This window comes from Hoplias malabaricus, chromosome 11 (assembly GCF_029633855.1).
Source record: "Hoplias malabaricus isolate fHopMal1 chromosome 11, fHopMal1.hap1, whole genome shotgun sequence".
Classification (NCBI taxonomy): domain Eukaryota; kingdom Metazoa; phylum Chordata; class Actinopteri; order Characiformes; family Erythrinidae; genus Hoplias; species Hoplias malabaricus.
This window is the reverse complement of record NC_089810.1, coordinates 12,816,929-12,870,864: the sequence shown is the minus strand read 5'-3', so window position 1 is coordinate 12,870,864 and position 53,936 is coordinate 12,816,929. Positions and strand designations below refer to the sequence as shown.

The following is a 53,936-nucleotide window of genomic DNA, read 5'->3' as shown; positions in this document are numbered from 1 at the left end:
TTTTATTGCAAGAATTTCACATATTAAGCCAAACACAAACAAGTCTGTAAATCACATAATGCTGAAAATGTACTCCATATAATGTACTCAATGTTTACAAAGTATCAAGGTGTTATTACAAGGTATCAAGGTGTTATTACATGGTCACCAGGCACACAGCTGTACTACAAAATACACAATAATCTAACACAATATCCCAAAGAACGCACTGACATTCTCTTAAACTCCCAAACAATGCTCAAACAGAGCAATCTGAGCTGCATTAGTTATAGAAATTAGTTAGAAGAAAGAAAATAACTAGGATACCTATTTTGTGCAGGGCATTTTACGCAAAGCAGGACATCACAGTTAACCCGACAGCCTAGGTTTCTAAAAGTATCAAACTATACACACTGTCTGAACTGTGGTGTATAAGGGGCCCTGCAGTCTAGTATCTGTGCCTTAAGAATTGAGGTGAGGGGCCCTACAGTCCAGTTTACATACCTTAAAAAGTCTGGGGTGAGGGGCATGGCGTAACCACAAACATCGCATTGACCGTGAGACCCTGCTCATCAGCACAAGCTTTTAGAAACAGCCCCATATCAGCCCTGTTTTTAAAAACAAATAAAAAGGGTTCTTTAGCCTCTGGGTCATCTCCAGAACCTTTATGCCAACTACATATCTCAGCGACATGCTGAGATTAAAATGTTCTTCCGCGCTCACTTGGAGCTGTACCTCCCACTTGGAGCTGCCTGCGGCCTGCAGAGATATCCTTCTCGGATTTGGAGCAAAAATTTGCACAGTTTGAACATGAAGTACTTTGTATTATGAAAATACCTATGCTAAGTGAAATGCAAAAATCCAGTGTGACCAGGGCTTAACGCTCGGGCTCTGCACGGCTCTGGTTTCTTAATTGTTTCAAACCAGTGATGTAACTTCTATCATTGAATGGTGAGTAAAATCAAATAATTGTAGTTAGTTAGGCCTATTTACATAGACTTAACAATAATCATAATAATCGTAATAATATATGATTACCAAAATAAAAACACAAAACCCCCCCCCCGTACTGTATGAAATAGTATGAGAATGACACACTGGCCCTTGACTTTGTGATGTTGGTTGGATGTGGCCCTTGAGGAAATGTAAATTGGGACCCCTGCCCTAAAGCCTTATGGTTGAAAAATATTATTTAGAGATTAATTTGTTCCCTCAATTTAATAATCCATTCCCTCAGTTTAGTCATATTTTCCCTCAAATTAGTAATTAATTCCCTCAATTTAATAATTCCATATTGCCCTTGTGATGGAATTTATTGGAAAATGTGCTTTATTTTTTAATTGTTTATACTTGCTTTAACCATTGATATAAATGATTCCTTATATTGTAATATTACATTAAATACATCATTATTACATTAAGATTTATCATCATCATCATCTTTTCCGCTTATCCATTTCAGGGTCACGGTGTATCAAGATTTATGATAATTTTTAATGTTTTTTTGGAAAAGTAGCCTTTCAATCACATTAGAAAAGCTAGCTACCGTGTGAGAGAGAGAAAGAGAGAGAGAGAAAGAGAAAGAGAGAGAGAGAGAGAAGCTATGGGAGGCTGTCTATATGGGAAGACTTTATAGGGCAAAATAGACTGAAACACTGGCACGTCACACTGAACAATCTTTATGTGCAAACTACACTGAAATACTTTCACACAGCACACCAAACACTTGCACAATACACCTGTAAATGTGTATATACATTAAATGAGAGAGAGAAAGAGAGAGAGATGCTGTCAGTGGTGAGTGTATGTAATTTTCAGTGTGCACAAAAGTCATCTCAGTGTGATAAATCCCTGAGCTTTGAGTATTTGTAAGAAATGAACAAACATTTCCTCCTCTCAGTTTTTATCGGTCTGTGCAGGTGACGGAGCAGGTGCTGAAGCACTTATTTAAGTGAATTAGAGACTGAATCCATGAATACAGGAGACCCCAGTAAACTCACAGCAGTGCTGCAGAGGTGCTCATGACTGCAACAGAGTGACCGCTGTGGCTGTTGTGCGTTTACTGGCATCTACTTTAAAAAGAGAAGCAGATGTAGGGTAATTTCTTAAAAATCCCAAAGCCCATGTGTTTAAAATCTGAAGTTATTTAAACAAATATTATTTCCCTGTAGTAGGCGGCATGGTGGTGCAGCAGGTAGTGTCGCAGTCACACAGCTCCAGGGACCTGGAGGTTGTGGGTTCGATTCCCACTCCGGGTGACTGTCTGTGAGGAGTTGGTGTGTTCTCCCTGTGTCCGTGTGGGTTTCCTCCGGGTGCTCCGGTTTCCTCTCACGGTCCAAAAACACATTGTTAGGTGGATTGGTGACTCAAAAGTGTCTGTAGGTGTGAGTGTGTGACTGTGTGTGTTGCCCTGTGAAGGACTGGTGCTCCCTCCAGGGTGTATTCCTGCCTTGTGCCCAATGATTCCAGGTAGGCTCTGGACCCTCCGCGACCCTGAATTGGATAAACAGTTACAGATAATGAATGAATGAATGAATTTACATGTAGCTGTGTGTGTTGCCCTGTGAAGGACTGGTGCCCCCTCCAGGGTGTATTCCTGCCTTGTGCCCAATGATTCCAGGTAGGCTCTGGACCCTCCGCGACCCTGAATTGGATAAACAGTTACAGATAATGAATGAATGAATGAATTTACATGTAGCTGTGTGTGTTGCCCTGTGAAGGACTGGCGCCCCCTCCAGGGTGTATTCCTGCCTTGTGCCCAATGATTCCAGGTAGGCTCTGGACCCTCCGCGACCCTGAATTGGATAAACAGTTACAGATAATGAATGAATGAATGAATTTACATGTAGCCAGTGGCGATTGCTCTAAGACTGCAAGGGAAGCTCAGCTTCCCCTAAAATGTCAAAAAATAAGTGATCAAATATATACTGTTGTGTACATGTCATTGAATAAATATGCACTACAACGCGATTAACTTTTGTTCAGAATCAGCTTCTTATCACTGGTAAAGACGCGGCTTTCCTCTCTATCATTCCCGCAGATTCACAGTGATTTTAACAGTGCGGACGCTGAGCGTCCACAGAGTTCAATGGAGAAGCAGCGAAGTGCAGGGAAACGAGACGAGTGATTGGATAAATGCTGGGCTTTGTCCCGCCCATCGGACGCTCAGCGTCTCTGGGGGTGTATGGGGCAGTGGGCTGGCCTCGGCTGGCCCGGACGCTCAGCTTCTGCATGATGATTGGATGATCTGTCTGAGGCTGAATCCCTTTTTGATTGACAGCGAAATGAGCGAATCAGCGATTCTTTGGTGTAAAGATCCGAGGGAGCATTATAGTGATGGGAATTTTGGCTCTTTTTGGGGAGCCGGCTCTTTTGGCTCGGCTCTTCATAAAGAGACGGCTCTTTCGGCTCCTAAATGGCTCTTTATTTTACCACTTATTTCCACTGGTACATAACAATATTACCTACATTTTACATGACTATATGGACAAAATATTATTGTTCAATATTAAAAATAATAAATAGTGTTGCAATGGCCATTTGTTTTTATGGCTGTCTCGTAATAACTCCCTGATTGCACTCACACATTCAATTGTATAAATAACTGGATTTTTATTTAAACACCTTAATAAAAAATCACTTGTAAACTCTGAAATATAGCCAATGGAACCCAAAAGTTAGGTATTACAAAATACCTTATTAAATTAAATAATCATCCATTTCTGGGTAATAAAATAAATAAATACTCTGCAAAGTGCAAAACAGCAGCATTCAACGGTAGTGATTAAAACAACCACAACTGTCAACAAACATTTAACTGATTTAACATTTTCTTCAACTATTTTTTGGAAGGCAGATTGGCATTCAGGAAAACCAAGTGTCTCAGCTCGGAGGGTTGGAGGGCTGGAGTTGGCTTGTTGTTCTCTGATTGGTTGAATGACAAGCCTTAGAAAAAAATGGCTCGGTCTTAGAGGGGAACCGGCTCTCATCGTTCACTTACAAGAGCCGGCTCTTAGAACCGGTTCGTTCGCGACCGACACATCACAAGAGCATTACATTTTCATTCTGTTCTGAGTTGAACCAGACTTTCTTAATCCTCTTAGCGGCATTTTCTTTGTTAAAAACGACTAATGACAAATCGAGTTTCTATTTCTGGTGGGTTTTTTGTAGCTGCTTGTGTTTGGAGACTGACTTCTATCACTCTTTCTGACTTCTATCGCAGTTTCTGTCCAGCGGGTGCTGCTGAGCCCCTCCACCGTCACAAAGCACTCACAGGCGGACACACTTCACATGGGCCAAGGCCGTTTAAGCAGCCTAGCTCTGCTGGCCATTGAGAGGACACTAGTCAAGTCCCTGGAAAAGACGCCTTGTTGGTACGACACGGTCACAGATCATTTTGTTGAAAAGCAACGGAGGGTAGAATTTACGTATAAATAAACCGACACATTTTATGATGTAGGCCGAAACTGAGCTTCCCCTCCTTGAAAGACCAGCATCCGCCACTGCCTGTAGCATACATGAGTCAGCATAGATTTTTCAGTGTGTTGACCAAGTATTTCAGTGTAATGTTTTATGAACAGGTTTTATGAACAAAACTCGTTTTGAAATATTTATTTCACATTGTATCCATTTAAAGCACATGACCAAGTTCACATCATGTCACTAAAACATCTACCTACTAGTGAAACACTTATATTCGCTACGTACTACAAAGCTTGATTTCTCTTTTCCAACTTAAATAGATAAATATGCGAGGCTTTTCAAAAACAATTCTTACTCCTTAATTCGCCAAAATTAGCCAGCTCTAACTCTGTTCTGTTGTGTTACTGCTTCTAAACCCCACTTTTCAATCACAAGGCCAATATTTCCTCTTATTTTACTCTCTGTCTCTGGTCATGAAGATTTTTAGAAGGGGGCTTTTTGGGTCCGGTAAAATATAACATTAACTCTGTTCACCTGGTCATTTCATGGCTGCAAGACACTGTTTGTAGACCTGGCGATGAGGTGGGTTTGAACTGTAATGTGATTGGACAGAGGGTGTGACGTGACACTGAAATTCCAGTACAGGTCTGCTCCGGACTGGGCACTTTTCAAAGAGAACGTACTGTTCCAGCACTGCTGTCAGGGATGCCAGTGCTTCAATCTAGCCTATTTACTTATTCCATGATCACACACCATGGATATTTAATGGCCAAGTACAATAAATATATTACAGATTGCTCCTTTAAGTTCCCAAAGATTTAACTATGAAATATGGTTGTTATGTTGTGGGGAACACTAATGTAAGTATGTATTTTATTGTATTGTAGGATAAGGAATAATATTTTAAAGCTTATAATGAATTAATTGATTAATGAAAACATACAGGTTTTGACTCAATGCTGTTCATTCTCCAGCACACCTGGCATATGTCATTTAAGAAAAATGTGCCACGTTTTAATAGTTATATCAAGCAAGGAAGTCAACAGATGCATCAACAGTATAGTCACTAAATGCCCCATCAAGTTCAAGTTCAAGTTCAAGAAGTTTATTGTCATTTGAGCAGTATACAGTGTTTACAGTACACAGTGAAACGAAATAGCGTTCCTCCAGGACCAAGGTGCTACATAAGACAATACACAACATTAAAGTGCAACTAGTGCAAAGCTAGTGCAAACATAAAACAATGCATACACATTAAAGTGCAAAAGACATGGTTAAGAAAATACAAAACAATATCCATACAATACAATACAAGAGAGTGCAAAACCATAAGTACGGGGGGGGGGGGGGGGCACTGCAATTTAAAGTGTATTTGTGCTGTAAACGGTAACTGGATGTAACCATGATGTAAACAGGATATGTGTAAACAGTACACTCGTTTCCGTGTATCATTTTCAGTCCAACAAACCAGTGTTTTGTGAAGATGTGTGGGTGCGCTTCTTCAGTCCAGTCTCAGTCTCTAGGTGTTTAGGAGTCTGATAGCATGTGGGAAGAAGCTGTTACAGAGTCTGGATGTGAGGGCTCGAATGCTTCGATACCTTTTTCCAGACAGCAGTAGGTTGAAGAGTGTGTGTGAAGGGTGTGTGTGATCTCCCACAATGCTGAGTGCTTTGCGGGTGCAGCGAGTGGTGTAAATGTCTGTGATGGAGGGAAGAGACACACCGATAATCTTCTCAGCTGTCCTCACGACGCGCTGGAGGGACTTGCGATCTCCCACAGTGCAGTTCCCAAACCAGACAGCTGGTCATGATGCTCTCGATGACTCCTCTGTAAAAAGTGGTGAGGATAGGAGGTGGGAGATTAACCTTCTTCAGCCTTCGCAGGAAGTAGAGGCGTTTCTGGGCTTTCTTTCTGATGTTTCTGATGTCAGTGCTGGTGGCAAGTGAACCAACATCATATAGGTATTATTGTCTTTATAGTTCTGAAAAATATTTATGGTTTTGTACAGATCATAAGGATTGGCATGCTATATCAAACATATATTAATATTTTACTGTAAGACCATTATTCATATTATTGGGTCTAATATGGCTTCCTTATTCTAGCTTATTTGTGCTACACTATTATCTTTATGAATATATTTTACAAGAATATTATAATGAAGCTTTAACCTATTATGTGTTTTCTGCTTTGTTTTTTCAGTTGTCTGATGAGGTTGATTACATTAACAGTGAATAAAGGTCATACACATCACCATTGAGAAACTGTACATTGGGATGAGAGGTTGTTATTGCAGGTTGTTATTTGACCTAAATAATAATTTGACAATACCTGCATCAGTGTGGCTTCTGTGCTTTCATTTATTCATTCATTGTCTTTAACCGCTTGTCCAGTTCAAGGTTGTGGTGTGTACAAAACATTTACATATTCACACACTACCCGGAATCACTCTGCACAAGGTGGGAACACACCCAAGACAGAGCGCCAGTCCTTCACAGCGCACCAAACACCCACACATTCACTCACACACTCACACTATCAACACTTTTGAATAGCCAATCCACTTGTGATTTTGGACCATGGGAGGAAACTGAAGCAGCTGAAAGAAAAAAAAAGTGTGTGGACACTGGGAGAACACACCAAACTACATATTCTATCAGACATTCTGAAATGTATGGGGCTAATCCATTAAGCAATTTAAAAACAAAAAAGAAGGATTAATTATAGAAACACCGCGACCCTGAACTGTATAAGCAGTTACAGATAATGAATGAATAAATGAATAATTATAGGAATTTTTTACAAAGATGTAATTTTTAATAAAGCTTCTGTTTAATTGTGAAATATCTGCTTCCTACATCTTACAGAGTTCAATGTCAGATATCTTTCCGAAATCCGGACATCAGGGCTTAAGCACACAAACTTGGACAAAAAACAAATGAAATTTCTTACAGACTACACTTTGTTACAAACAATGTGTCAACGTTATTAGGTATATTACAGTACATTTTAAAGCCTTAGAAAAATCTTGTCAAATAGGTTTTTTTAAAGTGAAGCTCAAAATTATTATGCATGCAGATGTGCAAAAAAAATAAAATAAAATAAAAGCTAAATAAAAACATCAAGGACAGTTTTTGAACTGAATGTTTTGGAATATTTTAGACTGATATCATATTTTATAGAAGAACATGTTCATTTATAAGCTGCTGAATAATGTAAGACCTGTATTATCACCATCAGCCTCAGCAGACCTTTCAACAGTTTTGCATTAAGAGTTTGTTTTAAAAAAGCATGAATTTGCATGCTAATAGGTTTTAGGGCATGTGTGCTAACAAGAATAACGGTTCAGAACGAATTTTGCATTCACATATGCAAACACACACACACACACACACACACACACACACACACACATATATAAACTGTTTTTATTTAGCATTATTAGGCTTTTTAATACCTTTTTCATTATCACTCATATTTGTGCATTTGCTGAAAGTCCTTTATCACCATCAGTGGTTGTGGTTTCCTTTTAATTCGGTATGTTCTTCTCATTAGTAGTCCAATGTAAGACTTACCTAGACTTCAGGGGTGAATCAGGGTGAAGCTTAATTTAGTCAATGATCCACTAGTGTTTTCTACCTCATTTAAAGAGCTCATAAATCTTTTCCAGAAACAAAGACATTGACATTTTTCCTCTCCCACACTTTTACTGCCTATATTTCACTTTCATAAAAACGAAAAAAAAACGAAAGGACAATCCTAATTATTTTATTGTTTGATTGGACTTTTTTTCAAGTTTACATGCTGAATGACAATCTATTTTACATCTCTTCAAAATAGTACCCCTTGTCATTGCCTTTGTTCTTTCTGTTTTTTTTTTCTTTTTTAAACTCTCTTTATCTACAAGTATCTTCAAATCATCATATATTGATTTTCTGTCAAGAGACTTTTTTGACTGTGGGACAATTGTGTTAAATTAAGTTTTAAAAATCTGTGATATATTAAATCTCTTAAAGCTTTTAAAGGATTTTTAGCTAAGTCTTCCACATCTTATAAGGAGAGTTAGGGAAATGCACTATAAATGTGGAATGGCTGAGGGGTGTGGTGTTTTAGGTACATGGAGGAAAGGGCAGGTTTCTGTCTTGTGTTATTGTGTTTGTTGGTAATATATTACATAAAGCTCCCATGGAACTGGTGGCATTGAGCACTCATTAATGGTGCCAGTGGAGCTAGGGACAGCATTAGCCACCAGGCAGGCCAGTATGGATTTATGGCTTTCGACAGTGCTGACGGTTGGTATGGTGTGTATAGTCCACATGGATCTTGTAGCACTGGGCATGCACTAACGGTGATAGGCTGGCTGTAGTTGCACGTACAGAATGAAGCCTGACATTGTCTGACAATATCCACATAATTTTCAGGAAAATATGTCACTACTATGGCAGAATATGTCTTTCTTAAACCCTAAATGACTCTACATCAATGGTACTTTTACACCTATGCAGGTCTTACGCACCCTCGTGCCACAACCATTCCAGAAAGCATATTGTGCCAAAATTTGAGGTAATTTTACTCTAAGGAGTAGTAGGAAATCTCACACAGAAACAGTCTATTTATGGCAATTTGTTTTGTCATTTATATAAACCTACACTTGTGCTTTTGTGAAGTTTTGTAGTAAGCCTTACAGTTAATCTTAATTGACCTAGCGCTTGAACAGGTTTTTATTTATTTATTTGTTTGTTTGTTTGTTTTTTTGTGCTACAGCTGACAGTTTTCATGACTGTGACTTTAAACACCGGTGAGAAATGTACTGGGTGAAAATAAGCATTTAAATAACAAATTGACAACTTTGCTCCAGGCTGATACAGATTCTGTTAGGAGATGGAAAGATTGGTTGAAAGCATAAAACCTACAATGAATTATAGTTATTAACAGCTCTTGAACTAGTTACCATGTCCTTTGAGGCCATCTAGAGTATAACTGTTAGCTTATTTAAAGTCTTGAAATATGTATAATATCTATTGAGCATTTAATGTATTGTATTTTTACTGAATTCTATGAATTCTGATGTAAACAAGCTAATAGATATTTCCTTAGTGCAGGAGTGACAATGTGTTTTTTATTTTAAATCATTTTGGAGTTAAATTAATGTTACTACTTGCTTTATACACACTCAAGTCAGTCAGTTAATTGCCATAGGGCTACAGAGTTCAAACTAGTTCAAAAATGCTTGTGAGAGCTCCCTAGGCACTTTAATCGGCCTGGGGTCAGAAGCACCCCCATCCTGCACTACCCTATAAAACCAAGAACACACATGCTCTGAGGCTCATTCTGTGCTTACAGAATCCCTACTTTGTGCGTGTATCTGCTATCACATTTGAGTGTGAACAAGAATTTAACGATGCGACGAGGCCATCACTCCCACTGTGGCTCACGCGAGGAGCATAAGTCCAGTCGTGGTTTTCACACTGAGCAGCGCTGCCATCGTGAATCCCATGAAGAGCAATCTCAACCTGGCAGACACATTGGCCATCATCACCAACATGGAATGCATTCCCACCATATTGAGCATTCCCACCATATAGAGCATTCCCAACATGGAATGAAGTTTGGTCACCATGGTCACCACCATAGCTGGCACACTGGACACCATCACTCTGGCATTGGACGGGTCTTCAACATTGTAAGTACCACCAGTTACGCTCACTATTACACTGTCAAACAGACAAATTAAAAATAATTTTTTAAATATGCTAATCTATTTCCCTAGATTCTTTTCTTTTTATTTTTCAGTTATTTTTCTGTATTGTGCAAGGTAAAACGTGAGTTTTCACAATGATTATTTGTGATATTAGCACTGTTTTCAGAGAAGGTCTCTGTCAGGATATGCTTATTAGTTTTGTGGTTTGCCTACTAAATACATAAAATATATTAACTTTCTTAGTCTTTAAGGACCTCCAACTTGCTGATATTTTAAATGCTGATTTATTAGACAAAAACTGCATTGCTTAATTCATGAATGATTATTTATTTCACTGTACAGAAAACTCCCTATGCCAGCCCAGTCCATGGAGGATTAAATCTCGGGAAGGCTTTGTTCTTCCAGGGGTTTGTTCCTGCTAATGGAAAAGAGTAAGCTCTCAAAATATACCTGGCTATACACACTACAAAAATGTATAGACAATACTGTTGTAAAGGCATGCTCAAACGACAAGTATAATTAATATGTTATTTTCTGTTTTGTTTATGATAGATTTGAGATCAATCTGAAGACTGGACAGTCTAAAAATGATGACATTGCATTTCATTTCAAAACCTTATTTGATCAGAAAGTGGTCCTAAACGCCTTCAGAAATGGCAAATGGGAGAATGAAGAATCAGCTTCAGTGAAGCCTTTCACAAAAGGAACACTTTTCACAATGTTTTTTGTGATTAAAGCAGAGGGCTTTGAGGTGTGTGGGTTTATTTATTTATTCATTTATTATTATTTTGCATAAATTTATGACATAATGGGTTACAACACTAAATACAAATGTACACATGTAAATTATAGAAAAGATTAAATATTTTATATACCCATTTTATAGGTATATGTAAATGGTTGTCAGCACTGCATGTTCAAGCACCGCATTCCATTGGAGAAAGTGTCTGTAATCGAAATACTTGGAGATGTGGCCATAAATGTTTTTGATTTCTTTGAAGTAAGTTTTTTTGAAGTAAGCTTTTTTAATTAATTAATTTATTTATTTATTTTTTATTATTAATGATTTTGACTTATAACTGATGGTTTCAATTTTCTTCAGAATTGGAGCACTTCCTTTTTTACAGAACATCTGTCAACCACACAGTCAGAGATATCTCATCAAGTCAAAAACCCTGTAAGTTATATAGCACCTGCAGAGTCAACATTGAATATGACTTCTGTCCAATTAGTAATGTAACAGCCATGAAGTAAACCTAAAGTAAATTAAAATGAATGCTACGACATGTATCCTAAACACTGTAGATACAGCAAATCCCTGAGAGAGTGCCTTAAATATTTTTTTTTCAGCAAAACAGAATTTAAATTTTATAATATTATTTTTTTTAATCTTAGGACATGTTCTACACTAAAAACATTTTTTTATTTGTTCTTATTATTTTTGTCTTTAGGCAATTCCTTATGTGGGTCCAATTCTTGAAGGGATGAAACCAGATACAGCAGTATACTTCCAAGGGACTTTTTCTGCAACTGCGGATCAGTATGTCCTCAATTAACTCTTACGTACAAATCAGGAAAGGAGTATTTGTATTTGAGTATTTGTGTATTACAGCTTTAGATTAAGTCAATATCCCAAGGCAATATGCAGTTAAAATACATAAGGTTTCAGCTTGTATGTTGACGTTGTATGTTGAAGTTATGTATAACCTTTATTTTTCTTGACAGTTTTGCAATAAACTTCAAAACTGGACCATCTAAAGGGGATGACATCGCTTTTCACTTCAAGCCATACTTTGGCCAGAAAATCTGTATGAACAGTTTCAGGAATGGCAGCTGGGAAACAGAGGAATCCGCTTCAGACAAGCCCTTCACCAAGGGAGCACCATTCAATATGTTTGTTGTCACCACAGCAGAGGGATATGAGGTGTGTTTCTTACATTTTATTTGGAGGTAATTCCTATAAAAGTAAAATATATCAAACCTGAACTTATTTTCCATTGTTCTTCAGGTCTATGTGAATGGTGTGAAGCACTGCATGTTCAAGCACCGCCTTCCTCTAGAGAAAGTTTCTAACCTTGAAATTTATGGAGATGTTTCCCTGCAACTCCTTGGTTATATTCCGGTAAGAATGACATTGTGTAAAGCTAATCAGTTTCTTCAAGTTAGTAACAAATATGGGTTACTTGACAAACTAAATAATTTAAGCGCTTACTTGAAAAAAATTATCTTCCATTCAGGGATGGAGCAGTTCTTACTTCTTTATGGGACAGCAGGAAATTTCAGTTGAAAAGACTTCATCTTTGAGTCCTGTCCAATTTGAATTGTCACACCCAGTGAACAATCCTGTAAGTTATATTTAATTTATACATGAGTCAGCATGTAAAATAGAGCCAAGATTTGTGAAAATATTAGACATGCATATTTTAACAAAATAAACACCATCCTGTAATATTTTTCTCAGGTGATATAAGTGTTCATATTTTGTTCTCCTCAGGCAATTCCTTATGTGGGTGCAATCGTTGAAGGTATTAGACCTGACACAGCTGTATGTTTCCAAGGACATGTTCCTGAAAAGGCAGAAGAGTATGTATATTCCCTTAAGTATTACTATATAAATAATCTTGTGTGAATATTACAACTCTGCATTTATGAATTTTAAAATTAAATAACCTGTACCTACTTGAAATTAAAATACATACCAAGGTTTCAGCTTGTATGCTTGGCCCAAATATTATATAACCCTCGTTTTTCTTGACAGTTTTGCAATAAACTTCAAAACTGGACCATCTAAAGGGGATGACATCGCTTTTCACTTCAAGCCACAATTTGGTCAGAAAATCTGTATGAACAGTTTCAGGAATGGCAGCTGGGAAACAGAGGAATCCGCTTCAGACAAGCCCTTCACCAAGGGAGCACCATTCATTATGTTTGTTGTCACCACAGCAGAGGGATATGAGGTGTGTTTCTTACATTTTATTTGGAGGTAATTCCTATAAAAGTAAAATATATCAAACCTGAACTTATTTCCCATTGTTCTTCAGGTCTATGTGAACGGTGTGAAGCACTGCATGTTCAAGCACCGCCTTCCTCTAGAGAAAGTAGCTAACTTGGAAATCTGTGGCAATGTTACCATGCAACTCTTTGGTCATATTCAGGTGAATAAGACAACGGATTGCCTTTAAAATTTTGCTGAAAATTAATTATTTTTATTTCATGAATTTAAAAAAAAAAAAAAAAACATGTCTGAAGCTTTCATCTTCTCAGCAGAAATGGAGCAGTACTTCCTTCTCTAAGGGACAGCAGGAAATTTCATTTGAAAAGACTTCATGTTTGAGTCCTGTCCAATTTGAATTGTCACACCCAGTGAACAATCCTGTAAGTTATATTTAATTTATACATGAGTCAGAATGTAAAATAGAGCCAAGATTTATGAAAATATTAGACATGCATATTTTAACAAAATAAACACCATCCTGTAATATTTTTCTCAGGTGATATAAGTATAAGTGTTCATATTTTGTTCTCCTCAGGCAATTCCTTATGTGGGTGCAATCGTTGAAGGTATTAGACCTGACACAGCTGTATGTTTCCAAGGACATGTTCCTGAAAAGGCAGAAGAGTATGTATATTCCCTTAAGTATTCCTATATAAATAATCTTGTGTGAATATTACAACTCTGCATTTATGAATTTTAAAATTAAATAACCTGTACCTATTTGAAATTAAAATACATACCAAGGTTTCAGCTTGTATGCTTGGCCCAAATATTATATAACCCTCGTTTTTCTTGACAGTTTTGCAATAAACTTCAAAACTGGACCATCTAAAGGGGATGACATCGCTTTTCACTTCAAGCCACAATTTGGCCAGAAAATCTGTATGAACAGTTTCAGGAATGGCAGCTGGGAAACAGAGGAATCCGCTTCAGACAAGCCCTTCACCAAGGGAGCACCATTCATTATGTTTGTTGTCACCACAGCAGAGGGATATGAGGTGTGTTTCTTACATTTTCTTGGAGTTGATTGCAAGAAAAATAAATCATATGAAACCTGAACTTAAATTCCATTGTTCTTCAGGTCTATGTGAATGGTGTGAAGCACTGCATGTTCAAGCACCGCCTTCCTCTAGAGAAAGTAACTAACTTGGAAATCTGTGGCAGTGTTACCATGCAACTCCTTGGTCATATTCAGGTGAGTAAGACAACGGATTGCCTTTAAAATGTTGCTGAAAATGATTTATTTTTATTTCATTAATTGTTTTTAATAAAACATGTCTGAAGCTTTCATCTTTTCACCAGAAATGGAGCAGTACTCCTTTGTTTATGGGACATCATGAAACATCAGCAGTGAAGTGCTCAACTTTGAGTCTGACTCCTGTCCAATTAAATGTGTCACATCCAGTGAACAACCCTGTAAGTTACATTTCCAAATTAATTTAAAAGCAATGCTACAATATGTAGCCTGCAACATTATACAGGGTGGGCCATTTATATGGATACACCTTAATAAAATGGTAATGGTTGGTGATATTAACTTCATGTTTGTGGCACATTAGCATATAGGAGGGGGAAAACTTTTCAAGATGGGTGGTGACCACGGTGGCCATTTTGAAGTCGGCCATTTTGGATCCAACTTTTGTTTTTTCAATGGGAAGAGGGTCATATGACACATCAAACCTATTGGGAATTTCACAAGAAAAACATTGGTGTGCTGGGTTTTAACGTAACTTTATTCTTCCTTGAGTTATTTACAACTTTCTGAACACTTTAAAAATGTGTTTAAAGTGCTGCCCATTGTGATGGATTGTCAATGCAACCCTCTTCTCCGACTCTTCACACACTGATAGCAACACCGCAGGAGAAATGCTTGCACGGGCTTCCAGTCACCGTGGTTTCAGGTGCTGCGCATCTCGTATCTTCACAGCACAGACAATTGCCTTCAGATGACCCAAAAGATAAAAGTCTAAGGGGGTCAGATCGGGAGACCTTGGGGGCCATTCAACTGGCCCACGATGACCAATCCACTTTCCAGGAAACTGTTCATCTAGGAATGCTCGGACTTGATACCCATAATGTGGTGGTGCAGCATCTTGCTGGGAAAACTCAGGGAAGGTGCCAGCTTCAGTGCATAAAGAGGAAAACACATCATCATGTAGCAATTTCTCATATCCAGTGGCTTTGAGGTTTCACATGACCCTCTTCCTATTGAAAAAACAAACGTTGGATCCAAAATGGCCGCCAAGGTCATCACCCATCTTGAAAAATTTTCCTCCTCGCATATACTAATGTGCCACAAACAGGAAGTTAATATCACCAACCATTCCCATTTTATTAATGGTGTATCCATATAAATAGCCCACCCTGTAGATACAGCCACACCAAATGACAGTGAAAGGAATGATCATTGTAACGTAACAGAAGCTCATTTCTTTATTAATTTTTCTCTTGGAACATGATACATTCCACATCGTGCACCTGTTTTGTTTTCTTTAGGCAATTCCTTATGTGGGTCCAGTTCCTGAAGGAATAAAACCAGATACAGCTGTATGCTTCCAGGGGACAGTTCCTGCAAATGCAGACGAGTATGTTCTCCTTTTGCTCTAAAGTACAAACATCGAAAAAAAGCATTTGTGAATATTACAGCTTTACATCAATGAATTTTTAAATTCAATAACCTGCACTTATGTACAATTAAAATAAATCAAGTTTCAGCTTGTATGTTTGACCCAAATATTAATAACTTTTATTTTTTTTGACAGGTTTGCAATAAACTTCAAAACTGGACCATCTAAAGGGGATGACATCGCTTTTCACTTCAAGCCACAATTTGGCCAGAAAATCTGTATGAACAGTTTCAGGAATGGCAGCTGGGAAACAGAGGAATCCGCTTCAGACAAGCCCTTCACCAAGGGAGCACCATTCAATATGTTTGTTGTCACCACAGCAGAGGGATATGAGGTGTGTTTCTTACATTTTCTTGGAGTTGATTGCAAGAAAATTAAATCATATGAAACCTGAACTTATTTTCCATTGTTCTTCAGGTCTATGTGAATAGTGTGAAGCACTGCATGTTCAAGCACCGCCTTCCTCTAGAGAAAGTAACTAACTTGGAAATCTGTGGCAGTGTTACCATGCAACTCCTTGGTCATATTCAGGTAAGTAAAACAATTTCTTGTCTTTAAAATATTATTTGGTAGTAAATACTTTTTTCATTGCATTGAAATGTTTTTGAAGAACGTGTCTGAAGCTTTCATCTTCTCATCAGAAATGGAGCAGTACTTCCTTCTCTAAGGGACATCATGAAACTTCAGGAGTGAAGAGCTCAGCTTTGAGCCTGACACCTGTCCAATTAAGCATAACACATCCAGTGAGCAACCCTGTAAGTTCAAAATAAATGCTAAAACATATAGCCTGCAACATTATAGATACAGCCACACCCCATGAACGTAAAAGAAATGTTCATTTTAAAACAATATTTAAATTGAAATCATTCATAATTCATATATTTCTTCATACATTTTTCCATTAGGACATGATACATTCCACATTGTGCATATTTATTCCTACATTTTAGGCAATTCCTTATGTGGGTCCAGTTCATGAAGGGATAAAACCAGATAGAGCTGTATGCTTCCAGGGGACTGTTCCTGCGAATGCAGATGAGTATGTTCTCCTTTCGCTCTAAAGTAGAAACATAGATAGAAGCATTTGTGAATATTACAGCTCTATATTTATGAATTTTTAAATTCAATAACCTGCACGTATGTACAATTAAAATAGATCAAGTTTCAGCTCGTATGTTTGGCCCAAATATTGTATAACATTTATTTTTCTTGACAGGTTTGCAATAAACTTCAAAACTGGACCATCTAAAGGGGATGACATCGCTTTTCACTTCAAGCCACAATTTGGCCAGAAAATCTGTATGAACAGTTTCAGGAATGGCAGCTGGGAAACAGAGGAATCCGCTTCAGACAAGCCCTTCACCAAGGGAGCACCATTCAATATGTTTGTTGTCACCACAGCAGAGGGATATGAGGTGTGTTTCTTACATTTTGTTGGAGTTGATTGCAAGAAAAATAAATCAAATGAAACCTGAACTTATTTTCCATTGTTCTTCAGGTCTATGTGAACGGTGTGAAGCACTGCATGTTCAAGCACCGCCTTCCTCTAGAGAAAGTAACTAACTTGGAAATCTGTGGCAGTGTTACCATGCAACTCCTTGGTCATATTCAGGTGAGTAAGACAACGGATTGCCTTTAAAATGTTGCTGAAAATGATTTATTTTTATTTCATGAATTGTTTTTAATAAAACATGTCTGAAGCTTTCATCTTCTCACCAGAAATGGAGCAGTACTCCTTTGTTTATGGGACATCATGAAACATCAGCAGTGAAGTGCTCAACTTTGAGTCTGACTCCTGTCCAATTAAATGTGTCACATCCAGTGAATAACCCTGTAAGTTACATTTCCAAATAAATTTAAAAGCAATGGTACAATATGTAGCCTGCAACATTATACAGGGTGGTCCATTCATATGGATACACCTTAATAAAATGGTAATGGTTGGTGATATTAACTTCCTGTTTGTGGCACATTAGCATATAGGAGGGGGAAAACTTTTCAAGATGGGTGGTGACCGTGGTGGCCATTTTGAAGTCGGCCATTTTTGATCCAACTTTTGTTTTTTTCAATGGGAAGAGGGTCATATGACACATCAAAACTATTGGGAATTTCACAAGAAAAACATTGGTGTGCTGGGTTTTAACGTAACTTTATTCTTCCTTGAGTTATTTACAAGTTTCTGAACACTTATAAAATGTGTTCAAAGTGCTGCTCATTGTGTTGGATTGTCAATGCAACCCTCTTCTCCCACTCTTCACACACTGATAGCAACACTGCAGGAGAAATGCTTGCACAGGCTTCCAGTACCCGTGGTTTCAGGTGCTGTGCATCTCGTATCTTCACAGCATAGACAATTGCCTTCAGATGACCCAAAAGATAAAAGTCTAAGGGGGTCAGATCGGGACACCTTGGGGGCCATTCAACTGGCCCACGATGACCAATCCACTTTCCAGGAAACTGGTCATCTAGGAATGCTCGGACCTGACACCCATAATGTGGTGGTGCAGCATCTTCCTGGGAAAAGTCAGGGAAGGTGCCAGCTTCAGTGCATAAAGAGGGAAACACATCATCATGTAGCAATTTCGCATATCCAGTGGCCTTGAGGTTTCACGTGACCCTCTTCCCATTGAAAAAACAGAAGTTGGATCCAAAATGGCCGCCATGGTCATCACCCATCTTGAAAAATTTTTCCCCCTCACATATACTAATGTGCCACAAACAGGAAGTTAATATCACCAACCATTCCCATTTTATTAATGGTGTATCCATATAAATAGCCCACCCTGTAGATACAGCCACACCAAATGACAGTGAAAGGAATGATCATTGTAACGTAACAGAAGCTCATTTCTTTATTAATTTTTCTCTTGGAACATGATACATTCCACATCGTGCACCTGTTTTGTTTTCTTTAGGCAATTCCTTATGTGGGTCCAGTTCTTGAAGGAATAAAACCAGATACAGCTGTATGCTTCCAGGGGACAGTTCCTGCAAATGCAGACGAGTATGTTCTCCTTTTGCTCTAAAGTACAAACATCGAAAAAAAGCATTTGTGAATATTACAGCTTTACATCAATGAATTTTTAAATTCAATAACCTGCACTTATGTACAATTAAAATAAATCAAGTTTCAGCTTGTATGTTTGACCCAAATGTTAATAACTTTTATTTTTCTTGACAGGTTTGCAATAAACTTCAAAACTGGACCATCTAAAGGGGATGACATCGCTTTTCACTTCAAGCCACAATTTGGCCAGAAAATCTGTATGAACAGTTTCAGGAATGGCAGCTGGGAAACAGAGGAATCCGCTTCAGACAAGCCCTTCACCAAGGGAGCACCATTCAATATGTTTGTTGTCACCACAGCAGAGGGATATGAGGTGTGTTTCTTACATTTTCTTGGAGTTGATTGCAAGAAAATTAAATCATATGAAACCTGAACTTATTTTCCATTGTTCTTCAGGTCTATGTGAATGGTGTGAAGCACTGCATGTTCAAGCACCGCCTTCCTCTAGAGAAAGTAACTAACTTGGAAATCTGTGGCAGTGTTACCATGCAACTCCTTGGTCATATTCAGGTAAGTAAAACAATTTCTTGTCTTTAAAATATTATTTGGTAGTAAATACTTTTTTCATTGCATTGAAATGTTTTTGAAGAACGTGTCTGAAGCTTTCATCTTCTCATCAGAAATGGAGCAGTACTTCCTTCTCTAAGGGACATCATGAAACTTCAGGAGTGAAGAGCTCAGCTTTGAGCCTGACACCTGTCCAATTAAGCATAACACATCCAGTGAGCAACCCTGTAAGTTCAAAATAAATGCTAAAACATATAGCCTGCAACATTATAGATACAGCCACACCCCATGAACGTAAAAGAAATGTTCATTTTAAAACAATATTTAAATTGAAATCATTCATTATTCATATATTTCTTCATACATTTTTCCATTAGGACATGATACATTCCACATTGTGCATATTTATTCCTACATTTTAGGCAATTCCTTATGTGGGTCCAGTTCATGAAGGGATAAAACCAGATAGAGCTGTATGCTTCCAGGGGACTGTTCCTGCGAATGCAGATGAGTATGTTCTCCTTTCGCTCTAAAGTAGAAACATAGATAGAAGCATTTGTGAATATTACAGCTCTATATTTATGAATTTTTAAATTCAATAACCTGCACTAATGTACAATTAAAATAGATCAAGTTTCAGCTCGTATGTTTGGCCCAAATATTGTATAACATTTATTTTTCTTGACAGGTTTGCAATAAACTTCAAAACTGGACCATCTAAAGGGGATGACATCGCTTTTCACTTCAAGCCACAATTTGGCCAGAAAATCTGTATGAACAGTTTCAGGAATGGCAGCTGGGAAACAGAGGAATCCGCTTCAGACAAGCCCTTCACCAAGGGAGCACCATTCAATATGTTTGTTGTCACCACAGCAGAGGGATATGAGGTGTGTTTCTTACATTTTGTTGGAGTTGATTGCAAGAAAAATAAATCAAATGAAACCTGAACTTATTTTCCATTGTTCTTCAGGTCTATGTGAACGGTGTGAAGCACTGCATGTTCAAGCACCGCCTTCCTCTAGAGAAAGTAACTAACTTGGAAATCTGTGGCAGTGTTACCATGCAACTCCTTGGTCATATTCAGGTGAGTAAGACAACGGATTGCCTTTAAAATGTTGCTGAAAATGATTTATTTTTATTTCATGAATTGTTTTTAATAAAACATGTCTGAAGCTTTCATCTTCTCACCAGAAATGGAGCAGTACTCCTTTGTTTATGGGACATCATGAAACATCAGCAGTGAAGTGCTCAACTTTGAGTCTGACTCCTGTCCAATTAAATGTGTCACATCCAGTGAATAACCCTGTAAGTTACATTTCCAAATAAATTTAAAAGCAATGGTACAATATGTAGCCTGCAACATTATACAGGGTGGGCCATTCATATGGATACACCTTAATAAAATGGTAATGGTTGGTGATATTAACTTCCTGTTTGTGGCACATTAGCATATAGGAGGGGGAAAACTTTTCAAGATGGGTGGTGACCGTGGTGGCCATTTTGAAGTCGGCCATTTTTGATCCAACTTTTGTTTTTTCAATGGGAAGAGGGTCATATGACACATCAAAACTATTGGGAATTTCACAAGAAAAACATTGGTGTGCTGGGTTTTAACGTAACTTTATTCTTCCTTGAGTTATTTACAAGTTTCTGAACACTTATAAAATGTGTTCAAAGTGCTGCTCATTGTGTTGGATTGTCAATGCAACCCTCTTCTCCCACTCTTTACACACTGATAGCAACACTGCAGGAGAAATGCTTGCACAGGCTTCCAGTACCCGTGGTTTCAGGTGCTGTGCATCTCGTATCTTCACAGCATAGACAATTGCCTTCAGATGACCCAAAAGATAAAAGTCTAAGGGGGTCAGATGGGGACACCTTGGGGGCCATTCAACTGGCCCACGATGACCAATCCACTTTCCAGGAAACTGGTCATCTAGGAATGCTCGGACCTGACACCCATAATGTGGTGGTGCAGCATCTTGCTGGGAAAACTCAGGGAAGGTGCCAGCTTCAGTGCATAAAGAGGAAAACACATCATCATGTAGCAATTTCGCATATCCAGTGGCCTTGAGGTTTCACGTGACCCTCTTCCCATTGAAAAAACAGAAGTTGGATCCAAAATGGCCGCCATGGTCATCACCCATCTTGAAAAATTTTTCCCCCTCACATATACTAATGTGCCACAAACAGGAAGTTAATATCACCAACCATTCCCATTTTATTAATGGTGTATCCATATAAATAGCCCACCCTGTAGATACAGCCACACCCAATGACAGTGAAAGGAATGATCATTGTAACGTAACAGAAGCTCATTTCTTTATTAATTTTTCTCTTGGAACATGATACATTCCACATCGTGCACCTGTTTTGTTTTCTTTAGGCAATTCCTTATGTGGGTCCAGTTCCTGAAGGAATAAAACCAGATACAGCTGTATGCTTCCAGGGGACAGTTCCTGCAAATGCAGACGAGTATGTTCTCCTTTTGCTCTAAAGTACAAACATCGAAAAAAAGCATTTGTGAATATTACAGCTTTACATCAATGAATTTTTAAATTCAATAACCTGCACTTATGTACAATTAAAATAAATCAAGTTTCAGCTTGTATGTTTGACCCAAATATTAATAACTTTTATTTTTTTTGACAGGTTTGCAATAAACTTCAAAACTGGACCATCTAAAGGGGATGACATCGCTTTTCACTTCAAGCCACAATTTGGCCAGAAAATCTGTATGAACAGTTTCAGGAATGGCAGCTGGGAAACAGAGGAATCCGCTTCAGACAAGCCCTTCACCAAGGGAGCACCATTCAATATGTTTGTTGTCACCACAGCAGAGGGATATGAGGTGTGTTTCTTACATTTTCTTGGAGTTGATTGCAAGAAAATTAAATCATATGAAACCTGAACTTATTTTCCATTGTTCTTCAGGTCTATGTGAATGGTGTGAAGCACTGCATGTTCAAGCACCGCCTTCCTCTAGAGAAAGTAACTAACTTGGAAATCTGTGGCAGTGTTACCATGCAACTCCTTGGTCATATTCAGGTAAGTAAAACAATTTCTTGTCTTTAAAATATTATTTGGTAGTAAATACTTTTTTCATTGCATTGAAATGTTTTTGAAGAACGTGTCTGAAGCTTTCATCTTCTCATCAGAAATGGAGCAGTACTTCCTTCTCTAAGGGACATCATGAAACTTCAGGAGTGAAGAGCTCAGCTTTGAGCCTGACACCTGTCCAATTAAGCATAACACATCCAGTGAGCAACCCTGTAAGTTCAAAATAAATGCTAAAACATATAGCCTGTAACATTATAGATACAGCCACACCCCATGAACGTAAAAGAAATGTTCATTTTAAAACAATATTTAAATTGAAATCATTCACAATTCATATATTTCTTCATACATTTTTCCATTAGGACATGATACATTCCACATTGTGCATATTTATTCCTACATTTTAGGCAATTCCTTATGTGGGTCCAGTTCATGAAGGGATAAAACCAGATAGAGCTGTATGCTTCCAGGGGACTGTTCCTGCGAATGCAGATGAGTATGTTCTCCTTTCGCTCTAAAGTAGAAACATAGATAGAAGCATTTGTGAATATTACAGCTCTATATTTATGAATTTTTAAATTCAATAACCTGCACTAATGTACAATTAAAATAGATCAAGTTTCAGTTCGTATGTTTGGCCCAAATATTGTATAACATTTATTTTTCTTGACAGGTTTGCAATAAACTTCAAAACTGGACCATCTAAAGGGGATGACATCGCTTTTCACTTCAAGCCACAATTTGGCCAGAAAATCTGTATGAACAGTTTCAGGAATGGCAGCTGGGAAACAGAGGAATCCGCTTCAGACAAGCCCTTCACCAAGGGAGCACCATTCAATATGTTTGTTGTCACCACAGCAGAGGGATATGAGGTGTGTTTCTTACATTTTCTTGGAGTTGATTGCAAGAAAAATAAATCAAATGAAACCTGAACTTATTTTCCATTGTTCTTCAGGTCTATGTGAATGGTGTGAAGCACTGCATGTTCAAGCACCGCCTTCCTCTAGAGAAAGTAACTAACTTGGAAATCTGTGGCAGTGTTACCATGCAACTCCTTGGTCATATTCAGGTGAGTAAGACAACGGATTGCCTTTAAAATGTTGCTGAAAATGATTTATTTTTATTTCATGAATTGTTTTTAATAAAACATGTCTGAAGCTTTCATCTTCTCACCAGAAATGGAGCAGTACTCCTTTGTTTATGGGACATCATGAAACATCAGCAGTGAAGTGCTCAACTTTGAGTCTGACTCCTGTCCAATTAAATGTGTCACATCCAGTGAATAACCCTGTAAGTTACATTTCCAAATAAATTTAAAAGCAATGGTACAATATGTAGCCTGCAACATTATACAGGGTGGGCCATTCATATGGATACACCTTAATAAAATGGTAATGGTTGGTGATATTAACTTCCTGTTTGTGGCACATTAGCATATAGGAGGGGGAAAACTTTTCAAGATGGGTGGTGACCGTGGTGGCCATTTTGAAGTCGGCCATTTTTGATCCAACTTTTGTTTTTTCAATGGGAAGAGGGTCATATGACACATCAAATCTATTGGGAATTTCACAAGAAAAACATTGGTGTGCTGGGTTTTGATGTAACTTTATTCTTCCTTGAGTTATTTACAAGTTTCTGAACACTTATAAAATGTGTTCAAAGTGCTGCTCATTGTGTTGGATTGTCAATGCAACCCTCTTCTCCCACTCTTCACACACTGATAGCAACACTGCAGGAGAAATGCTTGCACAGGCTTCCAGTACCCGTGGTTTCAGGTGCTGTGCATCTCGTATCTTCACAGCATAGACAATTGCCTTCAGATGACCCAAAAGATAAAAGTCTAAGGGGGTCAGTTCGGGACACCTTGGGGGCCATTCAACTGGCCCACGATGACCAATCCTCTTTCCAGGAAACTGGTCATCTAGGAATGCTCGGACCTGACACCCATAATGTGGTGGTGCAGCATCTTGCTGGGAAAAGTCAGGGAAGGTGCCAGCTTCAGTGCATAAAGAGGGAAACACATCATCATGTAGCAATTTCGCATAACCAGTGGCCTTGAGGTTTCACGTGACCCTCTTCCCATTGAAAAAACAGAAGTTGGATCCAAAATGGCCGCCATGGTCATCACCCATCTTGAAAAATGTTTCCCCCTCACATATACTAATGTGCCACAAACAGGAAGTTAATATCACCAACCATTCCCATTTTATTAATGGTGTATCCATATAAATAGCCCACCCTGTAGATACAGCCACACCCAATGACAGTGAAAGGAATGATCATTGTAACGTAACAGAAGCTCATTTCTTTATTAATTTTTCTCTTGGAACATGATACATTCCACATCGTGCACCTGTTTTGTTTTCTTTAGGCAATTCCTTATGTGGGTCCAGTTCCTGAAGGAATAAAACCAGATACAGCTGTATGCTTCCAGGGGACAGTTCCTGCAAATGCAGACGAGTATGTTCTCCTTTTGCTCTAAAGTACAAACATCGAAAAAAAGCATTTGTGAATATTACAGCTTTACATCAATGAATTTTTAAATTCAATAACCTGCACTTATGTACAATTAAAATAAATCAAGTTTCAGCTTGTATGTTTGACCCAAATATTAATAACTTTTATTTTTCTTGACAGGTTTGCAATAAACTTCAAAACTGGACCATCTAAAGGGGATGACATCGCTTTTCACTTCAAGCCACAATTTGGCCAGAAAATCTGTATGAACAGTTTCAGGAATGGCAGCTGGGACACAGAGGAATCAGCTTCAGACAAGCCCTTCACCAAGGGAGCACCATTCAATATGTTTGTTGTCACCACAGCAGAGGGATATGAGGTGTGTTTCTTACATTTTCTTGGAGTTGATTGCAAGAAAATTAAATCAAATGAAACCTGAACTTATTTTCCATTGTTCTTCAGGTCTATGTGAATGGTGTGAAGCACTGCATGTTCAAGCACCGCCTTCCTCTAGAGAAAGTAACTAACTTGGAAATCTGTGGCAGTGTTACCATGCAACTCCTTGGTCATATTCAGGTAAGTAAAACAATTTCTTGTCTTTAAAATATTATTTGGTAGTAAATACTTTTTTCATTGCATTGAAATGTTTTTGAAGAACGTGTCTGAAGCTTTCATCTTCTCATCAGAAATGGAGCAGTACTTCCTTCTCTAAGGGACATCATGAAACTTTAGGAGTGAAGAGCTCAGCTTTGAGCCTGACACCTGTCCAATTAAGCATAACACATCCAGTGAGCAACCCTGTAAGTTCAAAATAAATGCTAAAACATATAGCCTGTAACATTATAGATACAGCCACACCCCATGAACGTAAAAGAAATGTTCATTTTAAAACAATATTTAAATTGAAATCATTCATAATTCATATATTTCTTCATACATTTTTCCATTAGGACATGATACATTCCACATTGTGCATATTTATTCCTACATTTTAGGCAATTCCTTATGTGGGTCCAGTTCATGAAGGGATAAAACCAGATAGAGCTGTATGCTTCCAGGGGACTGTTCCTGCGAATGCAGATGAGTATGTTCTCCTTTCGCTCTAAAGTAGAAACATAGATAGAAGCATTTGTGAATATTACAGCTCTATATTTATGAATTTTTAAATTCAATAACCTGCACTAATGTACAATTAAAATAGATCAAGTTTCAGCTCGTATGTTTGGCCCAAATATTGTATAACATTTATTTTTCTTGACAGGTTTGCAATAAACTTCAAAACTGGACCATCTAAAGGGGATGACATCGCTTTTCACTTCAAGCCACAATTTGGCCAGAAAATCTGTATGAACAGTTTCAGGAATGGCAGCTGGGAAACAGAGGAATCCGCTTCAGACAAGCCCTTCACCAAGGGAGCACCATTCAATATGTTTGTTGTCACCACAGCAGAGGGATATGAGGTGTGTTTCTTACATTTTCTTGGAGTTGATTGCAAGAAAATTAAATCATATGAAACCTGAACTTATTTTCCATTGTTCTTCAGGTCTATGTGAACGGTGTGAAGCACTGCATGTTCAAGCACCGCCTTCCTCTAGAGAAAGTAACTAACTTGGAAATCTGTGGCAGTGTTACCATGCAACTCCTTGGTCATATTCAGGTGAGTAAGACAACGGATTGCCTTTAAAATGTTGCTGAAAATGATTTATTTTTATTTCATGAATTGTTTTTAATAAAACATGTCTGAAGCTTTCATCTTCTCACCAGAAATGGAGCAGTACTCCTTTGTTTATGGGACATCATGAAACATCAGCAGTGAAGTGCTCAACTTTGAGTCTGACTCCTGTCCAATTAAATGTGTCACATCCAGTGAATAACCCTGTAAGTTACATTTCCAAATAAATTTAAAAGCAATGGTACAATATGTAGCCTGCAACATTATACAGGGTGGGCCATTCATATGGATACACCTTAATAAAATGGTAATGGTTGGTGATATTAACTTCCTGTTTGTGGCACATTAGCATATAGGAGGGGGAAAACTTTTCAAGATGGGTGGTGACCGTGGTGGCCATTTTGAAGTCGGCCATTTTTGATCCAACTTTTGTTTTTTCAATGGGAAGAGGGTCATATGACACATCAAATCTATTGGGAATTTCACAAGAAAAACATTGGTGTGCTGGGTTTTGATGTAACTTTATTCTTCCTTGAGTTATTTACAAGTTTCTGAACACTTATAAAATGTGTTCAAAGTGCTGCTCATTGTGTTGGATTGTCAATGCAACCCTCTTCTCCCACTCTTCACACACTGATAGCAACACTGCAGGAGAAATGCTTGCACAGGCTTCCAGTACCCGTGGTTTCAGGTGCTGTGCATCTCGTATCTTCACAGCATAGACAATTGCCTTCAGATGACCCAAAAGATAAAAGTCTAAGGGGGTCAGTTCGGGACACCTTGGGGGCCATTCAACTGGCCCACGATGACCAATCCTCTTTCCAGGAAACTGGTCATCTAGGAATGCTCGGACCTGACACCCATAATGTGGTGGTGCAGCATCTTGCTGGGAAAAGTCAGGGAAGGTGCCAGCTTCAGTGCATAAAGAGGGAAACACATCATCATGTAGCAATTTCGCATATCCAGTGGCCTTGAGGTTTCACGTGACCCTCTTCCCATTGAAAAAACAGAAGTTGGATCCAAAATGGCCGCCATGGTCATCACCCATCTTGAAAAATGTTTCCCCCTCACATATACTAATGTGCCACAAACAGGAAGTTAATATCACCAACCATTCCCATTTTATTAATGGTGTATCCATATAAATAGCCCACCCTGTAGATACAGCCACACCCAATGACAGTGAAAGGAATGATCATTGTAACGTAACAGAAGCTCATTTCTTTATTAATTTTTCTCTTGGAACATGATACATTCCACATCGTGCACCTGTTTTGTTTTCTTTAGGCAATTCCTTATGTGGGTCCAGTTCCTGAAGGAATAAAACCAGATACAGCTGTATGCTTCCAGGGGACAGTTCCTGCAAATGCAGACGAGTATGTTCTCCTTTTGCTCTAAAGTACAAACATCGAAAAAAAGCATTTGTGAATATTACAGCTTTACATCAATGAATTTTTAAATTCAATAACCTGCACTTATGTACAATTAAAATAAATCAAGTTTCAGCTTGTATGTTTGACCCAAATATTAATAACTTTTATTTTTCTTGACAGGTTTGCAATAAACTTCAAAACTGGACCATCTAAAGGGGATGACATCGCTTTTCACTTCAAGCCACAATTTGGCCAGAAAATCTGTATGAACAGTTTCAGGAATGGCAGCTGGGACACAGAGGAATCAGCTTCAGACAAGCCCTTCACCAAGGGAGCACCATTCAATATGTTTGTTGTCACCACAGCAGAGGGATATGAGGTGTGTTTCTTACATTTTCTTGGAGTTGATTGCAAGAAAATTAAATCAAATGAAACCTGAACTTATTTTCCATTGTTCTTCAGGTCTATGTGAATGGTGTGAAGCACTGCATGTTCAAGCACCGCCTTCCTCTAGAGAAAGTAACTAACTTGGAAATCTGTGGCAGTGTTACCATGCAACTCCTTGGTCATATTCAGGTAAGTAAAACAATTTCTTGTCTTTAAAATATTATTTGGTAGTAAATACTTTTTTCATTGCATTGAAATGTTTTTGAAGAACGTGTCTGAAGCTTTCATCTTCTCATCAGAAATGGAGCAGTACTTCCTTCTCTAAGGGACATCATGAAACTTTAGGAGTGAAGAGCTCAGCTTTGAGCCTGACACCTGTCCAATTAAGCATAACACATCCAGTGAGCAACCCTGTAAGTTCAAAATAAATGCTAAAACATATAGCCTGTAACATTATAGATACAGCCACACCCCATGAACGTAAAAGAAATGTTCATTTTAAAACAATATTTAAATTGAAATCATTCATAATTCATATATTTCTTCATACATTTTTCCATTAGGACATGATACATTCCACATTGTGCATATTTATTCCTACATTTTAGGCAATTCCTTATGTGGGTCCAGTTCATGAAGGGATAAAACCAGATAGAGCTGTATGCTTCCAGGGGACTGTTCCTGCGAATGCAGATGAGTATGTTCTCCTTTCGCTCTAAAGTAGAAACATAGATAGAAGCATTTGTGAATATTACAGCTCTATATTTATGAATTTTTAAATTCAATAACCTGCACTAATGTACAATTAAAATAGATCAAGTTTCAGCTCGTATGTTTGGCCCAAATATTGTATAACATTTATTTTTCTTGACAGGTTTGCAATAAACTTCAAAACTGGACCATCTAAAGGGGATGACATCGCTTTTCACTTCAAGCCACAATTTGGCCAGAAAATCTGTATGAACAGTTTCAGGAATGGCAGCTGGGAAACAGAGGAATCCGCTTCAGACAAGCCCTTCACCAAGGGAGCACCATTCAATATGTTTGTTGTCACCACAGCAGAGGGATATGAGGTGTGTTTCTTACATTTTCTTGGAGTTGATTGCAAGAAAATTAAATCATATGAAACCTGAACTTATTTTCCATTGTTCTTCAGGTCTATGTGAACGGTGTGAAGCACTGCATGTTCAAGCACCGCCTTCCTCTAGAGAAAGTAACTAACTTGGAAATCTGTGGCAGTGTTACCATGCAACTCCTTGGTCATATTCAGGTGAGTAAGACAACGGATTGCCTTTAAAATGTTGCTGAAAATGATTTATTTTTATTTCATGAATTGTTTTTAATAAAACATGTCTGAAGCTTTCATCTTCTCACCAGAAATGGAGCAGTACTCCTTTGTTTATGGGACATCATGAAACATCAGCAGTGAAGTGCTCAACTTTGAGTCTGACTCCTGTCCAATTAAATGTGTCACATCCAGTGAATAACCCTGTAAGTTACATTTCCAAATAAATTTAAAAGCAATGGTACAATATGTAGCCTGCAACATTATACAGGGTGGGCCATTCATATGGATACACCTTAATAAAATGGTAATGGTTGGTGATATTAACTTCCTGTTTGTGGCACATTAGCATATAGGAGGGGGAAAACTTTTCAAGATGGGTGGTGACCGTGGTGGCCATTTTGAAGTCGGCCATTTTTGATCCAACTTTTGTTTTTTTCAATGGGAAGAGGGTCATATGACACATCAAAACTATTGGGAATTTCACAAGAAAAACATTGGTGTGCTGGGTTTTAACGTAACTTTATTCTTCCTTGAGTTATTTACAAGTTTCTGAACACTTATAAAATGTTTTCAAAGTGCTGCTCATTGTGTTGGATTGTCAATGCAACCCTCTTCTCCCACTCTTCACACACTGATAGCAACACTGCAGGAGGAATGCTTGCACAGGCTTCCAGTACCCGTGGTTTCAGGTGCTGTGCATCTCGTATCTTCACAGCATAGACAATTGCCTTCAGATGACCCAAAAGATAAAAGTCTAAGGGGGTCAGATCGGGACACCTTGGGGGCCATTCAACTGGCCCACGATGACCAATCCACTTTCCAGGAAACTGGTCATCTAGGAATGCTCGGACCTGACACCCATAATGTGGTGGTGCAGCATCTTGCTGGGAAAACTCAGGGAAGGTGCCAGCTTCAGTGCATAAAGAGGAAAACATCATCATGTAGCAATTTCGCATATCCAGTGGCCTTGAGGTTTCACGTGACCCTCTTCCCATTGAAAAAACAGAAGTTGGATCCAAAATGGCCGCCATGGTCATCACCCATCTTGAAAAATTTTTCCCCCTCACATATACTAATGTGCCACAAACAGGAAGTTAATATCACCAACCATTCCCATTTTATTAATGGTGTATCCATATAAATAGCCCACCCTGTAGATACAGCCACACCCAATGACAGTGAAAGGAATGATCATTGTAACGTAACAGAAGCTCATTTCTTTATTAATTTTTCTCTTGGAACATGATACATTCCACATCGTGCACCTGTTTTGTTTTCTTTAGGCAATTCCTTATGTGGGTCCAGTTCCTGAAGGAATAAAACCAGATACAGCTGTATGCTTCCAGGGGACAGTTCCTGCAAATGCAGACGAGTATGTTCTCCTTTTGCTCTAAAGTACAAACATCGAAAAAAAGCATTTGTGAATATTACAGCTTTACATCAATGAATTTTTAAATTCAATTACCTGCACTTATGTACAATTAAAATAAATCAAGTTTCAGCTTGTATGTTTGACCCAAATATTAATAACTTTTATTTTTCTTGACAGGTTTGCAATAAACTTCAAAACTGGACCATCTAAAGGGGATGACATCGCTTTTCACTTCAAGCCACAATTTGGCCAGAAAATCTGTATGAACAGTTTCAGGAATGGCAGCTGGGAAACAGAGGAATCCGCTTCAGACAAGCCCTTCACCAAGGGAGCACCATTCAATATGTTTGTTGTCACCACAGCAGAGGGATATGAGGTGTGTTTCTTACATTTTCTTGGAGTTGATTGCAAGAAAATTAAATCATATGAAACCTGAACTTATTTTCCATTGTTCTTCAGGTCTATGTGAATGGTGTGAAGCACTGCATGTTCAAGCACCGCCTTCCTCTAGAGAAAGTAACTAACTTGGAAATCTGTGGCAGTGTTACCATGCAACTCCTTGGTCATATTCAGGTAAGTAAAACAATTTCTTGTCTTTAAAATATTATTTGGTAGTAAATACTTTTTCCATTGCATTGAAATGTTTTTGAAGAACGTGTCTGAAGCTTTCATCTTCTCATCAGAAATGGAGCAGTACTTCCTTCTCTAAGGGACATCATGAAACTTCAGGAGTGAAGAGCTCAGCTTTGAGCCTGACACCTGTCCAATTAAGCATAACACATCCAGTGAGCAACCCTGTAAGTTCAAAATAAATGCTAAAACATATAGCCTGCAACATTATAGATACAGCCACACCCCATGAACGTAAAAGAAATGTTCATTTTAAAACAATATTTAAATTGAAATCATTCATAATTCATATATTTCTTCATACATTTTTCCATTAGGACATGATACATTCCACATTGTGCATATTTATTCCTACATTTTAGGCAATTCCTTATGTGGGTCCAGTTCATGAAGGGATAAAACCAGATAGAGCTGTATGCTTCCAGGGGACTGTTCCTGCGAATGCAGATGAGTATGTTCTCCTTTCGCTCTAAAGTAGAAACATAGATAGAAGCATTTGTGAATATTACAGCTCTATATTTATGAATTTTTAAATTCAATAACCTGCACTAATGTACAATTAAAATAGATCAAGTTTCAGCTCGTATGTTTGGCCCAAATATTGTATAACATTTATTTTTCTTGACAGGTTTGCAATAAACTTCAAAACTGGACCATCTAAAGGGGATGACATCGCTTTTCACTTCAAGCCACAATTTGGCCAGAAAATCTGTATGAACAGTTTCAGGAATGGCAGCTGGGAAACAGAGGAATCCGCTTCAGACAAGCCCTTCACCAAGGGAGCACCATTCAATATGTTTGTTGTCACCACAGCAGAGGGATATGAGGTGTGTTTCTTACATTTTGTTGGAGTTGATTGCAAGAAAAATAAATCAAATGAAACCTGAACTTAATTTCCATTGTTCTTCAGGTCTATGTGAACGGTGTGAAGCACTGCATGTTCAAGCACCGCCTTCCTCTAGAGAAAGTAACTAACTTGGAAATCTGTGGCAGTGTTACCATGCAACTCCTTGGTTATATTCAGGTGAGTAAGACAACGGATTGCCTTTAAAATGTTGCTGAAAATGATTTATTTTTATTTCATGAATTGTTTTTAATAAAACATGTCTGAAGCTTTCATCTTCTCACCAGAAATGGAGCAGTACTCCTTTGTTTATGGGACATCATGAAACATCAGCAGTGAAGTGCTCAACTTTGAGTCTGACTCCTGTCCAATTAAATGTGTCACATCCAGTGAATAACCCTGTAAGTTACATTTCCAAATAAATTTAAAAGCAATGGTACAATATGTAGCCTGCAACATTATACAGGGTGGGCCATTCATATGGATACACCTTAATAAAATGGTAATGGTTGGTGATATTAACTTCCTGTTTGTGGCACATTAGCATATAGGAGGGGGAAAACTTTTCAAGATGGGTGGTGACCGTGGTGGCCATTTTGAAGTCGGCCATTTTTGATCCAACTTTTGTTTTTTTCAATGGGAAGAGGGTCATATGACACATCAAAACTATTGGGAATTTCACAAGAAAAACATTGGTGTGCTGGGTTTTAACGTAACTTTATTCTTCCTTGAGTTATTTACAAGTTTCTGACCAGTTATAAAATGTGTTCAAAGTGCTGCTCATTGTGTTGGATTGTCAATGCAACCCTCTTCTCCCACTCTTCACACACTGATAGCAACACTGCAGGAGAAATGCTTGCACAGGCTTCCAGTACCCGTGGTTTCAGGTGCTGTGCATCTCGTATCTTCACAGCATAGACAATTGCCTTCAGATGACCCAAAAGATAAAAGTCTAAGGGGGTCAGATCGGGACACCTTGGGGGCCATTCAACTGGCCCACGATGACCAATCCACTTTCCAGGAAACTGGTCATCTAGGAATGCTCGGACCTGACACCCATAATGTGGTGGTGCAGCATCTTGCTGGGAAAACTCAGGGAAGGTGCCAGCTTCAGTGCATAAAGAGGAAAACACATCATCATGTAGCAATTTCGCATATCCAGTGGCCTTGAGGTTTCACGTGACCCTCTTCCCATTGAAAAAACAGAAGTTGGATCCAAAATGGCCGCCATGGTCATCACCCATCTTGAAAAATTTTTCCCCCTCACATATACTAATGTGCCACAAACAGGAAGTTAATATCACCAACCATTCCCATTTTATTAATGGTGTATCCATATAAATAGCCCACCCTGTAGATACAGCCACACCCAATGACAGTGAAAGGAATGATCATTGTAACGTAACAGAAGCTCATTTCTTTATTAATTTTTCTCTTGGAACATGATACATTCCACATCGTGCACCTGTTTTGTTTTCTTTAGGCAATTCCTTATGTGGGTCCAGTTCCTGAAGGAATAAAACCAGATACAGCTGTATGCTTCCAGGGGACAGTTCCTGCAAATGCAGACGAGTATGTTCTCCTTTTGCTCTAAAGTACAAACATCGAAAAAAAGCATTTGTGAATATTACAGCTTTACATCAATGAATTTTTAAATTCAATTACCTGCACTTATGTACAATTAAAATAAATCAAGTTTCAGCTTGTATGTTTGACCCAAATATTAATAACTTTTATTTTTCTTGACAGGTTTGCAATAAACTTCAAAACTGGACCATCTAAAGGGGATGACATCGCTTTTCACTTCAAGCCACAATTTGGCCAGAAAATCTGTATGAACAGTTTCAGGAATGGCAGCTGGGAAACAGAGGAATCCGCTTCAGACAAGCCCTTCACCAAGGGAGCACCATTCAATATGTTTGTTGTCACCACAGCAGAGGGATATGAGGTGTGTTTCTTACATTTTCTTGGAGTTGATTGCAAGAAAAATAAATCAAATGAAACCTGAACTTATTTTCCATTGTTCTTCAGGTCTATGTGAATGGTGTGAAGCACTGCATGTTCAAGCACCGCCTTCCTCTAGAGAAAGTAACTAACTTGGAAATCTGTGGCAGTGTTACCATGCAACTCCTTGGTCATATTCAGGTAAGTAAAACAATTTCTTGTCTTTAAAATATTATTTGGTAGTAAATACTTTTTTCATTGCATTGAAATGTTTTTGAAGAACGTGTCTGAAGCTTTCATCTTCTCATCAGAAATGGAGCAGTACTTCCTTCTCTAAGGGACATCATGAAACTTCAGGAGTGAAGAGCTCAGCTTTGAGCCTGACACCTGTCCAATTAAGCATAACACATCCAGTGAGCAACCCTGTAAGTTCAAAATAAATGCTAAAACATATAGCCTGCAACATTATAGATACAGCCACACCCCATGAACGTAAAAGAAATGTTCATTTTAAAACAATATTTAAATTGAAATCATTCATAATTCATATATTTCTTCATACATTTTTCCATTAGGACATGATACATTCCACATTGTGCATATTTATTCCTACATTTTAGGCAATTCCTTATGTGGGTCCAGTTCATGAAGGGATAAAACCAGATAGAGCTGTATGCTTCCAGGGGACTATTCCTGCGAATGCAGATGAGTATGTTCTCCTTTCGCTCTAAAGTAGAAACATAGATAGAAGCATTTGTGAATATTACAGCTCTATATTTATGAATTTTTAAATTCAATAACCTGCACTAATGTACAATTAAAATAGATCAAGTTTCAGCTCGTATGTTTGGCCCAAATATTGTATAACATTTATTTTTCTTGACAGGTTTGCAATAAACTTCAAAACTGGACCATCTAAAGGGGATGACATCGCTTTTCACTTCAAGCCACAATTTGGCCAGAAAATCTGTATGAACAGTTTCAGGAATGGCAGCTGGGAAACAGAGGAATCCGCTTCAGACAAGCCCTTCACCAAGGGAGCACCATTCAATATGTTTGTTGTCACCACAGCAGAGGGATATGAGGTGTGTTTCTTACATTTTGTTGGAGTTGATTGCAAGAAAAATAAATCAAATGAAACCTGAACTTAATTTCCATTGTTCTTCAGGTCTATGTGAACGGTGTGAAGCACTGCATGTTCAAGCACCGCCTTCCTCTAGAGAAAGTAACTAACTTGGAAATCTGTGGCAGTGTTACCATGCAACTCCTTGGTCATATTCAGGTGAGTAAGACAACGGATTACCTTTAAAATGTTGCTGAAAATGATTTATTTTTATTTCATGAATTGTTTTTAATAAAACATGTCTGAAGCTTTCATCTTCTCACCAGAAATGGAGCAGTACTCCTTTGTTTATGGGACATCATGAAACATCAGCAGTGAAGTGCTCAACTTTGAGTCTGACTCCTGTCCAATTAAATGTGTCACATCCAGTGAATAACCCTGTAAGTTACATTTCCAAATAAATTTAAAAGCAATGGTACAATATGTAGCCTGCAACATTATACAGGGTGGGCCATTCATATGGATACACCTTAATAAAATGGTAATGGTTGGTGATATTAACTTCCTGTTTGTGGCACATTAGCATATAGGAGGGGGAAAACTTTTCAAGATGGGTGGTGACCGTGGTGGCCATTTTGAAGTCGGCCATTTTTGATCCAACTTTTGTTTTTTCAATGGGAAGAGGGTCATATGACACATCAAAACTATTGGGAATTTCACAAGAAAAACATTGGTGTGCTGGGTTTTAACGTAACTTTATTCTTCCTTGAGTTATTTACAAGTTTCTGAACACTTATAAAATGTGTTCAAAGTGCTGCTCATTGTGTTGGATTGTCAATGCAACCCTCTTCTCCCACTCTTCACACACTGATAGCAACACTGCAGGAGAAATGCTTGCACAGGCTTCCAGTACCCGTGGTTTCAGGTGCTGTGCATCTTGTATCTTCACAGCATAGACAATAGCCTTCAGATGACCCAAAAGATAAAAGTCTAAGGGGGTCAGATCGGGACACCTTGGGGGCCATTCAACTGGCCCACGATGACCAATCCACTTTCCAGGAAACTGGTCATCTAGGAATGCTCGGACCTGACACCCATAATGTGGTGGTGCAGCATCTTGCTGGGAAAACTCAGGGAAGGTGCCAGCTTCAGTGCATAAAGAGGAAAACATCATCATGTAGCAATTTCGCATATCCAGTGGCCTTGAGGTTTCACGTGACCCTCTTCCCATTGAAAAAACAGAAGTTGGATCCAAAATGGCCGCCATGGTCATCACCCATCTTGAAAAATTTTTTCCCCTCACATATACTAATGTGCCACAAACAGGAAGTTAATATCACCAACCATTCCCATTTTATTAATGGTGTATCCATATAAATAGCCCACCCTGTAGATACAGCCACACCCAATGACAGTGAAAGGAATGATCATTGTAACGTAACAGAAGCTCATTTCTTTATTAATTTTTCTCTTGGAACATGATACATTCCACATCGTGCACCTGTTTTGTTTTCTTTAGGCAATTCCTTATGTGGGTCCAGTTCCTGAAGGAATAAAACCAGATACGGCTGTATGCTTCCAGGGGACAGTTCCTGCAAATGCAGACGAGTATGTTCTCCTTTTGCTCTAAAGTACAAACATCGAAAAAAAGCATTTGTGAATATTACAGCTTTACATCAATGAATTTTTAAATTCAATAACCTGCACTTATGTACAATTAAAATAAATCAAGTTTCAGCTTGTATGTTTGACCCAAATATTAATAACTTTTATTTTTCTTGACAGGTTTGCAATAAACTTCAAAACTGGACCATCTAAAGGGGATGACATCGCTTTTCACTTCAAGCCACAATTTGGCCAGAAAATCTGTATGAACAGTTTCAGGAATGGCAGCTGGGAAACAGAGGAATCCGCTTCAGACAAGCCCTTCACCAAGGGAGCACCATTCAATATGTTTGTTGTCACCACAGCAGAGGGATATGAGGTGTGTTTCTTACATTTTCTTGGAGTTGATTGCAAGAAAATTAAATCATATGAAACCTGAACTTATTTTCCATTGTTCTTCAGGTCTATGTGAATGGTGTGAAGCACTGCATGTTCAAGCACCGCCTTCCTCTAGAGAAAGTAACTAACTTGGAAATCTGTGGCAGTGTTACCATGCAACTCCTTGGTCATATTCAGGTAAGTAAAACAATTTCTTGTCTTTAAAATATTATTTGGTAGTAAATATTTTTTTCATTGCATTGAAATGTTTTTGAAGAACGTGTCTGAAGCTTTCATCTTCTCATCAGAAATGGAGCAGTACTTCCTTCTCTAAGGGACATCATGAAACTTCAGGAGTGAAGAGCTCAGCTTTGAGCCTGACACCTGTCCAATTAAGCATAACACATCCAGTGAGCAACCCTGTAAGTTCAAAATAAATGCTAAAACATATAGCCTGCAACATTATAGATACAGCCACACCCCAAGAACGTAAAACAAATATTCATTTTAAAACAATATTTAAATTGAAATCATTCATAATTCATATATTTCTTCATACATTTTTCCATTAGGACATGATACATTCCACATTGTGCATATTTATTCCTACATTTTAGGCAATTCCTTATGTGGGTCCAGTTCATGAAGGGATAAAACCAGATAGAGCTGTATGCTTCCAGGGGACTGTTCCTGCGAATGCAGATGAGTATGTTCTCCTTTCGCTCTAAAGTAGAAACATAGATAGAAGCTTTTGTGAATATTACAGCTCTATATTTATGAATTTTTAAATTCAATAACCTGCACTAATGTACAATTAACCCCATGGACCCTATATATATAGCTATTTTGCTATTCCGTTTTTTTGTCAGTGCCTCTTTCAGTTGCATTTAAACAGTAATTATGTGACATATTGAATATGGCTATGTTGTTTTATTTTCTAAAGAACCTTAGCTACTCAAATATGTAATCACTTGAGGTTTTCATGCTGACCGATAAATCAATTTTTCTATAAATTTGTCATGTTTTGACCAAAAATTTTACCTAGCGCCTGCTTTTTTTTTTATATTTCTCAATGTACAGCCTTGAAATCATATTCCCACATCGGATATCTTGACACAGATTGTTAGTGTGAGGTGTATTTTAGTTGAAAACATAAGCATTTTTGATGCTAATTTATTACATGTCATATTACTGTGATAAAATAAATTTGTAGCATCAGACGGACATATTTTTCTTGATATTCTAAGCTCTGGGATGTATGACTGATAAAGTTCTGACAGTCACAGCAGGCCCAGACTTTCAGGAATTTAGTTCAGGGCAAATATGGACAATATCCCAACAAATAAAAAAACATTTTGGTACTTTGGCAGTTTTCTCAGATGCTGATAATGTTTAAAGTTATTATTATTATTATAATCTTTTTAAAAAATGATGAAATAATACTTGTTTATTTAGAAAACACACAATAAATAATTATTTAAGCTTTTTAGTTTATATTTGTTGATCTAATGCAGTGTTATTTGATGTGAAACCTAAAAAAAACCTTGAAAAACTATAAATCAATAATAGGAATATGTTTTTGCTGATGACTCATATTTTTCTGCCCAGAGACAGCGTGGGTTGACGTTATGTGAGTCAAAACGAAACTGAAAGTAAACAGCGTCTTTCTTGTCCCTTTTTCAGCGGTTTTTTCTGATTTTAGCGCCTATCATTATAGTCTTTCATGACAAGAACATAACACACAGATTTTGAAGGAGCGCCTTGATTTTTAGGTGGTTTTTCACACTGGATTACTCCCAGAGGCTTCACAGCACCGCGATGAGAGCGCTATTTTTAGAAACGGTAGGATCTGCGCTTTCTAACGGTATACGGAGCTCACAGACGCGTTCAGACATTCAAGACTTACAAAGCTGATTATATAAGGTGTGTTTCTACCCCGCTCATTGCGGGGTTCGAGTTGAAAGAAAATAGATCAAGTTTTAGCTCGTATGTTTGGCCCAAATATTGTATAACATTTATTTTTCTTGACAGGTTTGCAATAAACTTCAAAACTGGACCATCTAAAGGGGATGACATCGCTTTTCACTTCAAGCCACAATTTGGCCAGAAAATCTGTATGAACAGTTTCAGGAATGGCAGCTGGGAAACAGAGGAATCCGCTTCAGACAAGCCCTTCACCAAGGGAGCACCATTCAATATGTTTGTTGTCACCACAGCAGAGGGATATGAGGTGTGTTTCTTACATTTTCTTGGAGTTGATTGCAAGAAAATTAAATCATATGAAACCTGAACTTATTTTCCATTGTTCTTCAGGTCTATGTGAACGGTGTGAAGCACTGCATGTTCAAGCACCGCCTTCCTCTAGAGAAAGTAACTAACTTGGAAATCTGTGGCAGTGTTACCATGCAACTCCTTGGTCATATTCAGGTGAGTAAGACAACGGATTGCCTTTAAAATGTTGCTGAAAATGATTTATTTTTATTTCATGAATTGTTTTTAATAAAACATGTCTGAAGCTTTCATCTTCTCACCAGAAATGGAGCAGTACTCCTTTGTTTATGGGACATCATGAAACATCAGCAGTGAAGTGCTCAACTTTGAGTCTGACTCCTGTCCAATTAAATGTGTCACATCCAGTGAATAACCCTGTAAGTTACATTTCCAAATAAATTTAAAAGCAATGGTACAATATGTAGCCTGCAACATTATACAGGGTGGGCCATTCATATGGATACACCTTAATAAAATGGTAATGGTTGGTGATATTAACTTCCTGTTTGTGGCACATTAGCATATAGGAGGGGGAAAACTTTTCAAGATGGGTGGTGACCGTGGTGGCCATTTTGAAGTCGGCCATTTTTGATCCAACTTTTGTTTTTTCAATGGGAAGAGGGTCATATGACACATCAAAACTATTGGGAATTTCACAAGAAAAACATTGGTGTGCTGGGTTTTAATGTAACTTTATTCTTCCTTGAGTTATTTACAAGTTTCTGACCAGTTATAAAATGTGTTCAAAGTGCTGCTCATTGTGTTGGATTGTCAATGCAACCCTCTTCTCCCACTCTTCACACACTGATAGCAACACCGCAGGAGAAATGCTTGCACAGGCTTCCAGTACCCGTGGTTTCAGGTGCTGTGCATCTTGTATCTTCACAGCATAGACAATTGCCTTCAGATGGCCCAAAAGATAAAAGTCTAAGGGGGTCAGATCAGGAGACCTTGGGGGCCATTCAACTGGCCCACGATGACCAATCCACTTTCCAGGAAACTGGTCATCTAGGAATGCTCGGACCTGACACCCATAATGTGGTGGTGCACCATCTTGCTGGGAAAACTCAGGGAAGGTGCCAGCTTCAGTGCATAAAGAGGGAAACACATTATCATGTAGCAATTTCACATATCCAGTGGCCTTGAGGTTTCACATGACCCTCTTCCCATTGAAAAAACAAACGTTGGATCCAAAATGGCCGCCATGGTCATCACCCATCTTGAAAAATTTTTCCCCCTTACATATACTAATGTGCCACAAACAGGAAGTTAATACCACCAACCATTCCTATTTTATTAGGTGTATCCATATAAATAGCCCACCCTGTAGATACAGCCACACCCAATGACAGTGAAAGGAATGATCATTGTAACGTAACAGAAGCTCATTTCTTTATTAATTTTTCTCTTGGAACATGATACATTCCACATCGTGCACCTGTTTTGTTTTCTTTAGGCAATTCCTTATGTGGGTCCAGTTCCTGAAGGAATAAAACCAGATACGGCTGTATGCTTCCAGGGGACAGTTCCTGCAAATGCAGACGAGTATGTTCTCCTTTTGCTCTAAAGTACAAACATCGAAAAAAAGCATTTGTGAATATTACAACTTTACATCAATGAATTTTTAAATTCAATAACCTGCACTTATGTACAATTAAAATAAATCAAGTTTCAGCTTGTATGTTTGACCCAAATATTAATAACTTTTATTTTTTTTGACAGGTTTGCAATAAACTTCAAAACTGGACCATCTAAAGGGGATGACATCGCTTTTCACTTCAAGCCACAATTTGGCCAGAAAATCTGTATGAACAGTTTCAGGAATGGCAGCTGGGAAACAGAGGAATCCGCTTCAGACAAGCCCTTCACCAAGGGAGCACCATTCAATATGTTTGTTGTCACCACAGCAGAGGGATATGAGGTGTGTTTCTTACATTTTGTTGGAGTTGATTGCAAGAAAATTAAATCATATGAAACCTGAACTTATTTTCCATTGTTCTTCAGGTCTATGTGAATGGTGTGAAGCACTGCATGTTCAAGCACCGCCTTCCTCTAGAGAAAGTAACTAACTTGGAAATCTGTGGCAGTGTTACCATGCAACTCCTTGGTCATATTCAGGTAAGTAAAACAATTTCTTGTCTTTAAAATATTATTTGGTAGTAAATACTTTTTTCATTGCATTGAAATGTTTTTGAAGAACGTGTCTGAAGCTTTCATCTTCTCATCAGAAATGGAGCAGTACTTCCTTCTCTAAGGGACATCATGAAACTTCAGGAGTGAAGAGCTCAGCTTTGAGCCTGACACCTGTCCAATTAAGCATAACACATCCAGTGAGCAACCCTGTAAGTTCAAAATAAATGCTAAAACATATAGCCTGCAACATTATAGATATAGCCACACCCCATGAACGTAAAAGAAATGTTCATTTTAAAACAATATTTAAATTGAAATCATTCATAATTCATATATTTCTTCATACATTTTTCCATTAGGACATGATACATTCCACATTGTGCATCTTTTTTCCTACATTTTAGGCAATTCCTTATGTGGGTCCAGTTCATGAAGGGATAAAACCAGATACAGCTGTATGCTTCCAGGGGACTGTTCCTGCGAATGCAGATGAGTATGTTCTCCTTTCGCTCTAAAGTAGAAACATAGATAGAAGCTTTTGTGAATATTACAGCTCTATATTTATGAATTTTTAAATTCAATAACCTGCACTTATGTACAATTAAAATAGATCAAGTTTCAGCTCTTATGCTTGGCCCAAATATTAATAACGTTTATTTTTCTTGACAGGTTTGCAATAAACTTCAAAACTGGACCATCTAAAGGGGATGACATCGCTTTTCACTTCAAGCCACAATTTGGCCAGAAAATCTGTATGAACAGTTTCAGGAATGGCAGCTGGGAAACAGAGGAATCCGCTTCAGACAAGCCCTTCACCAAGGGAGCACCATTCAATATGTTTGTTGTCACCACAGCAGAGGGATATGAGGTGTGTTTCTTACATTTTGTTGGAGTTGATTGCAAGAAAAATAAATCAAATGAAACCTGAACTTATTTTCCATTGTTCTTCAGGTCTATGTGAATGGTGTGAAGCACTGCATGTTCAAGCACCGCCTTCCTCTAGAGAAAGTAACTAACTTGGAAATCTGTGGCAGTGTTACCATGCAACTCCTTGGTCATATTCAGGTGAGTAAGACAACGGATTACCTTTAAAATGTTGCTGAAAATGATTTATTTTTATTTCATGAATTGTTTTTAATAAAACATGTCTGAAGCTTTCATCTTCTCACCAGAAATGGAGCAGTACTCCTTTGTTTATGGGACATCATGAAACATCAGCAGTGAAGTGCTCAACTTTGAAACTGACTCCTTTCCAATTAAATGTGTCACATCCAGTGAATAACCCTGTAAGTTACATTTCCAAATAAATTTAAAAGCAATGCTACAATATGTAGCCTGCAACATTATTAGATACAGCCACACCCAATGACAGTGAAAGGAATGTTTATTGTAACGTAACAGAAGCTCATTTCTTTATTAATTTTTCTCTTGGAACATGATACATTCCACATCGTGCACCTGTTTTGTTTTCTTTAGGCAATTCCTTATGTGGGTCCAGTTCCTGAAGGAATAAAACCAGATACAGCTGTATGCTTCCAGGGGACAGTTCCTGCAAATGCAGACGAGTATGTTCTCCTTTCGCTCTAAAGTACAAACATCGAAAAAAAGCATTTGTGAATATTACAGCTTTACATCAATGAATTTTTAAATTCAATAACCTGCACTTATGTACAATTAAAATAAATCAAGTTTCAGCTTGTATGTTTGGCCCAAATATTAATAACTTTTATTTTTCTTGACAGGTTTGCAATAAACTTCAAAACTGGACCATCTAAAGGGGATGACATTGCTTTTCACTTCAAGCCACAATTTGGCCAGAAAATCTGTATGAACAGTTTCAGGAATGGCAGCTGGGAAACAGAGGAATCCGCTTCAGACAAGCCCTTCACCAAGGGCGCACCATTCAATATGTTTTTTGTCACCACAGCAGAGGGATATGAGGTGTGTGGGGTTTTTTTTGTGTGTCATGGTCATTTTACTACACTTATAAAAAAACATAACATATTTGCTGTTGTTCTTCAGGTCTATGTGAATGGCATGAAGCACTGCATGTTCAAGCACCGCCTTCCTCTAGAGAAAGTTACTAATTTGGAAATCAATGGCCATGTTTCTCTGCAACTCCTTGGTTATATTCAGGCAAGTACTTTTTCTTTTTTTGATTTACTGATTAAATAAAAATTACTTGATTGTCTCTTATCCTCAGCAGAAATGGAGTAGTACTTCCTTCTTCTTGGGACAGCATGAAATGTCAGGACTGGAGAGCTCATCTTATGCCAAGCTACAAATATCTCATGCAGTTAGCAAACCTGTAAGTTGTGCTTGAACATATGTAATGAATAAGACAGTGTAATTTGTCCATTTTTGATACAACCGGGCTGTTTCAAAATTTTGTGAAAAATGCCCATAACTTGACAGAGAGAATGCCTTCCTCAGTGTGCACTCTTTTTGCTATTCCTAGGCAATTCCCTATGTGGGTACAGTTTCATCAGCGTTAAAACCAGATACTGCTGTATGCTTCCAAGGAGTTGTTCCTGACAATGGAAACAAGTATGTTCTTTTGCCAGAGACTTTGTGACCTTGTTCTACAAGCATTAGACTACAAAATCTAAAACTCTGACCACAATTTCAGAGTCTCTTTTCACTCTTTTCTTTCAAAGGTTCACAATAAATTTCAAAGCAGGATCATCTAATGACATCGCTTTTCACTTCAACCCCCATATTGGGCAGAAACTGGCCCTGAACAGCTACATCAATGGTCAATGGCAAAGTGAGGAATCAGCTTCAGTTAATCCTTTCACAAAGGGGGCAGCCTTCAATATGTTTGTTATCATCACTGCAGAAGGCTATGAGGTGTGTTTTAATAAATTCACAGAAAAATGTCTTTAATAAAAATGAATTATGTAAAATGTTGACTCATTTTCCACTGTTTTTCAGGTTTATGTGAATGGAGTGAAGCACTGTATGTTCAAGCACCGACTTCCTGCAGAAAATGTTTCTCAATTTGAAATTACAGGCGATGTTTTCATTCACATGCTTGGTTTTATCGAAGTAAGCAAAATATTTGCTTGCTTTTACTGAACAGTTAACAAGTGAATTTGTTGATGTTTTTATAGACAAGTTGTGTTTTTGGAGAACATGTCTGATATATTCACTGTCCCTCCAGAAATGGAGCAGTACTTCCTTCTTTATGGAGAAACAGCAAATTGTTAAGGTGGAGAGCACATCCTCTGTCCAGCTACAGATGTCTGATCCAGTTACCAACCCTGTGAGTTACATTCCTGCTACAACATGACATGCCTGACACATCTGCAATTTAGACAGAATCTTTGGTTCTGAATGTTACTGTAAAGAACAAAAATTACATTATAACATGTTAATCATTGCTCTGTTTTTCTATGATTTGATCAAAACTGTTGCACACACTGTGCTCTTTTCAGGCCATTCCCTATGTGGGTAAAATTCCAGAAGGTTTAAAACCAAATATGGCTGTATGCATTCAAGGAACTGTTCTTGCACAGGCCAATGAGTATGCTCTATCTTTATCCTTCAAATAAATAGATATGAAGTTTCATGGATACAACATCTCACTGAAGCTCAGGAATTTGCATACACCAAGGCTCAGGTCATATGTTTTGATTCTGTTTTTTTTTCCTCTAAGCTTTGCAGTAAATTTCAAAACGGGACCATCTAATGGGGATGACGTCGCTTTTCATTTCAATCCCCGTATTAACCGAAAAACGGCCCTGAACAGTTTCCAGAAACGTGGCTGGCAGCGAGAGGAGACTGCTTCCGTAACGCCCTTCACCAAAGGAGCAGCCTTCAGTTTGTTAATGGCTGTAACAGCAGAAGGCTATGAGGTAATGATAACTAAATGAATCTGAAAAAAGTGATGCAGGGGAGTGAGGCGAGTAAGTGGAGTAATTGTATATAAGGGAGCCTATTGCAAACTAGCTAAGTTGTATGTGAGTACATTCAACAAACAAAGATTTTGATATAAAGCTACATTAGAGGTTTGCTTTGGTTCCTTAGGTGAATGTGAATGGCACGGAACTCTGCACTTTTAAACATCGCATACCCCTGGAGAATGTATCAGTTCTAAACATCCGTGGGGATGTGTCCATTAACATAATTGGTTTTATTAGGGTAAGCATATTTTTTGTCTTAATTAAATACACACATTGATATATTAAAGTACATATTAATGTATCTGCCTTCTCATTTTGTTTGTACAGGACTGGAGAAAAGAACGGTTCTCTCAATAGACAAGGGACAAATCTCATTCAGCTTCAACCCAAAAAAGTCTGGCCACCACCAAGTTTGAGATGGTCATGCTGTGATTAGTTCTTTCTTTCTTTTCTCTTTTTTTTCCTTTTAATTTTACAGTATACAGGGTCTTGCATGTTGACAGTTTTACAGATTTAAATGTGTGGATTCAAGGGTCACAACTGTTGGGAAAGTGTTTTTGTTTATTATAGGGATGTGGAATTTCCATGATTTCATAGCTTTTCATGGTATTTTTGTGCATGTCAGAGGTCTTTGGTGGACCTTGTGGGGTAAACTCATTTTACACCTTTTTTTGGTTAAGCAATGAAACAATATATACTTGCATGTGCTGTGCTCCTCAGACACAAATTTACAGCTAAATAAAGCTGTATTTTTCTTTCTCTTAACAAAATTGTAATGGGTTGAATTCTGGTCTTAATGTTTGCTTTTTAAACATACTTTCTGAACGGCATGCAAAATAAATAAACATTTTAAAACTCTCTGAAAAAGATGCTTTATTGTTGTTAAAACATACTATGCTAAGATAACTACATATTTTCTAGCTTTTAAGTTCCACAAAGACACACAGTAAGAAGAATCAGCTATGACAAATTTAATTAAACATTTTGCAGTATTACATTATACACTATTATGAAAATCCGTAGTAAAATTTTCATTCTGCCTAATATATATAAGTAATATTAATAATAAAAACAATTATATATATATATATATATATATATATATATATATATATATATATATATATAAAAATATATATAATAATAATATATATATATATATATATATATATATATATATATATATATAAAATAAAAATGTAATTAAATTATTTCCTTAAAAAAAAGTTCTGTTCATTCTCTACCACATGACATGAGTGACAGATTGGCAGAACTACTTGACTGTAGAAATATATCAGATATATATATCAGAATATAACAGTACTTGAATTAACAGTTCGATACATAGCAAGAATAACATTTTAGGGTCGTTTGAGGTCTTTATCTGTTTTTTAAAAATATATATATTTATAGTTATAAAGGGGCCGTGCTGATAATCTGCAATGAACTTCGGCAAAGTGCTGGCATATTGGCATGTTTTATGTCACTAAAGGTCACAATTATTCCATTAGTAAGAATTTGGGCTTCTTTTCCACAAATTATCTTGCTCATCTTAACACAGAGTGTTCAGAGAGATGCTCACTCTACCACTTCTTCAATCATCTTTGTTGGGTGAAAAATATCCATGTATGACAAAAGTGGTTAACAGCTAAAGATATTCGATAACAAATCAACTGATATGCCTTATTAAGAATGGATCTTGCCAAACAAGGCCGTTTTTTTCCTCTGAATTATTAAATCATTACTTATACTCCAATGGCACCAGGCCACATGAGTACTAATTGTGTAGCATTTAGATATATTAAATAGCGTATTTTAAAAGATGTTGTTTTAAGAAAAGTACACACCAATGAGATATTGCTCTGTTTATTGGGTCCATAATTTTATACATGTCAGGACAGTACAGGGTTTTATGAACATTGGACAGAAAAGAACAAGGCAGAGACATGAGATTTATACAACCTTCTCAGATAAGTCAGGGGACCTAAAAGAAAGAAAGATACAAAATATATCAAACATGACATTTGTTCACTGATTCAGTTTATGATCAACTAATAAACATTTAGCAGAGTAATTTCAATTAAAACAGCAGTAATACTCCACAGTTCTAGTAAAAAACTTTTAATGCAAGTTTCCTTTTTAAAACAGATTTAATAAAAAAAATGGAAGATAACTTGTTGATATAAGTAAAATTCTAAATAACTGCAGAAATGGGCTAGGTAAAACAGTGTAATATAAATTACTGAATATTAAAGGAGCAACGTGTAATATATTTAGTGTCCAGGGTGTGTCCTCATAGATTAAAGAAAATGCTAAATTGAAGCATAGGTGGAGCCAGTATTTTTGAGAAATTCCCAGTCCAGTATAGGAGTTTCAGCCCCCTCTGTCCAATTACATTACAGTCCAAACCCACTGGGTTGCGCTTCTAAAAATGTCCATCACCAGAGAAGGAGTAAAACGGGAGGAATTACTGGCCATGTTTCACAATTACTCGTGTGTTTTGAACAAAGTAATAGTCGCGTTTGAAAAGCCTCCTATGTTCGCCCATTTAAGGTGGAATGGAGAATTCAAGCTGGCAAATAGCACAAGCCTTTCATTAGGGCAGGAAGACGTTTTAGTGACATGATGTGCACTTGGTTGTGTGGTATTATAAGTTTTGTTTATAAAACCTAGCACTTCATCTTTAGCTTCACATAGCTGTCTATTTAATGTGTCTATTTAAGTAAGCAGCTGGCAAATAATGCCAATAAGACTTATTGAACTGATTCATGGAACTGTCTAAATAGGAAACTTGTGAATAAGAAGCAAACATCTGCCTCCAGCAATGACATTTCTGAAGTGAGAAGTCATTAATAACAGCCACGTCTAATCTAAACATTTAAGTCACCATGGGATGTAGTTTTGGGAACCTGACCACGCCCCAAGTACCTCTGCACCTCTCTATTCATACCCCGTACTCAAGTCATCCCATATTGAAGAATATTACACAAACAATGTGGGGGTATTCAAGTAAAAAGCCAAAAAATTACATAAACAAGTCTTATAAACAGACCCATTTAAGTTGGAACTAACTGCTTATTCACAATTTTTGTATTTAAACAAAAAACCTGCCTGCTACAATAACATTTATGCTGGAAACAAAAAAGTAACACCATCCAAAATATACTATACTGCCCAAAGTATTCACTCACCCGTCAACATCATTAAAATCAATGTTCCAATCACTTCCGTGGCAAAAGGTGCATAAAACAAGGCACCTAAACATGCACACTGCTTCCCACAAACATTTGTGCTCTCAGGAGCTCAGTGAATTCCAGCATGGTACCGTGATAGGATGCCACCTGTCCAGTCATGACATTTCCTCACTACTAAACATTCCAGTTAACTGTCAGTGGTATTATAACAATGTGGAAGCGATTTCATGCTCCCAACTTTGTGATTCAGTTGTTCCTAACCAAAAGGTCTCAAAGTTTCTTGCTTGTTTGTGCATGTTCAGTTCCTCAAACTGGCAACCTAGTTGAGCATAGCGTTTGAGGAGGAAGGAGTAGAATCAGAAAGTTTTCTCCAGTGTTGTGAATCTGTATTGTGATTCCCATTTGAAACACTTGGTGTCAGTATTACAGATTGCTCCTTGAAACAAGAAATAAGCCCTGCAGTGTTTTGAAAGGAGTAGAAATGCTGTTTTTTTTGGTCATTTTTGCTTGGTCAGTAACAGGTCAATTGCAGTGGCCAATCTGGACCTGCATTAATAACCTATAAACAATTGAGAACTACTTAAATTTTAACAGTGTGTTTATTTTAACCAGCCATTTAACTTTTTTAGATTTTACAATAAATGTCTAGCGACCCAGGAGACTGAAAGACCAAACACATGCTTGTACATATAACACATGACACAATTCAGCCAATCATATTCAAGTAGTCAACAAGAACACTCAGAATCTGTAAAGTCCTGGCCTTTAGCCAAATGAGCCACTCAGTTTGATGTTGTTTTTTTTCTTTTTGAAAAAAAGATCCATCAGTTTAGTGATTGGGCTGCGAGGGTCAGTGATATTGAGGCTCTAGTCCGAAAAAGCACTTGTGAGAAGCGTCATTTGGAGCTACTTATTAGGTACTTTATTTTATTATTAATATATATGCATTAATTTTCTTGTTTATTTTTTTAAATTAAAAAACATTTATGGTGTTAGTTATTTATAATTCATTCAGTTCTGTGTGAAATTGTTGAATTGTAATTGATTTGACATTCATTTGCTGACTACATACAATGTTTATTTTACGACTAGGCTACTTCAATATACAGGTTTTGAATCATAATACAAGTTAGACATTGTTCCAGACCTTGGCTTGAGGAAGCTCTCTTTAATTGGGTATTAAATGTCCCTGTCAGAGACTTAGACAACGAGGTGAAACAATTTGGAAGTGTCTGATAGCTACATAAAATGCAGCACAACTTGTTTTAACCCATGTTTTCACGGTGTGTGCAAAAACAAAACAAAAAAAAAAAAAAAAAAAAAACAATATAACCCACTGGTACTTTATCAGACTAAGATCTGGGGAATAGGCCAATCATCACCCTGAGGGCACACCCCAACAGTTTAAGGTGCCACATTAACTGCTGAAATAAACCGCTGTCATTAAAAGGAACACCACTGCCATGAAGAGGGAAACCTGGCCTATAATTAATCTAGGTAGCATGTGTCAACTTCACACCTACATGAACACTGAGTCTGGATTTCATACAGAACACGATCCAGAGCACCACACTCCCTCTGTGTTAAGCAGACCATTGTTTTGATTCACTATATTATGTATTAACATTATTTTCACGCAAGAAGAATGAGGGTCAATATAGAAATAATATACTGCAAAAATGTTTGAGACACTCACATGTCCTGAATGAGGTTGTTTAGGCCTTATCAATGCCAAGTTCCTCTGGGGTGGAGATACCAAGCTCTGTAAGAGTAGGGCGAAGCTCTTGGATCACATATGGGTAGATCTCTTTATGTGGCCCTGATTTGTCCTGTAGAGGCAATTTTAAATGATACCTTTAAATTAGCAATTATTTTAAACAATATGTATAAAAAAAGAAAATCTCCAGAAGCACAACAGAAGACTGGGGTAGCTCTCTGACAAGTGGACGCAGTTTACATTCTTAGGAGTTACTGTTAAAGCAGGAACAAACATGCATCTGTAATCTGTAAACCTGGTTTAAATGTCATGTCATTCTATAGGTAATATTTATAGCTACAATAAACCATATACATGCTCAAATATTAAGTGTCCTATAAACACAGTTAGAAATAGCACTTTAAGGGGCCATTGCCGTTATAATCTTAGAGGTGTTTAATAAGCCACTCGTGCCTTGAGAGCAGGACACTTACCCTGACTGCCTCCAGAATGCGGATTGCACTGGCCAAGTCATCCAACCTCCTGCAGGCTCTCAGAGCAGAGTCCAGGATCTTAGGCTCAGGCACCAGGTCGTAACCAATAAGTGTGTTCATACCTGAAGTGAAAATAAAGTTGCTTAAAATACACGCCTTAATTAATTACTGTAAATCTATTAATAATGTTGGAATATATCTATTTTCTCTTAATTCCAATACTACGGTGCCAGCTGGTGACACTGTTTCCAATTGAAGAAAAGAAATACACAACATACTAAGACGTGTGTAATGAAATCTTAATGCATGGCCACAACTTAATGTAGCTACAACTTAAATGATTAAATAATATAAACAAAAATGACTGGACATGAAACAGTTAATGGTTTCAGAAAACCATGGTAAAATTCTTAACAAATAGTTATACTGTTAAATATTTATTCAAAAAAAAAAGTCAGTTTTGAGTCATCTTGAATACTTGTGTAGACCTGATGATGAATGAACCAATAAAAATAGCTACAAAATTACTTTTACATTCACTTCCATTGAAAGTTAAGGTTTTTTCCCCTTCTCTTATAAAGTTATATCGGAAGATACATGGGACTGCAGTGATATACAAAGGCAGGAGTCCAAACCAGTTTAATGACCTCCCAGATTACTACTTGAAATGGCTACATACACACTAACTGATGGTCAAGACATGGGGCCCCATGAAACACAGCTGAACTAATCTTCATGAACTCACTTTTTTCATAAATATCCATCTATTCATCAGTACCAAAATGTACGTAGGTAACAAAATGTACACCTTCTCGTGAAAACGCATAAAATGTGCCTAATGTCAGTAAGATGCTGAATGTATCACCTGACATAAATTTAATGAAATATTACTCAATAAAATGAAAATGCACAAGCTAAGTAATAATAAATAATAAAATTAATTTTCACAAATCTGAGCAGTCTCATGTTTGATGCCAGTTCTTCTGAGCCCCAAGCTGAGTAAATGTGGTGCTTGTTTAGAGCCTCACTCCATGTAAACAAGGAGCTTGTCACAAGCCTCAAACCAAGTAAACTCGGAGCTGAACTTTATCTTGCATCATAGCAAAGATAAGAGCTAAACACAGGGGCTGCTCTACTGTTGGTTGTACAAACCAAGTCAAATTTCTACATTGGCCCCCAGCAGACAGAAAAGATGAGTGCATAAAATCAGATGCTATGGTTGGGTGTAAATACTCGTTTACCTTTTCTCAGCTCCCAGGCATCAAGGTCAGGTTTGCTGAAGTATGTCACCCAGCGAGCATCAAACTCCTCATCTGTCTCTACTTTGGCATGGGAGTAGCATCTAGAAGCAACACAGGCTGGATAAAAGGTATACAGATTGTCAGTTTTCACTTAAAAGATAACATGGATGCCCAAGAACATAAAGAAATCACTAGTACAGCTCTGTAAAATCTCTTGGTTTACTATGATTAGAATGCTATATCAATTTAGATAAAAGCAGAAAAAGAGTAATTGAATGTGACCTATGATGTGTTTTCGTTTGGCAATAAGTGTTCGTTAGGTAGGAAGTTGAATGTTTATGCTCATGGACAATATTGGGTAATATTTAATATCCACTATCAAGTTTGTCCCCTGATTTAAAGATCAGAAACAGGATTCGGGGATTCAATTGTCTGTATATTTCATACATTAATTGAAATTACTACGATAGATGTAAAATGTGTTTTCTAGAAATGACCAGACAGACTTTAGTCTGATGTTATAGTGACTGGGTCATCACAAGGACATGCTAACAGGCTAACGAGCTAACTAACAGCAGCAGCACACTTTTCTCGACAGTTTCTGGATAATGCAAGAATTGGGACAGAAAATACTACTCTAATATCAGCTAAAAATGATATAAAGAAATATATGTTGTCTCTGGAGTCTGCTATTCAAGTCTGTAATCAGCAGTCGATCTCCTTGTGGCTCTAACGCGCGTCTTGGCCGCCGCTAACTGCTCCAGTGCAGGAGAGACACCTTAACCGTTACAGCAGAGAATGTCCGGAAATGTGTTTACCTGTGTATGAGGGCCTTGTCCTTGTGAGAGTTCTTAGAGCGGCAGCAGAGGCGCGCAGAGCGACGGGCAGCAGCGGCATGGTGCCCGAGCACAAAGTGGTGTCTGATCTGAAGGGAGAACCAGCTAGGGAAGAAGACTCAGTCACTCCAGATAGAACCGATCTTTTGAATCGGTTCCTTTTATTGAACCATATGTGAACCCATTCATAAATCCCAATTGATTCGAACTTTTCCTTTTGGCTTCTCTGTGTCGAATGTGTTGACCTTAAAATTGTTTAAACATCTTATCTGCACATAATTCGTCTTGTTGATCCTTCATTAGCTGAACCAAGGGAACAGTTACCGGAAGAGAAGTCACCGGACTTCTGAATCAATTGATGATTCATTTGGAGAAAACTGAATCGAGTTTCCTGTCAAAGACGGAGAGAACAGTCGCACAGTGATGATGACAGTTCTCGGACGCTTTACAGTGTTGTCAGCGCAGGTCCTCTGGTCCAGACCCAAAAGGAGCCTTGCGCGCCTTTTCTAAGGCTACTCAGCGGGCACATACAGATGCTGGTCATAAAATTAGAATATCATGAAAAAGTTTATTTATTTCAGTAATTTCAGTCAAAAAGTGAAACTTGTACATTATACTCATTCATTACACACAGATTGGTATATTTCAAGTGTTTATTTCTTTTAATTTGATGATTATAAATGACAATTAATGAAAAGCCTAAATTCACTATCTCAGAAAATTAGAATATTGCGACATGTTCAATATTGAAGTCACCCGGTGCCACACTTTAATCAGCTAATTAACTCAAAACAC

The 53,936-nt window shown here is 37.7% G+C and overlaps 2 protein-coding genes across 2 annotated transcripts; one reads left to right on the top strand and one right to left on the bottom strand.

The window, feature by feature from the left end:
• The first annotated feature begins 43,984 nt into the window (after positions 1–43,984).
• Positions 43,985–46,455, top strand: LOC136709180 (galectin-4-like). Its single transcript, XM_066684243.1, has 9 exons — positions 43,985–44,083; positions 44,234–44,322; positions 44,433–44,625; positions 44,710–44,823; positions 44,939–45,040; positions 45,213–45,301; positions 45,434–45,632; positions 45,805–45,918; positions 46,008–46,455. Exons 1-9 carry the CDS (start codon positions 44,021–44,023, stop codon positions 46,035–46,037), a joined length of 993 nt encoding a protein of 330 aa, XP_066540340.1. The 5' UTR covers positions 43,985–44,020; the 3' UTR covers positions 46,038–46,455.
• A 498-nt stretch (positions 46,456–46,953) lies between these two features.
• On the bottom strand, positions 46,954–53,364 carry LOC136709680 (cytochrome c oxidase subunit 5A, mitochondrial-like). The gene is made up of 5 exons (XM_066685098.1): positions 53,124–53,364; positions 52,306–52,422; positions 51,065–51,186; positions 50,571–50,703; positions 46,954–47,664 (listed from the first exon to the last, which is right to left on the bottom strand). The coding sequence occupies exons 1-4, from the start codon at positions 53,200–53,202 to the stop codon at positions 50,590–50,592; spliced, it is 432 nt and encodes a 143-aa protein (XP_066541195.1). The 5' UTR covers positions 53,203–53,364; the 3' UTR covers positions 46,954–47,664; positions 50,571–50,589.
• Between the last annotated feature and the right edge of the window lie 572 nt (positions 53,365–53,936).

Bases quoted from the DNA above. Each gene is read 5' to 3' on its own strand.
- LOC136709180 (XM_066684243.1), top strand. From the start codon at position 44,021: ATGTCAGGACTGGAGAGCTCATCTTATGCCAAGCTACAAATATCTCAT. The intron at 44,323-44,432 runs GTATGTTCTTTT...TTTCTTTCAAAG, and splicing joins GTTCCTGACAATGGAAACAA to GTTCACAATAAATTTCAAAG. The intron at 45,302-45,433 runs GTATGCTCTATC...TTTTCCTCTAAG, and splicing joins GTTCTTGCACAGGCCAATGA to CTTTGCAGTAAATTTCAAAA.
- LOC136709680 (XM_066685098.1), bottom strand. From the start codon at position 53,202: ATGCCGCTGCTGCCCGTCGCTCTGCGCGCCTCTGCTGCCGCTCTAAGA. The intron at 51,187-52,305 runs GTAAACGAGTAT...TTTTCACTTCAG, and splicing joins TGCCTGGGAGCTGAGAAAAG to GTATGAACACACTTATTGGT. The intron at 50,704-51,064 runs GTAAGTGTCCTG...TTGCCTCTACAG, and splicing joins GCATTCTGGAGGCAGTCAGG to GACAAATCAGGGCCACATAA.